Source organism: Acipenser ruthenus, chromosome 9 (assembly GCF_902713425.1).
Source record: "Acipenser ruthenus chromosome 9, fAciRut3.2 maternal haplotype, whole genome shotgun sequence".
Taxonomy (NCBI): domain Eukaryota; kingdom Metazoa; phylum Chordata; class Actinopteri; order Acipenseriformes; family Acipenseridae; genus Acipenser; species Acipenser ruthenus.
Window position 1 is genome coordinate 51396320 of NC_081197.1, and position 72089 is coordinate 51468408.

Here is a 72089-nt window from a genome sequence, read left to right on the forward strand (position 1 = left end):
GTTGCTGTCCTCTGTGCTGCTTCAGATAAGTTCTTCACTGTGCAACGCAACTTTTGGCCACTGAATCCGACGCCTCTGAGAAACTGGGTTGTACAGCGTGCCACAAATCCTCGACAACCCACATCCACTGGGTAAACCTGGACTCTCCATCCTTGCTGTTCCGCTTCCGTGGTTAGTTAAGCGTACCAAAGTTTCTTCCTCTCATACGTCTCATCTACAGCATCCTCCTATGGCACTGTTAACTCTACCAGGTGAACAAGGCTTGCTGATCCAGACCACAAGACAATATCTGGTTGAAGATTTAGATAAGATTTACTGGAATTGTCAGCTCCATATATGTTAATGTGTTCTTGATATGGAGAAATTTCAGTTGCAGAAGCAGTTGTGTAAGGCCTTCACAGTGGTATAAGTTGATTATGTAACAAACTCATGATATGAAACAAACTAAGTACCCCATAGGCCATTTTCACGTCTAATTTCTCTTGGCATATGCTTTATGACGTTCAAATAAGTTTAGGATGGAAAAGCAAAGTAAGTCCAAGGATCATATTTAGTAGATACAGTTGTTATAATCAGAAAAGAAAGCCAAGTGTTTGTTCAGTAATTGATCCCAATGATCAGATCATCAGAAGGTATCACTGTGAGTAGTACTTTTTTTCTTACGCTTTCCATTTGTGATATGTTTAGTCATATTGCCAAACAAGCTGGCTAACCTAAGGGTAATTTTCTGGATGGATGGTGCCATGAAAGTAGACATAATTATCAGGCAGTTTGCAAGGTCTCCTCGGGTTACAATGCTAGTCAGATTATTTGTTTTATATAGTTTTTGAATCATACTGTTTAAAGTTAAACTGCCTTTTTTAGAATATAGTTGGGATCATTGGAGATATTTAGGGAAAGGTACCTGAACTTAAAAAAACAGTGATGGTTTGTCTCTGTTTGAGGCCCTGATAATAGGTTACCTAAGACTAGTAAAGAGGATATACTGTATGAAGCAAATAAACCACAATATACTGTATATAGTAAGCATTAGTTTTATTACTATTGACTAAATAAATCTGACACAGAGCTTCAAGATCTAATACTCTACTATAAGGCAATCCCTAGATCTGTGTTCTGTTTTTTTGTTAGCACAGTAGAACTCTTCACAATCGCACGTCAAACAACCGCATGTCCAATCAACCGCCCAGGTTCTCGCATGGATTTCTTTCTCTATGGCAACCACTCATTGCACAGTTTTACCATTCTTGCAGCAACACTAAAAATGTAAATAATGCAATATCTAACATGTGCAAGAGAAAACTAATTGTTCTTTCTATGGAGTTCTACTGTACTACAAAGTTGTTCGGAAATATAACAGGATAAAAAATGGCCCGGTTTGGATTTGTGATTATTTGTTTAAATGCCAGGAGTTTATCCACACCTATAAAACAGTCATTGATGGACAAGAAGTCTTTCTGAATGTCTCCAATCGTTAAATGAGCGTGACCTAAAACTCACTTCACCTTTGAAGAAACTTAGAAAGACTTCTAGCGGAAAGGTTTGTTAAATTATTTCACTTCGTTTCTTTTAGTATAACAACATTTTGTAAAAAGGGGTACAGTGGTATCCCAGTGGCTAGGGTTTTATACCTCTGACTTAAGACTCACCATAATAAAGTACTGTTTAATTCCCAATGAACTATCAAGCAAGATGTGACAGATTGGCCTATGTGGATTTTTATTAAAACCCTTTCCTATAGTAAGAGCATATCTCTTGTTACTTCCATTTTTTTTTGGAATGTATCAGTCTCTAAGATGGCCACTGACCCCAGAGGGTCTTAAAGAGGTAATAGCTTCCAGGCAAAGGCAGAAAAAAAAATTATTATTTTGTTTGCTTTATTTTGTATTATATGTAGACCTGTGAGCTATTGAGCTCAGGAATAAGGAAGAAAATGTATAATGAATATATATATATATATATATATATATATATATATATATATATATATATATATATATATATATATATACACACACACTCAATGGGAGATTTCTGACATTGACCAAACAAAATAACCATTTCGCGATTTGAACATGAACAAATTTGAAAAGACCGAAATTAAATGTTTTTTCGGTGTTTGTGTAAATTCATTTTGCTCAGATTGCGAAGTGTAAAATACAGACTAAGAAAAGAGCTTTGTATGAAGCGATTTAAACAAATTGCGCATTTTTAGATTTAAACAAAAACGAAAAAAATCTATATGGATTTTATTAATCAGTTTTAACCTAACAAAGTATCTGAAACAAACTATTTAAACAAAAAAAAAGTTTTATAAACCATTAAAAACAACTCATTCTGCTTCTTATTTTCAGTTGTGATCACTCGCACATGTTTTTCTCCCTTTTTGTATTGCTTGGCAAGTAGAAAAATACAGGGGACTGATTGGAACTGAGCCTGATAACAAAACGCTGCTGCTGTGGTTAACAGGAAGGCTTGCCCAGAGCCGAGCTGACCGGGAGGTCCTGATTGGCTGGGGGGTGTGCTCAGGGAGCCTACACCTGCGTGACGCAGTAGCACCAGCTTGAGGCTACTGTACCACTGCTATAGTTACACAGATGGGTGTTGAACGAAAGCTTGTTTTGTTTACATGGAGGAGGAGAGTGTCCGCTCCGCAGGATAACTACTAGGGAATCCTTTAACTGCCAGTCAGACTCGTTGCTGTTTGTTTACTTAGGCAGTCACATGTTTTATTGGCGATTTTAGTACTCGAATTTTAGAAGAAAAAAATTGGTTAAAAAGTGTGTCTTAAATCTGAAAGAATACAGTATATTAAAGTAATATAAGAAAATTTAAAAAAATAAATAAAAAAGCGAATGTGTGCTGCATTGTTTTGTTAAAATAGCAAACCACTGACTTATTTGTACAGTGTTAGGCTATTTCAGTCCAGCCCTTTGTTCCAATAATGTCCTTAATTATTAAAGTAAACCAATTAAACCCATGACCTGGTCAAAAGTACTTAATTATCTAATATGCCCATTAAACAAGATGGTCAGATTTGCCCATGTGCCTTACCACTTTGTGGGTGTTACTATCTTATCTTTGTCTGTTGCAGTTTTTCTTTGGGATTAATTTCCATATTATAACTTTATAATTTTGTTCTTACACTTAAAAATGTAATGTTCTTATTAGTAAAGAGTAAAGGTTTGTTATGGTAATATATAAAAAATGCTTTAACGGGTTACATTATGGTTCGTAACATGTGTCTTTCTTATACAGCTGGATTCTTTTTTTTTTTTTTTACTGAGATTGGACTTATTTTTTTCCAAAACATTTCATATACCAAATATCCACTATTAATACCACATGTTGTAAAAATAAGCTTTACTGTATGCTGCTATGGGAACAGTGTTATAACAATTTCATAACAGAAACATGGGCACTATTGGAATATGCAAAACTACTAAAGAATTAGTCATACAATTCAATTCTAATTTTAACAGCCATTTTCCCAATTTTCAGCTGGGGGTAGGTAAAAAATGCTAAGGAAACAGAAAACACCTTAACCTAACCTTAACCTTAGAAAAAAGTGTATACTCTTCACAAACCTTGGCGAAAGTGCGGAAGACTAATCGCTAGACCACCTGATTGAACTGAATTTTAAGTAAAACCAGAATCAAAATGTGTAGGCGAAAAGCAAAGACAGATTTTCTGATCAATGATCACAGAAAATCCTGAGGAAAATAGTGATTGGGTTTTGTCACAGACACGAAAAAAACAAAACAACAAAAACATGGAGAGTACACTAAAAGTACCTGCGGTGGTGGAGTTCGCTTTTAATAATTTAAAAGATTCATTTGTTTTTGTACTTTTTTCAGTACAATATTATGTTTTGTTCTGCCATTAGGACTCCAACAGACACCTTTTTATTATGTTTTGTGTTTGTGAAACAGTATCTGTTACTTAAAAATGTCTAGTTGACATTTAATGGAAAAAGACACTCCAAAGCTCAGCTTACATAAGAGGAGAGATATGTAGTACAGATTCTATGTTACCTGTGAATTATATAACATTTTGCCTCAGTTTCTTTATTTTTATATTTGTCTCCTGTGTGTTAAAACCTTGAAGTAATATCTCAACATGAAATTAAATGTGACCAAATTTCCTTTCATTTGGTTAATGGTGAACATACCTGTAAGTGGGGCAAGTATGACCACATTATTGTGCATCCTAATTTTGTATTTAACAAATTTATTTTATGTATAGATTGCTAATCTCCTGTAAAACTAATCTGATTAAATCAAGATATCTTGAACTGTCAGGGTCAGTGCTTAATTTGTGCCGGGGCACAGCCCCAACACAGTTGTGTCAAGTCTGTAAGTTCTTGTGCGCACGCTAAAGAGAGTCTGCTGCCACGTTTGTAGCCTACTTTAAATTACTTTACGATTTCAGCTTGAGTGCCTTTTAAGCAAGATGACACTGGCTGCCTGTACTTCAGAATACTGTAAGCTGCCAAGTTTTTAACCTGTAGTACTTTGTATCTAATCACATCCTGATGTAACTATCACTATTTAATCATATCCTGATGTAACTATCACTATTACCTGCTGTATTATTGAATTATGGTTTGTCAAACTTGTACTTTACTTGTTTTATTGTATTTCTTGCTCTTATTGTATTACTTGTATTGTAACGCTTGAAATGTTTTTGCTTACGATTGTAAGTCGCCCTGGATAAGGGCGTCTGCTAAGAAATAAATAATAATAATAATAATAATAAACAAAACTATAAGGGGGAGTGTCAGTGTTGAGAAGTGAGAAAATATTAAATATGTTCTTTGTTTTGTGGTATAATTTATTACTAAACACCCAACCCAATTGAGCACAGAGAAAGGGGTCTTTATACAGTGGCTAAATGTTCTTTTAAATAGATCAATGAATCAAATTCACTAAAATGGAAAGACGAAAACAAACCAGAAACCGTGGACTTTTAATGGTGAACATACCTGTAAGTGGGGCAAGTATGACCACATTATTGTGCATCCTAATTTTGTATTTAACAAATTTATTTTATGTATAGATTGCTAATCTCCTGTAAAACTAATCTGATTAAATCAAGATATCTTGAACTGTCAGGATCAGTGCTTAATTTGTGCCGGGGCACAGCCCCAACACAGTTGTGTCAAGTCTGTAAGTTCTTGTGCGCACGCTAAAGAGAGTCTGCTGCCACGTTTGTAGCCTACTTTAAATTACTTTACGATTTCAGCTTGAGTGCCTTTTAAGCAAGATGACACTGGCTGCTGATTTGAAAAACATCATGAACGATACAAGCAACTTCTTACACTACTTGGTTTGATTAAATGAGTAGATGCAACAAAATATGAAAGCTGAACATTAATTTCAACAAAGAACGATGACAACTTTTTAATGAAAAAATAAATATTGTAGCCTACTTCAATAGGAACATTAGCCTGCTATATTATATTAAACCAAAACAATAAAAAATGTAAATCATTTTTTTGGGGCTTTCGTTTTTTGTATACTGTGTGAAATCATTGTTTTCGGTTTTTGTTCTGTCACAATATGTGTAGTAACTTGACAGTACTTGCACACTTGTACCTTCTTTCCTTTGCTGTCATCCACAACAACATACTTATGGTCAAATCTCGTGAGTCAGGACATCTCATTTTAAATCTCACAAGCATGAGTAATCCTCCAATAGAAATGTAGGAATTTGCGGTCACTCAGTAGTTGGGGTGGGTTTAAAGTATTCAGAACGAATCAATGCGAGATATGTCAGGAAAGAGGGACATTGCCCAACTGCGCTGGGAAATTTAAAGAAAAAGGTTTTATGTCATTTATTTTTTTCATTGGGAAAAGGGTCAAGTCAACATGAATTGAGTAATCATTTCCAGTGTTTTTCCAGTGTTCTTTTTTTATTGTTTGGGGGGTGTTTTATCGTTTTTTATCGGTTAAAACTGAAAGTCAGAAGGTATAACCCTAGGTATAATTAGGGTTGCTACTTGGCTCCATAATCTCAGGACACTAAAATAGGCCAGGATTTTCAACTCACATAAGAAGATAAGAACATAAGAAAGTTTACAAACGAGAGGAGGCCATTCGGCCCATCTTGCTTGTTTGGTTGTTAGTAGCTTATTGATCCCAGAATCTCATCAAGCAGCTTCTTGAAGGATCCCAGGGTGTCAGCTTCAACAACATTACTGGGGAGTTGGTTCCAGACTCCCACAATTCTCTGTTTAAAAAAGTGCCTCCTATTTTCTGTTCTGAATGCCCCTTTATCTAATCTCCATTTGTGACCCCTGGTCCTTGTTTCTTTTTTCAAAGGGTCGATGCCTTTTAGAATTTTGAAAGCTTGAATCAGATCGCCGCTTTGTCTTCTTTGTTCAAGACTGAACAGATTCAATTCTTTTAGCCTGTCTGCTTATGACATGCCTTTTAAACCCAAAATAATTCTGGTCGCTCTTCTTTGGACTCTCTAGAGCAGCAATATCCTTTTTGTAGCGAGGTGACCAGAACTGAACACAGTATTCTAGATGAGGTCTTACTAATGCATTGTAAAGTTTTAACATTACTTCCCTTGATTTGAATTCAACACTTTTCACTATATATCCGAGCATTTTTTTGGCTTTTTTTTAATAGCTTCCCCACATTGCCTAGATGAAGACATTTCTGAGTCAACATAAACTCCTAGATCTTTTTCATAGATTCCTTCTTCAATTTCAGTATCTCCCATATGGTATTTATAATGCACATCTGTATATTGCCTGCGTGCAGTACCTTACACTTTTCTCTAGTAAATGTCATTTGCCACCTCTCTGAACTGCAAATTAATTTATTGTGTGAATTACGTGAGCTGTCGCTAAATGAATTTAATTGTTTTGCAAACTAGTTACCAAAAGCACACAATTACTTCTGCAAAGATCGTTTCCATCGATCAGACCTCTATAGCTTGCTGATTTGCTTTTTGACTGTGTGAAGCAGGAAGAAATATTAAATAAATAGAAACTGAACCACAAGGTTAAACGAAAAACAGTCTGGGTTAGTGCAAAGTTCTATATAATGACAGAATTGCACAATTTTGATAGATGTTGTTTACCAAATCCATGTTGTTATGATGTTCTCTGATAGAATCGCCACCACAATTAAACAATTAAACACATTTAGTGAAGCTGCTCACACAATTCACACCCACTTCACTTGTTGATTAAAATCGGTTCATTTGTGGTTTAGTAGTGAGTTAAAAAAAACCTGACCTGTCTTAAAGCAAACCTATGTATAAGAATTCTTACGAAAAATGACAGATGACTAGATGACATAGCGACAGGGTACTCTTTTTAGTGTGGGGTTCTGGCAAAATATATAGCATTTTTGTGTGGAAGTATAATTATGGAAGTTGTGATGTCACATAAGGAGTACATCTCACTGTAACGCTGTGAAAAGCAATGACTATGCATGTGTTTTCCATGCAGTTTTGTGCTGTTACCACCTTGGTATTCTGTCACCTGCATCTATTGAAGACAGTATATGTTCTGGCTCACACACTGTAGATGTTGCTCTTTGTTGGGGTCCAGACTGAATATGGCTTTTATAAGTAAACACAGTAGTTTTCTGAAACTTTAGCCATACATAAAGCTAAAATAAAAAGCATTTTATACTCTAAATGTTATATTGAAAATATACTGTGTTGAAGTATGTCACGTGATGATGTCTTTGCACCAAATAAAAATTCCATCAACAAATCTATGACTTTAGGTTTGAAAAATACTTTAAAGCCTTTAAATGTAATTTTGGATTCAAAGTATATATTCCAAATTAGGTCATTTTATTTTCTTGACGTGCATTTTTTAACTCTACATATGTTGAGTATAACTACATTTTTTAATCATAGCCCTTTATGGAAGTTATTGATTTTAGAAGTGTGATGATTTGTTCATGTAACCATTTTCCATTTACCAATTGGAAAATCAGGCCCAGGGGTTTCTGTTGCGCACTGGTATATTCATATGTGGGACTAATTAACCTACTAGCAGTGAATTCACGGTTTTATGTATCTAATTCTGTCACAATTTACCAGTTACAGTGATTAAACTGTTCCTTTGTCTCTTTATCTATTTTTTTTTTTACAACAGCAGTAAATGCTCATGCAACACCATTAAGAACATTGTTTGAGCATGTTGTTGCTCTAGATAGGTGAATTTCATATATGCATTTATGTTACAGCTGCACATTGATTAGGTGCATTTTAAGAATTTAAGATTGTCATTTTAAGATAGTTACCAAACAATAAGGTGGTGTTATATTTGTTTTGCACCCTTAGTAGATTATTGTTTTTAGACCTGGTAGGATAAGGTGCAAATAATTAAATCACAATTTAATTTCAGATTTAATTTGAAAGTTGAAAGAAAAAAACAACAACATTACATCACTGTGGGTTTTACTGCAGAAAACAGCAAGATAAAAGTGAAAAAGTCTAGATGTATTGAAGTATCTAGGAATAATACAAAAGTTTTGGGAGAGCCGTGTCTTGTTGTTATGTAATTACTTCATGACACAACATGGCATTTTAGTTGAAATATATTGTTCTCCATTTTTATTTTCCTTTACTACCATGTTTATAGATTGGCACTCCTAACCGGATTCGGATCCGGGTTCAGGCTACGCAGGTCACAGTCCTGCGTAGTGTGAAGCCACGTACTTGGGTGATACCCGGGTTGACCCAGTTCCCAGTGACCCACCTCAGTATGTGGGTTGACACACTTTGATGGCTGAGTGAGCCGACGCAATAACAAACAGCCACGTCTGCGTGAGGGTTTCCCTTCCGCAAAGAACATTTCTGTTTATTCTGTTCAGCCATATTTTTGTTGCTTGAGACACAGCATGAGCCAGATTGCAGCAGGGATGAAGAAACATTTGCTCTAATCAACATTTGGAACGATGGTTCAATCCAGAGAAGCTTGGCTGGAAGCGTCTGTAACAAGCTCCTTCTGCGGCACTGATATGTGCATTGTGCACTTGCATATCTCACCCAGGTCAAGACTGCTTTATTAAAAGCAACGTGAAATCTCGTACCCGACCCGCATGACACCGGGTCCTGACCCGGGCAGAGTCTGCCAGTGTGAAAAGGGCTGAAGATGAGTAAGATTGTGTTACACCTTTCACAGGGAGTTGGGGGAATGTGTAATGGCAATTATTCTCATGGTTTAATTTTATTGAATCCTAGAGGCTAAATGCATTTGCAAATCACACAGTATATTAGTCAGTACATGATTTCCACAACGCATTACAAGGGCTGTCATACCTATCTATAACTTTAATTTGATAAAAAGTTTATTCTGTCTTGAAGGCAGCCACATATATTGTCTATATTAGTGACTCAAGCCAGCCATAAATAAGAGCTAATTTAATTGTATAGAATATAAGTATTTTTTTTCACTCAGTTGTCATTCTATCCATAAATTACAAACACAACCCATAATAAAATATCTAGTATTTCATATGTACGCACACAAGTCTATAAATTATTACAATAATAGCCACAATCATATTGAAATTCAACACTGAGGGGCTTTATTGTAATCTGGCGAGCATGGTTTTCTTCTTGAATTAAGTTTCACTGGTTTCACACTGCGATTTAAAGAAAACCCATTCATCTAACTGCCAAATACCATGTATAATGAAACATTTCACTTTAGCCAGCAACATGTAGCTAAACTGATAATATCCTTGCATCATATCTACATACAGCAGATTTTAGATAATGTTTAAATAGACTGTTAAATAAAACTTCAATATAAACAACAGACTAAGATTCTAATTAAACCTTAACCCAGGCTGTGTCCATTTCAAAGAACTGAGGGGAATGAATGGCATTTAAACTAAAATATTTTGTGACATTATATTAACGCTATTATAAAAAGTTGTAACAAGGAAGATATTACATAGTACTACAATAGAGATGCTGCCTATAGTTATTCCTTTAATATCCCAAAAGCTCAAAAGAAATGTGATTGAAATGAAACCCTTTAAAACACTGTTTTGGTTCTCAAAGCCATTTACTCCAAGCTGTCAAAAACACTCAATACAGTTCTAAACATTTCATTTAGGGGCATGCAAGCAGTCTGAATTTGTATCTTATTTGTTATAGGAGTTTAATGTTGTGCTTTTTTTCTCTCAGAAAACAATTGCACCATTATTGATTTGGAGTAAATAGTGGAGATAATGTTGCTAATTGTGTCATAATAATAATAATAATAATAATAATAATAATAATAATATTCAAATATATGCAAATGAATGCACACTTCTTTTTATGGTTTAAATACAGTTACCTAATCGATGTAAAGTAGTAAAGTGACTGAAAAATACATTCGTAAAATACATTTTTAGCGGTAGTAAAATTATTAAGATATAGCCTATGGCATGCACCTTGTTCAAAAAGCTTAGCAGTGCTGAAGAATGCCAATTTCATAATCAAAGTATAATTAATGAGTCTAAATAAATGATGACTACTTCATCGTTGAGTGTCCTTTGCCTTGCATACTTTTCTCTGCAAATAAACCTAGTTGGAGTAGGTGCTTTTGACATGCAAACACATCACCTGTTAAAGAGAACAATCCTGAATTGTTTGCAGACCCATGTTGCTCTCGATGCAAAAGATGGAGCCAAAACAGGACTTCCTAGTCCTTTGTTCTGTCTTCAAAATTGCACAAGCTGAATTAAGACCTGTAGCCTACCAAGCAGTAAGTCAGTACAGCAAGCAGTGTACTGCAACATAAAACCGGTAATAGGAAAAAAATGGATACTGTAATTGCCACATCCTGGATGTCCATCAAAAGTATATGCTGTACCTAATGAACAGAAACAGTGAGTTTTTGACCTTTACAACTTATTATTATATATATATATATATATATATATATATATATATATATATATATATATATATATATAAACTTATTGCAATGTATTTATTTATTAATTTAAAAATATAAGATATATGATCAAAATGAGTGTATGTGGGCCTGTGAAAGTAATAGTGGACATTTCTCTTGTATGTATGTGTGTGTGTGTGTGTGTGTGTGTGTGTATATATATATATATATATATATATATATATATATATATATATATATATATATATATATACATTTAAATTGTGGATGATATTCTGCTTCTTGACAATAGATCTAAGTGAGTTCCCACAGAAAAGAATGTTGGAGGCTTAAAATAGCTTTGATAGTCTAGTTATGGTAATAATGAGGGCTCATGAAAAATTCATGAGGTGTACCTCACAGATGAAGAAGATTGGTAATAATTGTTCTGCATGCACACAGGGAAAGAGAGAGTAAAAATGTTTCTGAAGTCGTACATAAAGACGTCTTTACATTTTGGTCTAATTGCTTATGGACAGTTAAGTGCAGCAAAATTACTTTCATCTGTTTGAACATGTGCAGGGAAAGAGATTAGAGTCTTACCTTTTCCTAACAGCTGTTTGGCAAAGGGAAGAAGAACACTTGCTGTTTGTTAATGATTACAAAGTGACATTTTCATGTAATTACCCTGCAGATTAGACCTATTAATTTATAGTTAAAACATGCTTTATTTTATTTCAAAATGAGATTTGCTAAACATTGTAATCTTATAGGCAAATGCAAATGGCAGGTTTGTAGTAAGACTCAGTCATAAAGACCTTTTAGATGTTACAGCAGTGTGGAGTAGTGGTTAGGGCTCTGGACTCTTGACCGGAGGGTCATGGGTTCAATCCCCGGTGGAGACACTGCTGCTGTACCCTTGAGCAAGGTACTTTACCTAGATTGCTCCAGTAAAAACCCAACTGTATAAATGGGTAATTGTATGTAAAAATAATGTGATATCTTGTAAGCCGCCCTGGATAAGGGTGTCTGCTAAGAAATAAATTATAAACATAAACTAACCAAATATATCTTACTCACAGACTTATTATAGGTTAAATATCTAACACAGGGGTGTCAAACTCACTTCCTGGAGGGCCGCAGTGTCTTCTGGTTTTCATTCCTCCCAAGCTTTCATTTACTTAATTGGTCTAATGATTTGTTTAATTGGACACATTTTTCACTTCTCTCCAGGTCTCAAAATGTTTCATAGGTCGTGTACCTTGAATCAAGTGCATCATCGACTGTAAAAGACTTTGAAAAATATGAAATATGTCCAATTATGTCCAATATGGCAGCAGTGTGGAGTAGTGGTTAGGGCTCTGGACTCTTGACCAGGGGGTTGTGGGTTCAATCCCCAGTGGGGGACACTGCTGTTGTACCCTTGAGCAAAGTACTTTACCTAGATTGCTCCAGTAAAAACCCAACTGTATAAATGGGTAATTGTATGTAAAAATAATGTGATATCTTGTAAGCCGCCCTGGATAAGGGTGTCTGCTAAGAAATAAATTATAAACATAAACTAACCAAATATATCTTACTCACAGACTTATTATAGGTTAAATATCTAACACAGGGGTGTCAAACTCACTTCCTGGAGGGCCGCAGTGTCTTCTGGTTTTCATTCCTCCCAAGCTTTCATTTACTTAATTGGTCTAATGATTTGTTTAATTGGACACATTTTTCACTTCTCTCCAGGTCTCAAAATGTTTCATAGGTCGTGTACCTTGAATCAAGTGCATCATCGACTGTAAAAGACTTTGAAAAATATGAAATATGTCCAATTATGTCCAATATGGCAGCAGTGTGGAGTAGTGGTTAGGGCTCTGGACTCTTGACCAGGGGGTTGTGGGTTCAATCCCCAGTGGGGGACACTGCTGTTGTACCCTTGAGCAAAGTACTTTACCTAGATTGCTCCAGTAAAAACCCAACTGTATAAATGGGTAATTGTATGTAAAAATAATGTGATATCTGTATAATGTGAAATAATGTATAATGTGATATCTTGTAACAATTGTAAGTTGCCCTGGATAAGGGCGTCTGCTAAGAAATAAAAAAAAAATATGTCCAAATATGTCCAATTGAACAATAGATCAATTAACTTCATTGAGAGCTTAAGTTGGAATGAAAACCAGAAGACCCTGCGGCCCTCGAGGACTGGAGTTTGAGACCCCTGATCTAACACATGCTGCATATTACATTAGCATAACCACATGAGGATGGTTTTAAGAGTCAGATACAGGTAAAACGTTTTTAATCCAGATCATGAGGTGCAATTAATTGGAAATTCCAACTTTAAGATGCATTTGATATTGTTTTGTAAAATTACGCATTTGAGGTTATACTTCTGTCTAGAAGATCTATACCTTCAACAAATTATTGGTTACACTCATCAGAATTGAGAGGTAAGAACACTGGAACTAGCACAGTACAGTATCTCCATACACATAAACCAAGTTTTCAAAATGTTTAGTTTTTTTGTGAAAGCCCTGATCAGTTCAGATTATCCTGTAATGCTGAACATATTTTTTTTGGCTCTTTCTGAAAATTGTTAAACCTTTTTTTTTCTAGCTGAACAATATAAAGAAAAACTGCCTTTATTGCAACTGCTTTATTGGCTTTTCTGTTTTTTAATCTAAAAATGTAATGAAAAAAAAAACCTAAGTATTATAAATAAGTGTAAGTATTACCAGTAAAACAAAGCACATTTTATAGTACAGATATAAAACAGTTTGTATATTATTAATATAATTCTATAAAAATGAAAAAGCAAGTTAAAACAAAACAAAAGGATGCCTTATCAGGTGGATATTGATATAAACCTTCAACACCAAGCTGGAATACATTGTATCAAGGGTCGCTTGCTAAATATCAAGTACATTTGAGCAAAGTGGTTTGGTAATGAAATGCCTTGGTTGAACAGGGAGGACGGGAAGTAGGTGAAGTGAAAGTCTGTTACACAAACAATCACTGAATCTAGGAAAATGCACTGAAAAGACACTGTGGGCCCTATTCAAAAGATAATCGCATTATAATTATTTTGGTTGGAAGTCAATGGTACTTGAGCAGCTTTCATTAAAAAGTGCTTAACCTACTTCCCTTTTAGAGGGCCTTATTTCTTTTTAAAAGGCTCTGAGGTTTTAATTGAAACCCATTCATTTCTGGTTGCTTTTGTTACAGAAATCCACAGTGCAAAATCATTTACTAATTGTCTTATTAAGATCCTTCAATTAATAGGTAATATCAGGTCCCTGGGGGCACCTGAGTGCCGCATCCGGTAAAGGCACTCTGCGTGGAGTGCAGGATGCGCCCTATAGCCTGGAGGTCGCCGGTTCGAGTCCAGGCTATTCCACTGCCGACAGTGGACGGGAGCTCTGAGTTGGCTGCAAGGCGGGCCTGCAGAGTGAAACAAAAGCGGTCGGCTGACCATCTTCGCAGCTCCCGAGTCAGTGCAGGGGTGGTAGCGGTGAGCTAAGCTTAAAAAATATATATATATATATATATATATATATATATATATATATATATATATATACATACAATTGGATATGTGAAATTGGGAGAAAAGTGGGGTAAAATTAATTGCCGACTACTAAATAAAAAAAAAATATATATATATATCTCAAGTTCCTACTGAATTTCTGCTGCCTTGTTTTTTCAGGACCACTTAGTTCTTCTTGTTCATATCTTGCTGATTTGATAAACTTGATAAAAAAAAAACAACACCTTTTTATTATTCATTTTGTACTTCAGCATTTGCCTGTTTCACAATCAGACACATTGTGTCACACTTCAGCTTAAGGTCGCTTTTATAAAACATAAATACAGAGACAACTATTTATTACAGTAACATTCATGACTAGGATTTCTTGAGTTAAAACTCAGAATCTCACACATGAAGCTCTTCAGTCCTCATGCCTCCACATGTTATATTCAGAGCACTTACTGTAATACAGTATGCTGGAGGCACAGTTGCCCCAACAGACTTGCCCCAATTATAGAAAAAAAGCATTACAGCATCTTGCGATACAACAAAATAAATGCAGCAACAGAAGTTTACAAAAGTCTTCCTGATATACGACCACATGCAGCACATGTTGTTGTTATTATTATTATTATTATTATTATTATTATTATTATTATTATTATTATTCCCTTGTTTTAAGGAGCTTTAATCCATAGTCACAAACCATTTATGAGATTTGGAAAAAAAATAAAAATAAACATATCTTCATAACATTGGCAGGGACCAAATCAAAACTTTGACAACCCACTAATCGCACTTAACAAAACTGTATTTAACAGCGTTTTCTTTTTATGTGTGTAGAAGAAATAAGATACTTACTTAGAAAAAAGAAAACGCTATTAAATAGTTTTGTTAAGTGCGATTAGCGGGTTGTCAAAGTTTTGATTTGGTCCCAGCCATTCTCATAAACGCACCCTAGTGCTTGGCTGTCAGACAAAAAAAAAAAAAAGAACCCTGTTCAAGATTACATGCATCTTCCTGTTACCTGATAGGAGTTCAGGTCTGCCTGCACACAGCATTGCTGAACTTTACCTTCAGGGTTCACACCATGTTAAAGTAATTATGACATTTCTATCTAATATTGTTTTCATTTAGTGATTATTTATTGATTTGTTGTATTAGATCCTCAAACTAAAGTGGTACCAAATTGTAATTACTTTTCAACAAATATTGTTGGGGTTCAAAACAAATATTGTGGTATTTGAATATCCTAGAGTTTTCATTTTTTCTGTCACTGTACCTGTACATTTCAGTAAACCGTGTAAGGTAATTTGAAAAAGCAAATAATTCCATATAGCCATCATACATGCAGATCCTAACTGAGCCACTGAAAGATTTCTATCTGGAGATCATTCAAGGGCGCTTGCTGCTTTTGATAAACCATTATCGTTGCCACCCCCAACAACCCCAGATTTGATATTGCTGCTGTTAACATTTGACTACCATTGACCAAAACTATTCCCAAGGTATCCACATCCATTTAACATTGCTGCCACTCCGCTTGACCTATTGGCAGCCATATGTCAAGACCAGCAGCCAGAGCCACGCACCACACCTGCATGCTATTGCACTGTATTGATTTCAACCCTTCTTTCCCTAGATGGACAGTTGCACTTCAAAGCTGATTTCTTTTCTTTCTGAGCAGTCATTGTCTACTACTGAAAAAAAAAAAAGTATTCGGGGCAATTTTGATGATTGATCTTGAAATACAAAGCTCAAATGAGTTTCTATGTGTTCTTAAAAAATGACCCATGCCTGGTAGTGTAATGTAAAATTATACACTCTGTATTTGTATTATGTCAGATCTGGTGTTTTTTTATAAATAGTGAATAATGGTCTAAGTGTTTCAGAATGGCAAAGCTGTCCATCAATCAGCAATGAGAGTTTGCTTTTTCTATAGTATATCCATTGAACCCTGGTAGAAAGTCAGCTTAATTGGTTCAGGTGCCATTCAAGCAATTTAGCTGGGACAATTATTTCAATGTCATAAAAACGAAATCCTTTCATAAAGGGTATTTATGCCCATGACGGCTGGGTCCAGTAAAAAACAAACCTAGTGGCCATCTCTCCTTCTGTCAAATGTAATTGGTAACACCGGGATACAGTTAACAGAATTATAGTTTATGTAAAGAAATGTATATAAATTAGACTTTAATTAATTAAAGTGTTGTGAATGTTAAGGGAATAGTATTGTGACGTATTTAATATTACTGTATACACATCTGTAAATAAATTAGTATTTAAATTAAATAAGCCTCACAGTGCCACTTCCGGTGGTTTGTGACAGTGTTCTGCTAACAAGCAGCTGGAAACAGTTTGTAGAAGCACATTGGATTTTATTTATAAAATAATCTCACTGGAATACAAACCTGCAAGTACATTAGCAAATCATCACGTCACAGTGCTTTCAAACATACTGTAAACTTTATTTTCTGGGCATGTCCATAAAGAGGTGTTGGAAAGATACTACGTAGTTTGTACTTAGATTACTTTTTGTTTTGTTTCAACCTGTGTGCTTGAAAAAATGGGTTTGCACCCATGTGCAATGGCCTTAAGTATGCTTTGCTTTTATAGATATATATATATATATATATATAAAAGATAATCATAAATAAACACCCCCAACATGCAGTAGAAAAATAAGTACTGTAACATAAAAATGATTATTAACAATAATGTTCTGTATGAAGTCCATTTGGTCATTTTAAACTACTTTTTCTCTCAAATCTCTTTGATCCCTTAAAATAATCAATGATGCATTGAATACATTTTTGACACTTTTTTGACACTTTTTTTTTTTTTTTTTTACTTGTTAGGCTGTAAACTAAAATTCAAGTGCCCTTTCCTGAAACTAGGTTGTTTCTCAATGTTTTTTTTTTTTTAACATTCCTTTTTTTTTATTACTTTCAAAAATGCTGCCTTTGCCAAGAAATTGGGTTCTGTACGACTATTTAAATTCCACCATAAATACAAGTTTGTCATTTTCACCTTCAATTAGCAGCAATTTGACAATCACAGAAAGATTATGCAATGTATTCACTGGGGTGCCAATGCCAGATGTTGCAACTGTAAATGTATCAAAGTTGCTGTAAAGTGTAAATAGAATAGCTGAATTTGAGCAGAAAACAAATCTTACCAGGATCAGATCTTTTGTTACAATGTTGTGAGAAAGTCACAAAAAGCCTGGACTTTCCCAGAGCCAAGCCCCATTTCACTGTAACTATGTTGGCATCTCTGTGCATCATAATGCTGTTTGTTATAATATTGAACTTCTGTTTTACTTAGAGGGCAATATTCTATTAAACTTTGCACACTGCACGATATTTCATATTTTTATTTGTTTATTTAGCAGACGTTAACTAATAAAGCAGACATGGTGAATGTTAACAAGCACAGGCACTAGAAACTTATGTTTAAAACAATTTAATTTATATATATATATATATATATAAAGGGGCATGTCCAGTGTAGGACTTTATTCCAAACAGACTGTTAATTTAATTACATTTGTAAGTTTAAAAAACACCCACTTGGAACAAGAGCAACAGTGATTTATAGTTTGTAGTATGCTACTGAAACTTGCTTACCGCTATGAAACACTATTGTAAAACAATATTGTTGTGTAATATTGAATAGTATTGTGAGAGACTGCAGTAATTTTAGGAATTATTTACATAACCATTTTATTACTAGTGTTGGGCCTGCCTTTACCAGTTTTACAAAAGACCAATGGAATACATTATTTCTAAAATAACTTTGTGTACATTAAGCATTTCAGTTAAAACATATTTTTAAATGGGATGGACACTCTGGTCATGTCCAATTGACCGACATTGAATACACATCTGTCATCTGGATAATAGATGCATTGGATACTTACACACACCCCTTCCCCTTTTTCCAATATTGAATTTCTAATGTCCACCCATACAAGATGATAGATGCTTCACGTGTGATGTGTCTGAAAGGGGGAAAAAAACTGTTAAATGCCTCTTTAACCCTCACTGAGAGAACATTTAAACCAGGTGGCTCATTGAACATGCACAGCTGTCATGGTCAAAAAAACAAGTGTGTAATTTTATGGAGATGGTATTTGTGCATAGTGTATGTGTGTGCGTTTGTACTGCATTGCAATATTTTGACAATACAACATTATTAGAGGTGCGTCAGAGAGGTTTGGTAAAGCATACTAAAAAACATGGCAAATTATGGTAAACTATTCTAAATGCATAATTAGGGCTTATGTTTTTTGTTTTTTATTATTTTCATTTTTCGGTGATTATTTTTAGCTATTTTCAAGTTATATGTAATTCATTTTTTTCAGGGTATTTGCTTTTTTTTCTGTCACAAAATCGATATTATCTCGACAGTACCTGTACACTTCAATTGTACCTTCTTTCCTTTGCTGTCTTCCACAATGAAATCCTTATTGTGAGAGGCATAATCTTCTGTGGATTTTGTGTGTTTAGGCATTTTTTTACATTTCACCACAATTTGCAATTCTGTTTTAAATTCCACAGGCGTGTAACTACTATGTACTGTAATATAGCTTTAAATCTCACTACTGAGAACATCTTGTTTTAAATCTCGCAAGTGTGCTACAATCCTCCAATAGAAATGATGGAATTTGCTGCCACTCAGTAGTTGGGGTGAGTTTAAAGTATTCAGAATGAATTAATGGGCCCTAGGTGTTTCTATACGGTATTGTTTATTGTCAAGGAAAAACAATTATAAAAGCAGCAGTAACTACCAATCCAGTAGAAATGCGTAACAGGGGCCCCCAAGTGGTTCACCTGGTAAACGCAGAGCCATGTAACGTGAAGGGTGAGTTATGTAGTGAGGGGAACGCAGGTGGACCATCTTCACTGGGGATTCCATGGGAGCATTGCATTGGCTCTGGTGCTCCCACCGGATAAAGAGGAAAAATCAACAGGAATTGAGTCACTTCACCACATTACAGCGGATCCTACTAGCTGCCCAGTGACCTCAAGTGAGGACCTGCTGTGATGGCCCTTGTCCTTCACTCAGTGACATCCGCTACAGCGCTCCAGGGTCTATAGAGGAAATTGGCATGTTCATGTGAACGGAGGACAGCCACTGACCTTAACGTTCTCCTGCACTGTTGTATGCAGTGAGGGAACCTAAATGGACATTCTAAAAAAAAAAAAAATGTTCACCCTAAAAAAGGCTGGAATTCAAAAAATATATTAACAGGTCCTAACAGAACCATAAATACTGTGTCAAGGGGATGAATACCTAGACCATTTATGCCACTTATGTGCAAAATGTACACATCTGTAGTGCTTACACTTATACTGATGGTTTGATTTTTTATAACCTGACATTATATGACTATAAATAATCATGATAACTTTGGAATTATGAAACATGTATTGGTGCTATTGTACACATGTCACGACTTCTGTAATTATGTATTTCTTCTACTTTATTATAACTATTATATTTGAGTTTCTGTGAAGAAATTGCATTCATTATTAATGGTCCTTTCTGTCTAAATTGTGTTACTTTCACTTCCTTAGAGGAGGGAAAATCATTTGCTTTTTAATGGGTGTCAGATTTGTTTTCCAAATCCACTAGAAGGTTATCGTTGTTACATGTGGACAAGTGCTTATTTCTGAATCAATGTAAACTCTGTTACCAGGGTCATTTACTGCAGTCCCTTGGTAGCAGTACGGAAAACTTAATTTCACCATTTTATAAAGTGGAGGGGTGGAACTTATTTAATGCGGTTGAGTGACTGTTCTTCAAATAAAATATATAAAAGAAGCAAATGCAATAATGATTTTATTTACTTTTATTGAGATGCCAGATAGGTTATTTATTGCCAATGAAAGCTCAACCAAGTGACTTTTGTGGTTAAAATGGTTGACACTATATTGTAAGGTCATGCTTCAGTACTTGACTGGGGTTGTATCAAGCTAGAGGAAAGCACGGAAAGAGTATTCATACTCAGGCATGGTATATCTCTTTGTTAAGGCAAGAGATGGGAGAACAGTACATTATGAAAAATACAACGTGAAACATTCCTTATAAAAGTTAACCATGGTCAACTTATCATTTTCAGTACAAAATGCATATGCTACGTATTGGTATCCACCATGGTTTATCATGATTTATCATTTTGTGATTTTGAAATTCTAATGTATTTATGTATTCAAAGTAAAGAACGCTTCAGATAAAAGGTTAAACATTCAAAACAAAATTGTGCAAATAAGAACATAAGAAAGTTTACAAAGGAGAGGAGGCCATTCAGCCCATCTTGCTCGTTTGGTTGTTAGTAGCTTATTGATCCCAGAATCTCATCAAGCAGCTTCTTGAAGGATCCCAGGGTGTCAGCTTCAACAACATTACTGGGGAGTTGGTTCCAGACCCTCACAGTTCTCTGTGTAAAAAAGTGCTTCCCATTTTCTGTTCTGAATGACACTTTATCTAATCTCCATTTGTGGTCCCTGGTCTTTGTTTCTTTTTTTCAGGTCGAAAAAGTCCCTTGGGTCGACATTGTCAATACCTTTTAGAATGTTTCATTTTGAATGCTTGAATCAGATTGCTGTGTAGTCTTCTTTTAGCCTATCTGCATACGACATGCCTTTTAAACCCGGAATAATTCTGGTCGCTCTTCTTTGCACTCTTTCTAGAGCAGCAATATCCCTTTTGTAGCGAGGTGAACAGAATTGAACACAATATTCTAGATGAGGTCTTACTAATGCATTGTAAAGTTTTAACATTACTTCCCTTGATTTAAATTCAACACTTTTCACTATATATCCGAGCATTTTGTTGGCCTTTTTTATAGCTTCCCCACATTGTCTAGATGAAGATATTTCTGAGTCAACATAAATTCCTAGGTCTTTTTCATAGGTTCCTTCTTCAATTTCAGTATCTCCCATATAGTATTTATAATGCACATTTTTATTGCCTTTTATCATACTGGATTCACAAAAACAAACTTACATAAGAGAAATATTATAAAACACATGTACAAAATCAACCAATCACTGTTATGGATTTGTCAAAACTCCAGTACATATTATCCTGTGCAGATGTTGCCCAGTGCATGGAAAATACAGTATCCTTCAAAGGATTATGTGTATTTGTAGTTTTTATTTATAAAAAGTGTTTTTGATATGTTGTGTGTGGTGCGTCTTTTATTAAAAGACACATCATGTCACACAGTTTGAGCATCCACAGTAGCGCAGCTTTGTTTCCCATTTCTCTCATGCCAAAGCTGCATGAGATGAATCCCTTATAAATTTCCTACAGTTAATATTACAAGTTTTAGGTTCTCAAACCAATAAGATTGATTCATAGAAAATACAATACCAGTTTGTTTAGTGCCCCATACATGACGTATTAGCATACAAAACAATGTCATACTATATTTTATTATGTTTTATCTATGTAACTATTATTATTATTATTATTATTATTATTATTATTATTATTATTATTATTATTCATACAATTCATCGAAAACACTTCTTGATTCACCCAAGCTATTATCACGAAATTTAACTGACAGCATATCAGAAAACCATTGAAGATAAAGATGAACGAAAGCTTAAATAAATATATAAATAATGACACAGTATTTGCATGGAAAATGCAATATTATAGAGGAATATTATAGAGGTGATATGTTGTGAAATGCTACATACCATAATACAAAAAAATAATATTCAACACAAACACATCATTTTTATAAATTGTATAGAAAACCACAGAGACTGTATAAATGATTGATTCCCCACAGTGGACAGTCACTGGGAAGACAGAGTAACTGGAATGTGCAGGTTCAATGAAAAATCGATTCAAAAGCAACAGCAGTACTATGCACTACCAATTACAATGCATTGAATCCCCTGTACTTGTTTATTTGTATATATTCTTTTTTCACCAAACATTTACACAGTCAAAGATTGTCAATGAGTGCCTATGAACACTTACAGTACATTTCTGGTTAGCCAAAACCAAGCAATTTCCTTGCCAAAAAGAAACTGGAAAACAATGCCTCTAGCTTGAGAGCAGAATTACCGAAGTATAGCTTGAGGGATACATGAATATGAAATATCCCCTGTTATCACCTACCCCAGGGATATTGGGGTGCTACCAGCGCTGGGTCTTGGTCCATCCTTGTCATTTACATTTAATTGGCCCTCCAATTAAATAATTAAAGACCTGGTTGGAACAAGATTGTACTGTTCAATTAATTAGTTAAGGACATGATTGAGACAGGGTCCTGGAGAAGAAAAGCCACAATTAAGTACCATTAACCTACCCTATGTATTACCCAAATTGCCTTGCTAAGAAAGATTTGCTATATAAACACAGATTTATCACCCAGTATCTCCTTTATCTGGATCAATACATATCCACTCGGGAAGGGCATTGATCATGCCATATTTAGTTGTTTCCAAGACTCAACATCACCACCAATATACCCTATAATGAGGCCATGACAGGACTGGGATAACTCCACATACATATTGCATAATTCCCAGATGCAGTGTTTTATAACATTGCACACAGTATGTGCACCTTAAAACGTGTCTTTGGCAGCATACTTTCACCTACTGTGTATTCATTAGGGTTTATCACAGTGCAGGAGTTTCTTAACCAGTGGACATACTGGCAAGATATTCTGTAATAGAGATCTATTTAAAACTGCATGGAGCATCTAGAGGGATATAGTGAACAGATGGAATTGACAGTTTTAATAGGCAGCAACCAACATCATCTTCTGGTCTATGCCTGAGTATTGGATTTCTTGCAACTGATATCAGTGTAGACACATGCAGATATGGGGCATGCATCTAAAGACATAAATTGAATCAATATCCTGCTTCTCAACACGCCTTACTAGATTACAGAGGTTAGATATGGCCATCTGGCCTAATCTCAGGAGTTCTGCAGCATCATGTAGATCTTTTTCACTAATGTCATTTTTATTTGGTTAACACTAATAAACTGCAGCAAACACTACAAATCCTGTACCATAAAGCCATAACTCAATTTTTTGTTCCAAGAGACAAGTCAAACATCTGCTTCTCCAAGGGGACTCTGAGAGTCATGATTGTTTTGATGATGAGCTGACATTATGATGAGGAAAACTGACAGGCAGCTGGTACAGAATGTCTGAAAGTTTTATTGTAGAAGGCAGCCAGTGGCTAATGTGATAATTTTGATTATAGCTTATTAAATTAGTTACAATACAGGGAGATTTAACATTTAAAACCATTTAGACTCAACGGGTTAGAGAAGGCTTTCCGAAAGCAGAATGGTTGAAAGAACAGTATTTGTAGAAAGGTTTTCAAACAGTATTTGTAGAAAGATACATGAAAAAAATCGGGATTTTACTTTTACTCTGAATAAACTGGTATTATATGTTGTATGAATTAATCCAATTGGTTTGAGTACAGAAAACTAATATAAGAGTAATTTATAGAAGTAATATAAACTGGTAGGACTTTGTCATGAGACATAAAAATAATATTACTAGGAATGACCTATATCATTTGTGAAGAAAATTATACCACTGCTTCTCAATGCATTCCTGAGATTTTTTTTTAATATACATATATAATTATTATAGCATAGTACAGTAGCGTCAAAGTTCAGACAGCTCATATCATCAAAATGCTGAAATAATTACCACCCTGGATTTCATCAGGGATTCTTTGGTGCTGTAAAATGCTCTAACTAATGCCTCATTTCCACTGCCGGCCGTGACCAGTCATAGCCGGCCACGGCCGTAAAAGAGGTGTTTCCACCACTGGCCACAACAGCTCTGGCTGGCCGTGGACTGTTTTTCTGGCCTGCTTTGCAATATCATACCCGATGTGACCAGACTGTTGACACAGGAACTATGTCATCATGTAGCAGGGAGGCATGTGCTTGTATAGGAAGCCGGCGGGAACAGAAAACAGTTGACCCTTTACAACGGCTGCCATCGAATAAAATTGTGGTGGCACGTGGGAAAATAAGGAGACAAAATGTTTGTTGTCTATATGGGCTGACTCGGAAATACAGAAACAATTAATGGGCGCTGTGCGGAATATTCGAGTCTATGAAAAAATAGCAAAAGCCCTTGCAGATAACGGATTCACACGAACACCACAACAGTGTCAGGACAAAATAAAAAATAAAAAACTGTGGGCTGACTACAGAAAAATTAAAGACAGCAACAATCAGAGCAGGAACAACCAAATTAGTTTTTGTTTAATGAACAAATGGACAGTGTTTTAGGGTGCCGGCCCATGAATGAGCTGCAGGGTCTTTTGAATAGTACCTGTGTGGAGAACGCCACGATGGAACTGCACTCTACAGGTATGGTTTCGCATATTATCTTTTAAGAAATATATAATTTATGTACAGCTTTAGTAAACCAGAAGCTTGTAGATAAAACATGCATGTGATGTTTTTGTAGATATATACATATAGCTGTTTTCTCTGAAAGCAGGAAACTGTATCTGCTAACAGTAATCATGCTTCGGTAAACATTTAGAGCATTGCAGTGATTCTAGAGTAAAAGATGTGTTGGGTTTACGGGAGAGATCATGCTACTTTTCTGCCCAGGCTAAACGCAACAAAACCTAGCTGTTTGTTTTGGCTGCTGTCTGCCCCCTTTTGGAGTATTTCATTTGCATTGAGCTGATGTTTGTTTCTGGCATAGGTAAAACCTTGATTCATATTTTCAGGAATATGGTATCAAAAGTAAAATGCATTATGTTTTTTGCAGATATCAGTCTATGCTGTCTGGGAGACTCTGGAGAAGTTAAGTTAGTCTTGAGAAGAGACATAGGTAGCATTTTAGAGTAATACAAATAGGTGCAGAGTGTGATTATTATACTAGGGAAAAAGTAATTTCAAATGCCAGCTTTATTTACAAAAGTATGTAAAACATGTAAGTGAGCAGTTCTATTTTTAGTTTTTCAGCAAATGTGTAGCTTCTAAATACACAGTATATTATTATTATTATTATTTATTTCTTAGCAGACGCCCTTATCCAGGGCGACTTACAATCGTAAGCAAAAACATTTCAAGCGTTACAATACAAGTAATACAATAAGAGCAAGAAATACGATAACTTTTGTTCAAGTAAAGTACAAGTTTGACAAACCACAATTCAATAATACAGCAGGTAATAGTGATAGTTACATCAGGATGTGATTAAATACAAAGTACTACGGGTTAAACACTTGGCAGATTACAGTATAGGAACTATTTTGCACCGGCAGAAGGATGCAAAACTTAATTGAAAGTTTAAGATGTTGTTTTTGTTTTGTTTTATATTTTATAAAATAAACATAGACCCATTATAAGCGCAATTACCCACTCCAGGGTGTGTGGTAAGACATACAGGGAGGGGGTGGGGGGGGTTTCAAACATCAGCGTTATTGTATCATGGTATAGCAACGACAGCTTTAGTAGCAAGTGATTTTCAAACAGAATTTGTAAATAAAATCAATCCGATAATGCTTTGAAATTGAATCGATGAGGTCGTTGATGAACGTTAATTCGCTGTTAACGTCGTGGGTTCAATCCCAGGTGGGGGACACTGCGGCTGTACCCTTGAGCAAGGTACTTTACCTAGATTGCTCCAGTAAAAACCCAACTGTATAAATGAGTAATTGTATGTAAAAAATAATGTAATATCTTGTAACAATTGTAAGTCGCCCTGGAGAAGGGCGTCGGCTAAGAAATAAATAATAATAATAATATGGAAACTACTAGCATACAGGGAGACGGCTCTGCCACCAGTGAGCAGCAGCCAAATAGAAATAAAAAATAATGGGAATATCTATGTATATTTTGTAAACTTCATTTACAATTGTACATTTTGTCATCCAGAATGTACGTTTATTTAGAACACTTCAGATATAAAATGCTGATTTATAATTATCTGGCGTGTGGTTAAAAATTGGACGGAACAGATTTAAAAAAAAAAAAAAACATTGTAGGCTATGAATAAATACGTTTAAAATGCCATTTGTGTTTGTAGTTGTTAGTTATTATACAAGTAGGTAAAATGTCATTATATATTTGTTAAGCTTTTAAAATTAAGATAGAACTCCCTAACAAGGACGCATTTCCAATCTGCAATCACCTGTAAGGAAACTTTATTGTAATAGTATGCTGTTTTCTATACCGATTTTTCCTTATTTACTCTAAGGTTTTATTGGAAAATTGAAATAAAATCTACAGTAGAGGTCAGTTGTCATATAATGTACATATCCAGAGTTCAGATAGAGTTCAGAGAGATTCAGAGAGTTCAGGCTACAGTTGCATTGATAATTTCTTGGTAGTAACATTACACTGGGTGCAAATAATGGTATATAATTTTAGCAATACAACAAACGTTCATAAGGTTACAAATGGTTAAAACAACTGAATAAATCTCATTCATAACCACAGTATAGAAAAGGCTAAAATATTTTCATAACTACAAATTTTGAATTATCTAGGTAGTCTTACAATACTTAACATGCCATCTGGTGTATTGATTAAGCACAGCAGATTGTATCAAAATGTAAGTCACAGGAGCCAGGGACATTTGCACATACGTTCCAGATGTTATAGGATGCATCACCAATCACCTGAACGTTTAGTGAATGTTGGAACCCTTCCTGTTCACATAGGCATGGTGCTGCAGTGATTTGAGTGCAAAGTGTGTGCAATCGATGGCTCCCATTACTCTGTGAAATCCAGCCATGTCATGAAACTCCCTTTTAATATTTTGTAGCTGCTCCTGATTAAGTGGGATACTGATATAATCATTAACCCTCTTTATCAAGTCACCCATGACCCCTTGAAATGACCCAGAGACAAAGAAGGACAATGCTGCCAAAACCTTCATATGAGGAGGTACGGCACGTCCCCTTTTTGTAGGCAATTCAAGGTCCTCCCACAGTGCCTGACAGAGGTTGACAAAATGCCCTTACTTCGAGTTTTTAGATCGTCATCTGGTACATCTAAGAAATGAACCCTGGTCCTGACACCCTCTCTCTGTATCGTCGGTTTCGAGCGAGGGTCTGTCAATCTCAGGCTCGCACTCAAGCTCTAAAATTATATTACTGCTTCTGCAACTGCTGCCACTCCCAGCAAATCCATACTGCAATTTGTTTATTTTTTTAATACTAAAGGACTTAAATACTGTGTCAAGGTGAGTTCTATACCTTTCCGTTAATTAAAACCCTCCTTTTCCAAGTGCAAATGAACTCTTGATAGATTATGACAATTAACACGGATTTCCTTTTAAATTCCCACGCAAACAAAAAACACAAATCCAACAATTGAAACTCAAGCAAAACAGCAGCTTTCTTTTAAGCAAATCACTATAGCTGAAAAAGGGTAATATAGGTTAATTTAAGTGCTGTGCTTGACGTCCAGTCCATTTAATTCTACGGACTTGACAGTATGCAGCTTTATACTTGGCGTCTGCACTCACAGATGTGATTTACAGCTCGGTTTCACAGTTTACGTTGTGCAATCTTTTCATTTCTACCCTGCTGTGTGCCACTTTTAGAACTATAAGAAATATTATGCTTTGCTGACAAACTACAGTGACAGGCATCTCACATGGTGAGCCTCAGTATTTAACCGTAAGAAACGACAACTGAACATTGAACTGAACTGATCTAAATCTTACTGATTGAGTGAGATGATCGTCTTAAGAGTGAAGATATATACCACTTAGTCAAATTGAGAAAGCATGTTTAACAATTAGCCTCTGAAATGGAAATGTATGTTTAGAACTTTCAGTGAGGTCCACCAGTGAAATAAAACATTAAGCGCATTCTCCCACAAACACTACTGAGTGTTTCCAATAAAAAACAAACAAACAAACAAAGCTTTCCTGTCATGATGATAAATATGGTACTATCTCTTAGGGCTAAGGACAAGTATCCTTGTTCACATTTGTTTTATTTATTTAATTTGTAGATTTTTAAAAAATCTGTTTATGTAAACTCTATTGGGTACAAGAAGTTGCCCAGCCAAGGTTTTGAATATAAAAAAATATAATAGTGATGTATAGCATAGATGAGAAACTTAACATGGTACAATTATACATATGGTGGCCTCCATTTGCCACCTAAAATGATGTTGTTTCCAAATATGTATTGTTCAATAACCCACCTGAGGAATTAAGAGTAAATTACATGTGAATTGTGAGAATCACCATGCCTCCTCAATGCATATTGTTTGAAGTGAACTGTATTTCAGCACGTTAGCTTGTGTTGTTTCAAAAATAGAGCTTTAAAAATGCTAGGCTTGAGGGAGCCCTTAATCCTTTTACCCCTAGGCTAGAACTAAATGATGTTGTCGTCAGCAATTGCACTCATTGAGTTAGATGTGGACCCTTGTCCTAAAGGTCACAGGTCGATATGTTGGAAGTGAGGGGGTGCCCATTGTGACACTGACTTGGGAGAGGCAGCTCTTACAAACTGGTAAAACAGCTCCACCTTCTTTGTGGAGGGCAAGAGTTGGTGGCTGAAGTACAAACCAGCGGAGCAAGACAGAAACTTGTATTGGTAGGAACAATATTATCTTTATTTTAGACAGATTTGCAGGGGGGCAGATTAATGAGTTTAGATATGATTCTGAAAGCCACAGATGTGATATTTAAGCTCACCAGTAACTGATCAGTGGCGGCTCATCAGAGGAGGCAGTAGAGACCTAAAAAAAAGGTTGAAATGTTTGTCTTTAAAGAAAAGCCGAGCTGGAGAAGCATTCCGGGTGTAAAGCCGCTTAGAGCATCGAGGAGGATAAGTAGCATCAGCTACTTGTCTAAGCCTTGTCTAAGCCTGAGTGATTGGCAGGCACGGCAGGATCAGCGGAGACTGAGATGGCAGGTCTGGTGGTGGCAGCACTGGGATTCGTTTAGTTGAAGGATGACCAGAAGGAGAAACACGGTCACCATTTGGGAATTCAGATTCCGAAGAGAAAGCCATTTTTCGATCTAAATTGATAATCTTAGATTTAAATGATTGAGTCGGAATCTGCAGGGCTACGGGCACAACGGGATCAGCGGAGGTTGAGGCAGCGGGTCCAGCAGTGTTGAGGGTAGATTGGTCAGAGGCATTTGTCAGCTGTGTAGTGATACACAAACATAGCGATACGCAAACAAAAAAAAGCAAGACAAAGAATGGCATGACTTGGGGTTTAAATAAGATGATTGGCAGATATTATTGGCAGGACAAAACAGGTTACAATAAAAAACAATCTATTCCACTGAGCAAATTAATTTTGCAAAGACTTACATGGTTATTGCCCAAACTATTGTCTTACCTCTTATTTGCATACTACAATTTGAGTTCCTTTTTGCAATAGAGTCCCTTTTTTTCTAGACTTTTCACTGAGTTGATTGAAGCACAACTCTAAGAGGAAAACCAATTGGTTTAATGGTTTCCTGATCCAGTTCCCTTCCAGTGTGGCAGGTATTTGAACACCAGCTATGCTTCATAATAACATTTCATTTGGCCTGGTTCTCCTCCTACCTCTCTGACTGCACCTACCAGGTAACCTGGTGCGGCTCAACCTCCACACCTCACCCTCTCTCAACAGGACTCGCCCAAGGATCAGTCTTGGGTCCTCTCCTTTTCTCTCTCTACACCCACTCCCTGGGCCCCCTCATCACATCCTATGGTTTCTCATACCATTTCTATGCTGATGATGCTCAGATCTTCCTCTCCTTCCTCCCTCTGACCCCACCACCCGCCACCCGTCCGCTCCAGCTCATCCAGAACTCCACTGCTCGCCTGGTGTTCTCTCTGCCTCGCTTCTCCCACGCTACTCCACTGCTCTGCTCACTTCACTGGCTCCCGATCACCGCTCGCATTCAGTTCAAGACTCTTGTACTCGCCTACCGATGCCTTGACCAGACTGCACTGAGCTACCTCCAGATCCTCATCTCTCTCTACACCCCCACCCGACCTCTTTGATCCGCCTGCATTAGAAGACTGGCTGTACCTCCACTACGCTTCCCTGCTTCCAGAGCCCGCTCCTTCTCCACCCTCGCCCCGCAGTTGTGGAACGACCTTCCTACGGATGTCAGGACTGCCCAGTCCCTGACCACCTTCCGGCACCTCCTCAAGACACACCACTTCAGACAACACCTGTAAAACTCAACTGTTCCCTTCTGGACAATATAGCACTGCCTTTAATGCACTTTAACTTGCACTTATCTGCTCCCTATTTTACTGTATTTAATCCTGCACTTTACCCAATATGTAGTAGCTTGTATTTCACTTGCACTGGTGTCTAACCCTGATGTAACTATCAACACTGTTATCTGCTCCTGAACTGCCCCGATATCAAATCGTACTGTGTTTGGTATTTGCTCTTATTAGGACTGAAGTCATTGTATTTTGTATCTTGCTCTTAATTGTACTGTAATTCTTGCTATGTATTTTTTGTATACAACTGTAAATCGCCCTGGGTAAGGGGTGTCTGATAAGAAATAAATACTACTACTACGACTACTACTACGACTACTACTACTAATAATAATAATAATAATAATAATAATAATAATAATAATAATAACATAGGACTACATGTTTGGTCTGGTCAGGTGGAGTCCAAATACCTGAGGAACAGGAAATGGACAGGGATCTTATTAAACCTATTATAGGATTTATTAAACGTAATAGCCTAGAAAAGCTAAAAATGATAAAGAAAATGTTGGTACTCTAAGAAATGTTTTTTTTGTTGTTTTTTTTTAAGCTTTGGTTATTATCCCTTTTACTCTTGCATAATAAGTTATGAGTGGCTTAATAAATATGTCTGTGTTCTTAATTAACTTTTTCCCTCTAATCTAATCCCAGTGATGTGCTATGGCGTGTTTCAGATTGAATATATCAAGACTGGCTATCCAGAGAGTTTAACCTGACACTGCTGATTCAGGTCCTCCATATAAAATGTCTTCAGATTAGCAGGTGGCACTTTGAAAAAGTAAACTTGCAAGGCTATTTTATATATTAGTTATCTGTGACCACCTTAAGGTTAGGCAGTCCAAGATTAGTGCTAATTGGGGTCTGTGGAGCCAGCCAGTAGTATTTTAAATGTTTCCAACATAATTCTATGATGCTGTTTTTGCATCCAGACGATTACACCGTTTCTGTTTAAAGAACACCTGAGTTACTTATGCAAGTACCACATGCAGGAGTGCGTACATTACAGTTCATCACAGTATAGAAATGTCCTTTATAATTGTTGCAGGTCTGCAGTGAGATGTGAGTACAAACATGTTAATATTTTCTGGGGAAAAACAAATATTGTAAAATTGTTGAAATGTAACTTAAATATTATAAATACAATTATTATTTTAATTATATTATTATTCACTATGTTTATCTCTTGACCATAATATAAATCTTCACGATAGTTTAATTGATATGTTTTATGTCCTTTAACTTGTTTTTGGAAAGTTCCCAAACCTTGGTTAGGCTCCCTTTACCCCAGTAATTAGCCAAGGAATTTCCTCAGTTCAGTAATCAGGTGCACATTATCTAGCTGGTACACCTCCACAGTAGCCCTAAAATGTGCCCCAAGTTAACTGCAGTACAGTTTAAAAAGCATTTCAGCATTTGCCTGGCAACTCTAGCACCTGGATGTCAGACAAATCACCAATTCACCAACAAGCAGTGCAGTAATACGCATTCCTATCTGCTGGTAATTTTTCATCACCCTTGTTGGGTCATTTTATTCATTGTTTCCCTGATGTAGTGATTGATGTTACCTCTTCTTAATCTCTCAGAACGATAACTGCTCGAGTGTAAAGTCCTCGCGTCTCTGACACGAGCAGCTTGGCTGGGGCCACTGCTGACTACCTATTCCTGCCCTAATTTACATTTCAATCTCAGCTTCATGAATGTAAAACTCTGGCTGAAAATTAATAACACCAAAAGTGGGAGGCTGGCAAGGGGAGGAAGAATTCAAAGCAGGTTCTGGTCCCCTTTTGTGTTACCAAAAGTGCCCCTGCTTTTATTTCTCTCCCCTTTTTATATAGGTCTCCAATGAATGACATTACAGACAATGGCATATCTGGAGTGACACAAATTTATTTTGGTTGCACTGCCACAGTATATTTTCAAAGAACCAGGGGCAATTTGTCTGGGGACAATTTAGTTTCCATAAAGCATTTAAATGGTTTCTGTGGAGATAGTGGGGAGAAATTTAATTTGTTTCTCATTTACTACAGCAGGTATGAAAAGAAGAAAAAATTGGATGGCTGATGGGCTAAAAATTGGTGCTGTCCCTCTGCTGTATCCCCTGAAGGCTTGAATCCCTGCATCATATAGATTGAGTGAGACCCCCCCCCCCCCCCCCCCCCACTTCCACACGCTCCAGCCCCCTCCCTCTCACAACCCCTCAGAGATTGGTAACCTTAAACCAACTTAAAAAACAACCTTTAGGGAGGCTGCCAATCACTCAGAAAACAGCATTTCCATCGATCTCCCTGTCTCTGTGATTTATGGCTTCATTTTACAGTAATTGAGAATTAGTGAGAAGATTAGCAAGGCTCAACACTTCGCCTTGATATGCACTCTGAGCGGTGTAATTTGTCACATTGGGATGTCGGACACTTTCTTAGTTACAACAGGGGGTTTCCTTCTAATTGAATTTCGGGATAACATGGAAATTAATTTGACACAGAAATTTTAATACAGCCGTCTGCTTTGTAATGCGCGGCAGTCCTGCCATGGTGCTAGCAAGCAATACTGATCCAAATCACTTTCAGTTGAGGCCAGCTGAAGTATGGATCACACTAAATCTTATTTATGCTCATATTAAAGCAGTTCATCTGCAGCAATCTGGAGCAGATAAAGCATATTACCTTTCATTGTGTTTGACTGCATCCAGATGAAGTTTTGAGAATTTACTTCCCAGGGCAAACATACCAAATGCCCTAAGTCACCAGTTGCAATTAAATTATGGACCGGCCTTAGTGGGCCATTTTCTGGGTAATTTGTGGTTTAAGTGGCAAAATAAAAATATTATCTCCACAGACTATAGTTATCCCACCTGCCTCTCCCAGTCCTTGCCACATAAACTCATAGAAACACGTGCTCATGAAAGAGCAAAACAGGAACTAAAGGTAAAATAATTGTGTAATTTAATCACAACAATATTAAAAAGTCATACCAGTAGAAATACAGCTGGCAATTGTACCAACCTGACTGTGTAATGCTTAGTGTTGCGGTTCGGATGAGAAAATATTTTTGGGGGGTTGTGTGTTGGACTGTTTACCATCTAGGATCAACTCGTAGTAAGTGTTCTCTGGGGCCCTAAACGGCAGGTGAATTGTTCATGGGTAAAGCAAATCTACAGGGATACAGCTGCTCTACTGTATGTCATTTTTCCAGGTGTAGAGGAGAAATGTGCCAACTGGATTATAGACCTATTGTGACCAATCTAAAACCAGATAACTATTTGTTTTCAGTCTACATTCTAGACATTTTTCTATTTTCAGTAATAGATGCATCCAAAATTGATACTGACCAAAATTTAGCAAATCCGCTGGAAAAAAATAATAAAAATAATAATAATAATAATAATAATAATAATAATAATAATAATAATAATAATAATCATCTACCATAAAATTTACCATAAGAAATTGACCTCCTTATTGGAATTAAGATAATAATATGGAATTAAGATAATAATTGCACCCTACAACAGCATCTTGTTACTGATTATTCTCTGCAGCTAGTTAGACAGACAGACATTTATAATTACATTTTTCCAGGGAGGTGTTCTTTAAAATAATCAGCTACTGATGAGAGCAATGGTATGATTACTTCTAATTTAAAAAAATAATAATAACAAATGTAGCCGTAGTAAATGGATGTTTGTTTTTTGTTGTAACTGGATGATAAAAACTTTGTTTAAAAATATCATAGCAATACAAATTATATTTGAAGTCTCTTCACCCAGCAAAAGGGTTTACGATACTGTAGATAAAGTGCAGTCAAGGTGTGATGACCAAAGCAGTCTAAAAGAAGACAGCAACCTGTCCTAGCACTGGATCACTGCTCTTGTCTGCTCTTTAATTTCCATCTTGGAGCAAGGCTCACAATAGTGACTAAAAGGAGCAGAGAGAGAGAGAGAGAGCAAGAGGGAAAGAGACAGCGAGAGAGACAGGGGAGAGATAGGTTGGGGGGGATGGGAAGCACAGCCAAGGGAAGGATAACTGAAAGGCTGATAGAGACATCCTGACAGCTAGAACGGCCTATCGATAGATTCATCATGCCAGTAATTTGGAACACATTTAACATACATTACTTTAGTCAGTCGACGCTGTATCTGTCTTGTCGTACAATCATAGTAAATAACAGTTAGATCTGGTGTCACTGCTGACCTGCGTGACCCTGGAATAGACAGCACTGCTTGAGCCTGGCCGAGGTGGCAGCAGATGGAGGAGGATTAATACAAGCGTGGGGGGGAGGGGGGGGGGGAGCTCTTTAACTGGCAAATAAAGTGATTTTTTTCTTTTTTTTTATCTTAGGAATACAAACTGTTTCTAATGGTATTTAAAAAAAAAAATTAATAAAACTGCCTTAAATGCTAGGTATTAAAGCCGTTCTTTTGTCCCCTCCTTCCTGTAAATAGAGAATAGAGAATTTACAGTATGCTTGTTTCATGGTTTAAAGTAGTTTTTTTCCTAGATAACTAATTTCATATAGCTCATAAATGCTTTGGGTTCAGTCTAACATTTTCATATATGAACGTGGTTCTTGGTACAAATGTTTTGTTATTATTATTATTTATGGTGAACAATAATTTCCCTATAAACTTCAGTGTTTTACAGTCTTATTATACATGGTGGTGCGAGATCTGTGTATAATAAGATTGACCACGTATAATAACGCTGATGATAAAACCGCTAACCTTTTTTAAAAACAAATTCTGCCACCAGTACATGAACAAAACAAAACATTGTCAATGCCAAAACAAACAGCAGTGGCCTGCAGATTTAAAGTTATATCCTCAGAAGACTTTGAAATTTGTGGAACAGCAGAATGACACAAGTATGCTTAGAAAAACAATAAGCAAAATACATTTAGTAAGAAATCACCTCAGCCACATGCCCTTCATGGGATGTTTGGCAGTTTAGACTGATGGTCTTCAGAAAGCAGAGCCTCTTGAGTGACGAATAAGTCATCCAACTCCACCTTCCAAAAGAGCCAAGCAAATTTTCTACCCCCCCCCCCAAAAAAAAATGGTAATAAAATAAAAAAACTACTGAACTTTAAAATTAAAATTAATTGTTAAAAAAATAAACTTGCTTTTTAAATGTTGTTTTCTGATGTTACTCTCACTGCTTCTTCAATTGTTTAAATGAGTCTTATATTATTATTGTTGTTGTTAAGTCTCACTTTAAGTAAAGCTTCCAGAAGGTTCCTGAAACTTATTTTGAAATGGAGAGATAGCTTGTCTATGATACTTGAACTTTGATTTTTAGGTACTTTGAGTAAAGCCCCCAAGTGTTTTGAAGTGACACAAGGAAGACATCAAGAAGTGTACCTTTTTTCTAGGTAACCTTGGTACAGGAGAAAGATACAGAAAACAAGAAGCAATGGGGCACAAAAAGACTAGGGTGTGGGAACTTTATTTAGAAGGGGGTGTCTCACAGTATACACCTGTTGTAGTCTACACAGCTTTGCTCACTACAGCTTTCATTGCTTGTGTTATTGTGGAGATTGTGATTGACACAGTCATCTGCAGATGCCATATTTCCCTATGAGTTAACAGTCATATTCCAACCACTATTTTTTTTTCTTTTTCTGGGACATAGTGTTTGCCATTCTTTAAATGCACTTGACACAGTGGTGCACATGTTTATGACATCACTTTTGAGATGTAGGTATTAGAACCCCATGATCCAAAATAGAGTTTATGTAAAGCAAGGTGAGTGAGGCTCTAGTGGGACTAGCATTACAGTTTCAGTAACCTGTTCAAGGTCATGTATTAGGCCAGTGCCTACGGTAGATGTTTAGCACTCAGTTATTACCAACAGGCTGCACTTTGCCTGTCATCTGGAGGAATGCCAACTCAATTGTGGTCTCCAAAGATATACATTAGTCACTTGTTTCACTTTAAAATTTAAACACTTCACTTGGAAATATAGACACTGTCTCTATATCCCATTTTCTTCCACAGCCTCCACATTCATGGCCCCTAAGCACTCTTTTAGTAAAGAGATAGAGAATGCAGTCATTCCTCATTTGGCTTATTTCACTTCCAGGTATGAAAGAGAAGAGCTTAAAGTTTAATTTTCAAATGTTGTGCTTTCCCTTTTGAAAATATAACAAGTCCACACATTCTGTAATGCACTCCAAGCCCTTTGATTTTTTTTTTTTTTTTATCAAAGAATTGAACTCCTTTACAATCCTCCTGCCTGTAATTCAATGTCACTAAATTAGATACTCGAGATTTTTGCATAACCTAACTGTATTACACAGATACAATCTGTGCATGTGGCTCCTTAATGAAAAGTGTCAGTTAAAATGAAAATACAGCTTGTGTAATTAAATTTAATTAGATCTTGTCACTTTAAATCCCCATCGTTTGTGTATCCTTGTTGAGTGTTAATGCAGCATTGCAGTGTCTAGTTTGTTAATTTCTTTATTACAAGCTGTGCTCTGAACCTGACTGCTGTGGAATAAATTGAGACCTGGTTTCAGCCTTTGAACCATGACTGCAATAACACACATCAGGCTAATTTAGCATGGGTTTGTTTATTTCAAAATGCTGCACAGAAATTGGAATTTGTTTTTCTTGTCCGCTTGTAGAACAAAAATAAATACATTTTAAAAAAAGCGAACTTGTTTGAGCTTATTAACCCCAGACATGCTGACTGGCCAGCTCAGTGTACACAAACATGTCTAGAAGTGATCTGATGTAGACTTCATAAAAAAAAAAACAACAAAAAAAAAAAAAAACAGAAACATCACAAAATGTGAGCAACGAAATTGCTGCTTTGATAATTAAAAACACTAAAATCCATGTCTGTTTAATTCTGTATTACTGATCTACTGAATTAATGGATGTGTAACTGGGCAGAATTCAGAAGTAACTGATGTTTATGCATAAGGCATAAGGAATCAAGAAACAAGAGTGCATCAGCCCTAGAAACACTTATAACAGCCACACAATGAATGTCTATGTAGTTATGCTTTTTATGCCATTTTCATGTGTTTCTAGTTTCAAAAGGAATTGTATTTAGTTTATTTTTCATACTGTCCAAGAAGTGATTTCACTGGTTATTTCTGGATGTGTTCATGCATCCTGAGAACTGCTCAAATCACAATGAGTCGGGCTAAGTGATCACAACACAATTAGTCGTCTCCAGTGTTGTTCACTGGTTTCAGTGTTTCGGGGGCTAGGGTTTTATTGGTGTTTATCTGGACTAAAAAATGGACATTATGTTCGACAGTAGTGACACCAACAATTGAAATACACAAATATGTAAATAACTGATAAAATACATATGAATAGACAATAAAAAATAAATACAAAAAAACAACTCGGACATCCTCTATAGCTTGTTAAACAATATCTTCATATTGTTTCTTCGTTACTCCTACAGGTCCAATTTATAACTCTGCATTTCAAAAGAAGTTTAAGATCTATGATGTGAACACATTCAATCCGCACTTTTACTAACCATTCTCAGTGGGACCTGAATGAACCTGCTTGCATAAGGAAAGGATGGCAGATTGGAACAGCGTACCCTTCAAGAATTGTCTCATGAACTCGAAACACAACTTGTTGACTGTTCTTCCTGTTTCCTAAAAAAAAAAAATATGCCAGCGTGCCATTCAACTGTGTTCGCTATGCTACAGGAAAGAAACTAACTTTAACACAATGGGCCAGTGCAACAGCAACACTCAAAGTCATTGCGGTAGCACTGCAGGGAGTGGTCTGTCCCAAGATTTTGACCAAATTTAGTGCCCAGGGCAAGCTTAATCCAACTCAATATCTTTGCGCTACACCAATCACTGGCGAGGGGGAGGTGAAACCTGATGCCCAATTGTTTGCGCTGGCAGCAGGACACTCAGCAATGTTGATTTATGCATTTGCTGTCTGAAAGGAGAAAAGAGACTCAGGTTCGGAAAAATATTTTGATATCTCTTTCTTCTCCCTTCGATGCAGGAATGCTGATGCATATTCCATTCTCTCTAAAAACAAACACAAAATGAATAGATATTCGACTTATAAAATATAAATATAGATATGTATGTATACTTATGTTTTGTCTATACGTTGCTCTTCTCTTGTTTCTCCAGGTTTCACTTCCTTCTATCCCTTATGGTTGTACTCCAAATAAGACTGCCTGAGATGTCTCTTTCAAAATGCAAACGCAGCATCCAGAACTGGCTTTGCGCCGCGTCAGAATTATTCACAACTAAATGGTAATGACACCACCCTCAAACGTTAAGCCGACCACTGCCGCTAGCACTAGCCCTAAAAGACTCCAAATCACATTCCAGCACAAAAAAGTTTGCCCCAACTTTGAGCACCAAACCACTTTTGCACTTGCGCCACTACTTTGCGACGTCATGAAAATCGGGCCCAGTGTATCCAGATTACACTCCCTCCTGCAACAATCCTGGTTTTATGTTCCCACAATGCACCACTCACTTCAATCAGAGCACGAGCATTGTTACTGAGAGGGAGCATGAACGGGACACACTGTGTTTTTTAGAAGAAAAATGGTCTTTCTACTGGTGAACGTTCCCAAGTACAAGTTGAAAAAAAGTATGACCCCAATTGATTTACCTATGTAAAATATCAAAACAATTGTGGATGCTGAAAAAAATGCTGTGATATGGAAAATATGGGATACAAATGTAATGTTTCTTATAAACACTGCAGGGTGTTTTGTAACACTTTAATATACCTTTTATTTCATCCTTGTTTTAGATTAATAACATTGCTTTACGTCAGGCAGTGCTCTCTAGTACACAAATAACCTTAGCTACCAAATGCTGCCATTGAATATGAAATTGAAAATGCAGCCCTATACCTGACCTAGAGGAAAATCTTTATTCACTAAATCCTCTGCTGCTAAACCACATTCCCTTTCAATCCATTAAAACGTTCAGTCCCTTGCTCCTCATCACACTGCCCCCTAATTTGACAATGACAAAGAGCTACTCTGAGATTTTAAATTTCATAATTTTAATCTGTCAAGTCTGACATTTAATTAGTGCTCCCACTAACCTGTGTCTGCTCACTCTGAAGGTTACTGTTTGTTCGGCTTTGCACAATCTCTCTGGGAAGAGTGGATTAATAAATATGTACGTTACTGGCTGTTACAAAGACAATACACACAAAATGGGCTATTAGTTCTTAATCTAGACAGATGAGGTTAATAATATTTTTTAAAGTGCTGCTCTTTTAATCTTTGACTGATTAAGACCTAAAGTTACTCCTTTATGAGCTGCTGATTGAAATCCAAACTCGCTTTTGTTCATTCATTCTCTGATGAAAACATTTCTTTCTTTGCATATTTTATTATTGATAATGGGAGACTTTAACCTGAATTGTTCTGCACACAAATGTGAGTTTTAAACTACCATATTCAGGACCAGCAAATACTTAAAATATGTTTTACATGTTTTATTTGTATATACATACTGTATAATTAGACACAAGTTTCAAGTGTCTTTGTCAATATCTTTGCTTTATACATTTTTCTCTTTAGTAGTTGTGTTTAAAAACAAAATTTGCTAAAATCAAAAAGCGTTTCTGGTTAACATGGTTCTACATATCCCCTCTAAATCAGTGAAGCTCAAACATATTGACCATTTATGTGTACAATAGGATTGAGCCTGAACTATTTAATTTGGGTTCATAACTAACATTACCATATCAATTTGGATTCTATACATTTCAGATTCTCCACTCAACTGAAATGATGATAGTTTTGTTTTTAATTGTGTGTTATACTTGGCTGAATGTTTTTGTTTAATGCCATTGTCCACGATACCCTTGAAAGAGATGGAGATCTCAATTCTTTTTTTTTTCTTTTTATCCTGGCTAAACAATAAATAATTGCATTTAGTTATAAAGAATATTATAACTATCATTCTATGAAGATAATTTTACTTAGCCCCATTTTAAAATGCTACTAAAATAAGGATACTACCGTATTCCTACAAATTTAAGGCGCAGACCAAATTTCCCACCCTCAAATTGAGGAAAAAATAAAACATCAAATAAATCTTCATTTACAAAGACACAACCTCAATTACGCATATGGAGGCAGTTTGCGGTCGTCTGCTATCACACAGAGCATTACAGTTATGTGCTGCTTCTCATTTCCAGGCGTGATTACTCACACCTGTTTTTCTCCCAATTTATGAACTGTGATATTGCTTGGTATGCTGAAACATATAGGGATCTGATCAGCATTTATGATCTTTCCAAGCTGGTACTGTTTGTTAGAAACGCTGAAATTGTAAAAGTTTCTCTTTGAATTCCTCAGGAAGCTAATTACGCTTCTTTGAAAATGGCTGCCTGAATGTCATGGGTGATTCGAGACTAGGCAGTAACGTTTTGGTTCGTCTTTTCTCTGCAGTAAGTCACGTTGCTGCTTGTGTATTCAGGTAGTCACATCTTTTGTTTTTAATACATGCATTACTATACTGGACTCAAATTTAAGACAGGCTATTTTTGAGAAGCAAACAATGGTTTAAAAAGTGTGCATTTTGAGAAACAGGATGTTTTAATACTTAATATGACAGTGTTAAATATTTTAAATTACCCTGATACCTTTACATGTGCACGTAATTGTCTGTAAGTGAAGATGTATTTTTCTGAAAGCCCCTATCATTATTATTATTTTGTTATTTTGAAAGATGAGGAACTGTTCCCTAATACCAAAAATGAAGTGCCCCCCCCCCCCCCCACCCTTTCAGACACTGATGTCATTTTTTAAGCAGTGTGTAAAACTCATCTCCCTGCAATACAAAACTGGGGCAGCTGCTGATGGCTTCACCTGCAATTCACCAATCTCCAACAAGACGTTACACAAAGCTCAATGATTGCTATACGTATTACATTGTTTTCTCATCTACCTAATAATGTTTTTTTTTCTGCAGAATATGGTTTAACATCCATGCTCAGTAGTTTATTTTCTCTATCAGAGTCCTTTCTGAGGTAGTTATTACAGTGCCAATTTGTTTATCATCCATGCTGGTTATAAATTTAGAAATACTAAAAAACATTTTTAAATTCAGTGACAAATGTTTCTCCTGTAGGTCTTTTTTTTATGGAAAAACATTTGTCATTTTATTACGTTTATTTTAGTATTTCTATATCAATATATTTTATTAATGTTTTTATTGAATAAATGATACATAAATGAGCCTTTTAAAATGTTTTATAATGCATGATATCAATGATCAGGAAAAGGAACGCAGCATAAATGTTGTCCACATTGGGTTAAACATATGTCATTTGTAATAGAATACTGGGGGATTACCATTGAACATGTGGAAGTAAGGAAGGTATGGATGAAGGATGATGTACTATATGAAGATAACGGCTGTGCATTTACCACCTGCTAAATAGATATTAATCATTCAACTGATAATTGATAGACCATTCAATAATATAGGGAGAAGGGAGCTATAGTATATTGTAGTTTTATAAGTTCAGTTCTGATTGCCCAAGCAGTAGGAGTCCATGTTAATTCAGTGCTAGTTTTTCTCAGCTCCCCAGCTACTGAGTCTTCTTTTAGGATCGTCCCTGTAGTAAAGCACAACACAGCGATTAGTGCGCTGTCACACCCACTTCTTTCTTCCAACAGCTCACTTTTTAAGTTTCTGTCTCCAGCATTCCCCAAGCACAACTCAATATGCCTCACCAGCATGATGTGTATCCTTTTATCTACTTCACTCGACCTCACAAATGTAGCTGCCTTAAATGGCTATCTCAAACATCCTTGTGTGGAAAGACTGCAGTTGGCATAAAGCTGGCAAAGAAAGACTTTTAGAGTAAGATTTGAGCATCCTACATACTGTATTGATGACATCATGTTGAATGGAAGGCCTCTTCTGCTCAAGCAGGCTAAACGTCAATAGAGCTGAAATGCTCTTCTGAAAGAGGTAGATGACAATGGAGTGGCAAAGCAGATCCTACTTCTCTACTGAAGAGTCCAAATATTGTATCCATATTTTAAAACAACATGTAACAATGGGGATTTAGCCATTTTGCACTTCCATTAGAGCTACATGTCTCAAATGTGGAGTTTTAAAAGAAACACATGTTATAGCCCACATGTATTTTCATTTTAAAACATGAGATCTGGTACTACTTTAGGTTAAAGGAACCTCTCAGTTTCTATGCCTTTTTTGTGGGTTTGCATTTCAACTGCCTGGGTCATTTCACATCAGCAGTGTCTTCTGGCTCAAAGCATGTTACTGGCTGAATGCATGTCATCCAATACAGGAAGCAACTGATTGGTTATTGACAGAAAACAAGTCACTGAAGGGGAGGGGACAATTTCACACTCCAGGTGAAATGAGCCAGGAAGTGCAAGACAGTTAAAAATCATGGCTTACAACAGAGTTTTCTTTAACCTAGAGAAGGACCAGATATCCTATTTTGAAATGAAAATACATGTTTGCTATAACATCAGTTTCTTTCAAAACTGCACATTTGAGACCTATAAAATGAATAGATGTGCATGGTCGAGAAAGCGTACAGAACTATTTTGTTTGCTTCAATTACTTTAAAGGTGCTTAATTTATACAAAGCAGGTGCATGTGTGAAGAGTACAATATTGTTCCCTTTCATGCTTCTTTTTGTGATTTTACCTTTAAAATATTGTAATGTCTTAAGTGTCACCAAAGAACAACCAAAATCTAAGCAATGTACAGCTTGTACAGATCTCAAATACTTGCAGATTTCACTATTTATTTGGGCTTTTGGAAAAAACAGTCTTCATTGTTCAGTACATCTTAACACACACTTTCCAATGACTGCTTCATTTTTCAAGAAAAATTCAAAGCTGTGCTATTAATTTGTAAAGGATTTATAGGTGTAGATCATGCTGTGTGAGGGATCACCAATTCCTTAGTGCAGCAGTAATTCTTTCAGTCAGCCTGCTGTGACTCTTGACACATTTAAGTATAGCAATTGGCCACTAATATTATGGGATGTGAAGCTGTGGAATGAATGTATAGTATATACTGGTATGTTTCAATGCAAATAATACTTTTGCATTGCAACATACCAGTGTTACATGAGTAGCAATATTATATTTTAAAAGGTAGTTATTTATTGTTTTGTCATGTTCAGTATATTTAATTTATATAGTTGCAGGAGTGTTTTTTGTTGTTGTACTCAGACAGCCACATTACCTGCCAGAGTCTATTAATCTGTATGACATTAAGTAAAAAGAAACACTGGGGCATGTTTTGAAAGCATTTAATTGAAGTTGTGATTTATTTGGAAGGAGGCAATTGCATGTTAATGTTACAAAATGAGAAACCAGAAACGTTTGCTTCAAAGATTGTTAATTATATTGCACAGTTATTTGGTCATAGTTCACAAAAGTTTTCTGAGATATAATAAAGTATAAATATATTTTAAAAAATAGCAAAGAGTAGTATAGTGTATTTAAATTATATTGTGTGGCAAGTCTGTCTGTCCATGTCCTAGCCCCTTATAGACATTTCGGATTGCATTTGGCTATAACCCATATATGCACCCATTCACTTTCTAAGCTAAAGTATTACATTATCGCTTTACATTATATCTACACAAAACATACTGTAGAGAACTGTTCGAAGTTATTGAAGTTACATACAGGTGTACAGTACCTAAACCTTATTGTTTATTTGACAAGCAATACACATAACATACCCCTTCCCAAAGTAAAGAGCAAAGGGAAGTTAGATAATGGATATTTGATTTTCTTTTCCAACAACAACATGCATTCATATCATATCGCTGTTGTCAATGTTTGCCTGACTTAAGAATGGTCAACACGATTGCAATGTTGATAACTTCCAAAATAATAATGTGTTACAAGATATCATTTTTACATACAATTACCCATTTATACAGTTGGGTTTTTACTGATGCAGTCTAGGTAAAGTACCTTGCTCAATGGTACAGCAGCAGTGTCCCCCACCTGGGATTAAACCCACGACCCTCCGGTCAAGAGTCCAGAGCCCTAACCACTACTCCACACTGCTGTTAAATGATTTTACCCAGTTAGGGGAAATAAAACAACATGAGGAAAGATGGCTTATTAAGATTTTTTTTTTTAAATCTAAAAAACAAAATGTGTTTACTTTTTGTTGTTTCTATGCAATTATTTCATTCTAAGGCATTTTGTAGATGCCGAAGTTATTAATGTATTTTTAATGCATTTTTATTCGTTGCTATAAGAAAATATAAAAAATGGAAGTCAATAACTATGTTTTGAATACTACTATAGCATACTGTAATATTAAGTAGAATACAAGCTAAAGATTATATTTTTATTGTATCTCATGCAAATCTGATAATACTCACTAAAGCAAAACAGTGAGGCTTAAAATATTCAAATGACTGATTACTAAGAATCTGTTAATTGTAGGGTTGAAATAGTTTTTTCTGCAAGATGCTGTAACCTAATATATATATATATATATATATATATATATATATATATATATTATGTATGTATCTGTGTCTAAACAATGTACCTTATTTATACATTAATATTCTAATTTGTATACAATTTGCTTAATACATCCAGGGAGGCTGGGAGCATTATTCATTTTTAGTCATTATTTTCTAATAAAGAAAAATGCATTCCTTGAAAAAAAAATATATTGTTTTAAATACTTTTGTTCATTACAACTGCAAATATGTACACTAAAATAATTTTGGTAACAATATTTTAAAAAAGCTTTACATCTTCATTATTGTGCTTTATATGAATAATACAAAATGTATTTTAAATGTCCATTGCAAACGGACTCTGTCTGGTTTGTTTCATTTGAAACTGTATCAATGTGCTTGCTGTTCACATTTATCTGTGAGCAAAGTGACCGAGTTTATTTGTATGCAAGCTAAAGTCACATTAACATACTGTGCATAAATTATTTTCTAAACAAAGTTTTTAAAGCAGGAGAAAGGCAGACAAATATCAAGCATACCCTATCGACTTTGTCACAAAAAAAAAAATATATATATATATGTATATATATATATATATATATATATGTATATATATATATATATATATATATATATATATATATATATATATATATATATATATATATATATAGAAGGGTTTACTAAGCAGCAGAAGCTAAATATCTCACCTCGGTTCCAAGTTTTCATTGGAAGGTTTGTTATTTAATTAAACAGAGGTTTTATTGTCTTACAGTGGCTCTCAAAAGTATTCACCCCCCTTGGAGTTTTCCACATTTTATTGTCTTACAACATGGAATCAAAATAGATTTAATTGGGAGTTTTTGCCACTGATCAACACAAAAAAAGTCCATAATGTCAAAGTGAAAAATAAAATCTACAAATTGTTATAAATTAATTGCAAATATAAAACAGAAAATAATTGACTGCATAAGTATTCACCCCTTTGCTATGACACACCTAAATAAGCTCTGGTGCAACCAATTGTCTTTAGAAGTCACATAATTAGTTGAATGGAGTCCACCTGTGTGCAATTAAGGTGTTTCACATGATTTCAGGTTAAATACACCTGTCTCTGGGAGGTCCCACAGTTGGTTAGTACATTTCCTAACAAAAACTACATCATGAAGATGAAGGAACATTCAAAGCAAATCCAGAATGAGGTTCTTCAAAAGCACCAATCAGGGGTAGGATATAAGAAAATTTCCATGGCATTGAATATCCCCTGGAGCACAGTAAAGTCCATTATTAAGAAATGGAGAGAATATGGCACAACTGTGAATCTGTCTAGAACAGGCCGTCCTCAAAAACCGAGTATCCGGGCGAGAAGGACACTAGTCAGGGAGGCCACCAAAAGGCCTATGGCAACTCTATAGGAGTTACAGTCTTCCAATTTTTCTGTAATTCTTAGTGACAGAGATGAAAAAAAGAAAGATTGTTGAGTGATTTAAATGCAGTTTCAGTTGTATGTTGACATTTTTACCTACAGAAACACTGTTTAGATAATTGTTACTATTAAGGCATAGTAATATTAATAGATCAGGTAAGTAAGTTGGTCTGTGATGTCATAGCCGTGCGGTAAGACCATTATTACTGCATGGTCATGTGATCTTGTTCAGCCAATCACAGCACTTAATTTATCCAAGCCATTTTATAAACACAGGTAATTAACACGACACAAATATGAAAGTTCAATTTACTACGGTAACCAAGCAGACTTCACAAAAACAAAACAAAGTTTAGTGGCAAAACAAAAGCATTAAAAAAACAAGGGAAGGGAAATGGTCATATGTGCTACTTTTACAAGCTATTGTAAACGGCTACAACTAATTATAACGAATAAAGTACACCAAAATACCCTTAATCAGCCATTTGACTGTTACAATAAATCAGATAACCTGTATTGTTACATCTACCTGAAACAGTACTACCTTAGCACAAACTGAGTAGAATGACCAAACTTTCCAACACTTACTTAATTATGTATGTGTTTAATGTGTCTTTTAAAACACTGTAGGCTGGTTTCAAAGACCCTGATTAGCACTCATCTCGGACTACTGTACCTAAAGTAACATCAAGTAGTCCAATACTTGTGTTAATCAGAGTCTGTGAAACCAACCCTGTGTTTGCCTAATATTTACATTATAATTAAAAAAAAAAAAAAATACTGAATTTATATTATACAATTAACAACAAATATATATTGAAATTAAAGTATTTGCTACAATAAATTGATTTGTTTTTGATACTTTGGTACCCTAAAAAAAAAATATTTGTCAATTTATTTTATTCATTGTTTGTGCACAGTGCCTATCACCTCTTTCACTGTGCAGATATGCATTTACATTTGGGTGGCAAACAGAATTTCCCCACCCTGATTAAATCTTTACCCCCCTAAGTATCATTAGTACTCTAATTCAATAAGAATTTCAGGAACTTGTTTGCTTGGTTACCTGTCACCCTGCATCAGCTTGTCATATTAGAGGTGATCGTTCCCTGAATCTAATCTACTTTAAACAATTTCATTGGGTAGCGGTCTATAAATCATTTCATAATGGGCCTGACAGATATAGGCTTAGGTAAGTAAACAAATCAGGTTTGTTTTATGTTAGGCAGCAATGAACTTGGCTTTATCAACTTCGTATTGATTTCCACACACCAAAAGGTCAACATTTCCCTAGGTTAAGGCCTTCATTAATGTAAGTACAGTACAGCACAAAGCAATTAAAATGGTTTTAAATTCTAGATTGAAGTAGAGGATTGTTAAAATGTGACTGTAGTAAACAAAACAGCAACACTTTAAGTCAACGTGCTGTTTAATCCAGCATTGTGTGCATCTGTCTGTTTATTAGGCAGTACTAGACAGTATATGAAAGTTTGTGGGGTGGAAAAGGTAAAATAAAAAAACAACAGCACATTATGTGCAGGTGCTAGACAGAAGAACAATTTACTGCTTTTTGCTTCAGCCCACGTTTTTTGGAAATGTGTTTAAATAAGAAATAAAGAATTCATGGTAATGTTATTTAATGAGCACCTAAAATTGCTGTGGTTCTTATACTACTACCTGTTATACTGTTTGGTTTCCTTTAAGAAAAAAAGTATAGTGGTGCTTGTGCCAAGTTCACAATCTTGGCTGGAGACCCACAGGGAGAACTGCGTTGTCCTTTGCACTTCCACTGGGTTAGGGAGGAAAACTGACTGGGGCTAGTTTGTCTAATCGCACCTCAGCGACCACTACTGGTCAAAATCCAGACAAGTTCATGAAGAGACTTCCCAACCTTTACAGCAGGAAAAGGTCCCTTCAGGCCTGCTGATAAGTGGGTTACATCGGTGAGGGTGACAGTTGCACTGGGTTTAAAAAGTAGTGTAAAACTAATAAAATAAAACTGTGTAGAAAAAGTTGTAATGATGTAAAACAGAGCAATGTGTAGTAAATCCTAGTAAAGCACAAACAAGCATGCGAATCACAGATTGTCAGATGGGTCAAATCAGGTCACCAGGTCGCAAAATGTGACCTTCAATTTTAAAATGGCCAGTAGATTTTACTATAAACTTGCCACATTGGTGACTAAGCATTTACTGTACATACAACAGAACTCTATAAGGCTCTATAATAAAAAAAAGCTTTCTGCTTCAAAAGTGGCAGAATCTGTACCGCCCCTTTTGATCTTGCAGAGCAGGGCCAGATTAACCTATCATGTGGCTCTAGGCAAACATAAAATTCTGGGCCCCTATCTTATATGAATAACAACAAATATACGATTATATATGTATATATTAGCTAAACTCACGCTCCACCAATTTGCAAAAGGTATCATTTTCATTTTTAAGTTATTATACAGTTTTGATCAGAAATGGTCAATTATGCTGAATTCTAGTTATTAATTATAACGAAAGTTTCATGCACTGCTCTGAACTGAACGACTGACCGAATCTGATGAACAGTTTAATTGACGGCGGTGTGCTAAATATATTTCAAAATTTATTCGGAAAAACCTGAAGCCAAGTGAGCTTGATAATCACCTTTCTCGATTTACTGAATCAAAATACAACAGTTGGAATATGTTATCCAATTTAAAAAACGTGATACTTCTATATAGGAGGGTGCTCAAATTTTTGTCCACTAACTTTAGGTCCCCTATAGTCCACAACAATACATGTCAGCAGAAAAAGCTGGCCACAGCAAGACCTCGACATTGTTTTCTTGAAGTCATGCAATTGTAATCCTAGCACTGTGTGGTCTTGCATTGTCCTGCTGGAAAATCGACACTTCCGGATTGGCTTGCAGGAACGGAAAAACTGTTGCCTCAAGGACTTTGTCAATGTATCGCTGAGCAGTAAGGTAGCCCTCAATCTGCACCAAAGGCGTTTCTTGTGTTAAAGGAGATTTCTCCCCACATCATCACACTTCCACCGCCCCACCAGTTGGCTTGAACAACGCAACAGTCAGCATAACAGTCAGAGGTGGCTTTTCACATGCTTCGTTAAAGAAACTGCTCTTTCTCTAGGGTCGGGGATCGGGTTTTTGGCGGTACGGGGCTTTCAGCACCGATTTGTAAAAATATTTCTAATGCCCCCCTTTGCCGCTTGCATTCTTCTTCTTCCTATTTCCTGTGTTTATGCTTTGCTGCCCCTGAAAGAGACATCGTTTGCTGTATTCAAGCAAGAGCAAACTGACTGACGTGGAATTTAATTGTGTCGCCATGCGAAAGTGAGCGAGAGTAAGTTACAGATCAGCCAGTTTGATTTCTCTGATCCACGGCAACTCGCTCTGGGCTGCAGTACAATTGATCAGCTTATACGGTATGAGAAATTAAAAAAACATATGTTTGGTTTTTGCAGTTAGAGATAGTAGCTAGGTTTTGGGGGGAGGAGAGAGAGAGAGAAGCTGACTTGAGCCCCGTCTGAGGGGACGGCTTAGAGGCGATTAAAAATAATAAGGTCAATTCAAATTTTAAGCAAAGTGAGCTGATGTGAAGACTGCTATAAATTGCATTGCTTTTGTCAGTTGTATATAGTTCTCCTCCCACAATTTAAAGTTAATAAAAAAATTTTAAAAATCAGCCATTACACGAAAACAAAGCATGCAAAAGCAATGTGTGAGCAAAATATACACGTCTCTTCATATGGTCCCCATTTGAAAATGTTGGCCACTATAAAAGTTCACTTGGTAACCAAGGCTTGAAAGCTATTGGCCAAATGGCCACCAGCATACAAAGTGATTTGTCCCGCCCTGTATACATTGTAAAAAGGTTAAACAAAGCAAAAGTAAATTAATCCTATAAGCATGGAGAATAGTACATTTTTATAAGGGAAAAGTTTAGTCAATGTTTTTAAAATTCTGTAGATAAGCGGCCGCTGTTGTCAACATTAAAATCAAATTCAGGAAAAAAAAAAAATCCTGAGTCCATACATTTGAAAATATTTTTAACAAATGCTAATATATCACAAAAAGGCAAAGACATTTTGAAATCACATCCATATGTTTCAGAGGGCATTAGGCTGAACAGAATGATATATGGCATGCCAAACTTCAAAAGGAATTGTGCCTGTGGCGCTCAGGCTAGTAGAAAGTATTGCAACATTCTACATCTTTCTAATACAGACTCAACTAGAACTACATCACTTTGCCAAACCTCATTATGTACACATCACTCACCACATTTTGCATTTTGAATTTCAAAGCCTGTTCAGAAGGTTAAATCAGCTGATGTAGCTTTGAATTTCCCCATGACCAAGAGTTAGTTGTCTACACACACCTCAGATGAAGCTCATTTACCTAACTTTTTCATTTGAAGTGGTAATCAGTTTATAATTCTCAAGAACTCAGGAGGGCCTGTTACATTTGACAACCATCAAACCTTTAGGGTCCAGGGCTTCCGAAATGGCTGATGGGATTAAAAGTTTCCTCGTTTCAATTTTTAAGATACAGGGGGCAACATTTTCAAAGCAGTTACTCCAGTTTTTAATTTACTGTAGCCCCTGTTTTTGAAAGAAGAAATTCCATTACAAAATGAAAAAAAAAACCTAACAACATGTGGTATCCGTATTGTAAAATGCACAGGTGTTTGTTCCCTTTCAAATAAATAGAGTGAAATACAGATTTTAAAAATACGATTTGACCTATTAGTTTTAATAATACAAAATCTATAGTAGTACTGTAATACATTTTAGTGCTTTGTGTGTTGCTTATTGCCAGTGTTGTTGCCTTTCTCTTTCTGTTTCACCAATGGAAAGAGGGTTTGTCAACTATTAAAGCTAATTCCACCTCCGCAGTAGGATCACAAATATCCTGGTATTTTGGATAAAAGTAATCGTGATCTCCTCTCCACTGAAAACCCCAATTGCAACATTTAATCGTGTTTAAAAGTGCGATCGGATTACCAAAACGAAATCTGGATCACAGTAATCCTGATCGCATTTTGATGTGTTGAAAAACCCTATTGCACAATATAATCTAGATCAAACACGTTAATCTGATTACCAAAGTTTTGAAAAACCGTCCCCAGGGCATCACATGTGTAATCTGGTTGGTATACTGGTATTCTCAAATTCAGTAATACACACAATTAACCAATTCATGTACAGGTAGTTTCAGACAGTTTTCACACCACTATGTCTGCAATTTCTAGGATATCTTAAGGATTTCGCTGCTATGGGCAGTGCTTTCAACAGGAATTGCAGCTCTTGCTTGCTATTAAACACTAGGCTCAACATTGTATAGTAGCCACAAGGCAGAGGAGCCCTCTCTTTCATGCTTTTAGTATTTTTTTACCTAAACCTTTATTGTGTTTTACAAATACAACTTATTTATTCCTAGCTAATACATTTCCTAAATTCTTACCTGTAGCTCGATATAACAATGTGTGTTTTACATTTCCACATATAACAAAAGCAGATTTTTTGTATAGCTTGTTATTGTGTAATATTCATTAATTATGCTGTGAAAAACTAAATGTTATTTTATCAGCATTTTTGTTAAATGTACCTATTTTGAGATTTTTCAATAACTGCCCTGCTGCTAATTGTGACCAAACAACTAAGTGGTTGATGTATTAGTCATGCCATTCTTTGTTGACATAGCACCTAAGAAGCTTGCATGAGCGACTGACATGTCTGTTTTGTATGTTTATTTTGTCTTATTGTCTATCTGTCAATAAATGTATATGTTTATAATCAGTCTTCGATATCACTCCCTCTCTATTAGTGCGTATGTCCTTTGATACTTTTCAGTTACATTTTGGGGGACTTTTACACCTCTACAGAATTGTCTGTCTGACATTTTGTGACATCACGTACAGAAATCAAAAAATATTTGAAAACTAAAGCAGTAAGCATGGCTTCATAAGGCTACGTTTTCTGTTAAACTCACTCAATCCTTCCCCTGCTACCTAAGACTGGTAAAACATTCTGGTTTCTTCTGGATGCAGAAGACATAAACTAAGGCTCTGGTTTTCAAATGATTTTGAAATTAAATTACAAATTAAATTGAATTAAATTACAAATTAAGTTTGACCTTATTTAAATGTGGAAATGTGAGACTAAACCCACAACATTGATCGAAGTAACATCTTATATTATCTAGGAATAAATGCTCCAAGTCCTGAACTCAAGAAGATGAGTCGGTGTTTAATTTAGTCACAGCACATGTGAGGGTTTGGTTGCCGTAGTAAATTGAACTTTCATATTTGTATTGCTTTAAATATCTGCCTATGCTCCCCAGTATATGCAGTTCAAATTCTTCTCTGTTTTGACGCATCATGTTGTCGAGTTCCTGTAATGGAATTTTCCTGTTTTCACCATTTTCTTCTAGGTACACTTTTAGTAAGTGTATATCATGCATATGTCTTTTTTCTTGTTGCTGCATTTTCCTGATTTTCAACAAACACGTCTGTCTTCAGTAATATTTAGAAATCTGGTTGTTCATTTTATTAAACTGCCAGTTTGTGTGCAGTGGTGAAGTCAGTTAAGACTGTAATTATACATTACATTATACAGTAATTATACATACAAGTATATTATAAGACTGTAAGCTCTGGGTGTTCTAAGAGAATCTATAGGGCTGTAAAGTAAACGGCAAACACTGATTATAATACTACGACTAATAGATACCTCTGAATTCCACAGAGACAGTGCAAGGCTCTAGCCAGTAGAATGTGGATATATATTGCGACAGACTGGAGTGTTTTGTCACGGTTCTTTCAGGTTTTGAACAGTCTGACGGAAACCAAGCACTCTGGACAACAGTATTTTGTTTTAAAGAGGGTGGTGCCTGTATGTTTATTTATCCAGAATCACACAAATCAAATATCAACAACGTAAACAAAATAAACCAAACAAAAACCTAGCTCTTTAGTAAGGAGCACTAACTAAACCTTTTAGTTATCTTTTAACTACCCCTTTCTACAAGTCAGACAGCTAAGCTGTTTATGACAAAACAAGACACAACATAAACCAGGCAATACTACTCATTGAACCTGGTGGAATATTGTTTCCCCTAGGTAGAACACCAACCAGGACTCTCCATATATCGTATCCCTTACACTGCTCGCATTTGAAAAAAAACAATGCTCTTTTATGGCTGCCTAATTGGAGACAGGTGAAAAAACCCTTGTCTCAAAATGGTCGCTCCTGCGGAACTCAGTTCTGGTGTCTGGGTTGCTATTTCTGCCACTAGCCAGCCTTGACCGCCAGTCACTTTACCACAATATATATATATACATATATATATATATATATATATATATATATACATACATAAACATATAGTCTCCACCGCTTAGAACGAGCGTGTTTGTGTTCCTGCGAGTGAATCACGTTAAGCGATGGATGGTATAAACTCCCACACAATAACCTGACGTTCAAAATGTCCCCCAATCACCAGTACTGTAAACAAAACAAACACACGTCAATAGAGGTAAATTTAAGTTAAGCTACTAAAATAAAAATGTATTACTTAACCCACCCAATCACTTATGTACACTTAAAAAATGTTTTGTATGTAAAAAGTGGATTCATGAACATTTGAAAGTTTCTGACAGATTTAATGGTTAAGTGATTCTGAGACATGTCTTTGCTTAGACAAAACTGCATCCATATGTATTCAGTTTGAATGAAAAACAAGGGGGACTGGTGTCGGAATATAAATGTAAATATAAGTATAAATAAATTTTAAAAAAGCTGTGAAGTCACATGCAGAGTGTATTTCCTAGGTGAAAAAAAGTGAATAAATGAGGAAAGCGTTCCAACAACCCCCAGTGTCCCATACTTCACTGCTACAAAGAAACATCTTTCTGCTCAACAGTTCCCTTTTGTTTTCAATATCAAGTGGTCAATGACAAGATCATGGAAAAAATTAAATCAGGTGCAGATAAAGGTTTTTCTTCTGTCTTTGAATATTTAGCTCACTTGGTAGCTGACAGGAGTTATGTTATTTAAGTTATGTGGAAACTGGCCTATTTGTCATTTCAGAAGACAAAAAATTGCTGCCCTTAAAGAGTCGATCTTGAAATTCAGCAAGATAGTTTATCATATTGACAGAGGCCCATGTTGGAAATGTTTATTGAAGTAGACTTTTAAGTACAGCTGGAGTTACACATAAAGCAATGGTCAAATGACATAAGTAATTGCTATGATTTGCAAGTTTGGGACAAGACTCCATTACTAACACATGAGCAAGTATAAATAAAGGAGTTGCTGGTTGAATGTTGAAGGTAGTACGGTGGCTATGCATAAAATATTTACAGTGCTTGAATTATATTATCTTTGATGAATTAGAAGGCCTGAGCACTCAGACTGAGCTTTTGCACTCATTGGACTCTTACGCAAAATTATGTGAGATTAATCATAAAATGCCCTTTTCTAATTGAATAGTAGCAAATGTATTTTTCATGAAGCTTATATTGATGACACTTGTCTCAGTATTGTGGTGGAGTTCAAATGATTCTAAACTTTTGGGACTTTGAAGGCCATGTTATTATCTCTAGTAAGTGGATTGCCTCAGAGGTAACAACAACAACAACATTTCTTTTAAATTGTGCCTTTCATGACAATGTCATTAAAGATTGCTTTTCAATAAGAATAATACAATTAATTGTTTTACCCAGTTTAAACGTCAACAGTGCCTACAACACAGTAAGCTTACAGACCTAAGTCATTCAGGGCCCTCTCATAACATGGCTTTTATCTGAACTAAATACAAAATGCTATACGATACAGTATCCAAACGATAAGCTAAGGTCTTCAGTAGCCTTATCCATTCACTCTTCATGCTTTAGCACTATACTGGTAGTTGAATGCCAATGTAGGCCTACTAAAGGGTATCCATTTGTAACATTTCCATAATTTTATGTAACCATGGTATTAAATTGGTGTGAACCAATCCACATCGCAATCCATTACAGTACCACAAAACCATCAGTACCAGTTTGTTCCAAATCCCCTTGCTGGTGCTTTAGTAAGCTGTTCTGTTATGCCAATACACTGGCATTATATTGGTATCCCAATGGATATTTACTTTTCTGTAAGGCAGAGTGGTGAAACCAGCTAATGTATAACAGCATTGAGAAACAAAAAAATCAATATTATGATAAGATTAAATTGGAAAAAAATTCTCAAAAGAAGAAACTGAACTTCATGATAACCCAATTACAAGTAAACAAATCAAGGATGATATTAAAATTCTTTCCTTGAGTATACTCTTTACGAAATATAGAATTAGGAACTTTCTGTGGTTGCATTTAAAAATGAAAGTAAACATTCTACAGAGGAAAATGGAGCCTCAGATCACTGGACCACTTTGTCAGGATGTACTGTAAAGAGAGAAATCCTATTTGAATCGCAACTCTGAACCAGTCCTTACTTTTAATGAAAAATTCATATTCAAAATTATTTTATATAGTGGAATCTTAGGCTTGTGCGAAAAACAACTTGAAAAAACACTGTTCCTTCTGTAAAACTGACTTGACTTAAAAAAATCAATTTCTGTGTCCTGGGTCTGCTTTTAAAGGGGCAATGAACCGTGAGTGGTACAAGTTTTATTACAATATATATATATATATTTCTAGCAAGGTAAATAATGATGTAAGTAGAAATAGCAGTATAGACTCATACAAAACACACATAACAGGACATTAAACATGAGTTGGAAAATGTAGATGATATTAAGTATCCCTTTAAACTCTATGGTCGTGGTATAATTTGCATGTTTTGTGGTTTCTTATGTTTATTGCATCTCTACTTGTCACCTGGACACCAATCTTTAATAAGAAATAGTTTATTTGTCGTGTCTCTATACAGGGACAAAACATTTTTAAATCTGCTATACCACTTGGAAAGGTGACCATAACGTAATAAGAACAATGCCGGTTGGAGGCATTTGAGGCTCCCATTTGCGGAGTTTGGGCACCGCTTTGAGGAGTGCCCTTACGAAGACCTCTTCATGGAGGCCTTCTAGCGGGATGAGGTGGTTGGCTGAGGAATAGCTCCTACTGAGGGCTCTCCAAATGCTGGCCGCGCAAACGCTGAAAACCCCCTCCCCCCTCCCCTCCTTCCCAGTGCTGGGGAATGGCAGCCTGGACACGTTCCTCGCCTGCCTTGAGGACCAAGGTTGGTGCCTCGCCTGTGGGGAGTTCCGACACTGCGGCCCGCTGTCCCCTCCAAGAGAAAGAGGAAAAGCTGCCTGCCCAAGTACCGAAAAAAGGGAAGGGTAGCCATTCCCAAAAGCAGGGGAACAGTCTCCAGCGCCCAAGAAGGGGGAGCAGTCTCCATCAGTCAAAAAAGACATCAGGGTGTGTTCGTGTTCTTTTGTTTAAACCTTTTATTTTGGCCACCGTGCCTGTGTTTTTTGTTGTGTTTGTCTATTAGAAGTGCACATACACACTTAAACTGGGTCTGTTTCCTTGGCCGTGATGCTATCCTTTCACACATGTCAAGACTTTTTAAGGGAGTGTTTTCAGAACTCCTGGGACTTTTATTATTTAAAAGTAATTTTGTATTAATCTTCACTCATTTCCTGCCGTATTGCAAACAGAAGTCCCTATCTATGTTCAAGACAAAATGTGCAATAAAACAGTTGCACCTTTAATGTGATGAGGTGGCCAAGATAGGAATTGTTTTACATGTTCTTCATATTCATTCATTGAGTTATGGGAGTATTCAACATCACCTGATGTCATAATATCATTGTTGTACATACATAGGCAAACTACATTTTCTTTTGTTTGTGTCAAATTCAATCACTTTTCCTCTGAACAGTGCACATTCTCTGGAAGAGATAAAAAAAAAGCAAGTAAATGCTTTCTTGGCAGTCTTAGCATCTTGAGTTTCATTTTTTTTTAATCATACCCAATTAGCTTTGTTTTAATAAAATCCACAATTAAGGTCTTTGCCTGTATAATTCATGACACCCCAGTGCTGGTGTCAAAAATCAAATGCAACAAATTAAAATGAACACGTTTGAAACTATGTGATTCAATTAAAACCCTGGAAAACATTGGATTATGCATAATTGAGGGCTTGTATGCAGGGGTGCATGTCATGCTTGTCAGCTGTGTGGGACTATTGGATTTGTGCTGTCAAAATCACTTAAATCAATTCAGTAAAAAATAGAAAACAAAGGTTACATTTATTTGAATGTTATGATTTTTTTTTTCTTTTGCAGTACAATAACTGAAAAAAAAGTATGAAGGAACAGTTTAAATGTAAACTGAACACATAATACAGGTGAATTAGGTATCACTTCCATCCAGAATATCTGAGTTGACCAGAATTCACCATTTTTCATATCAATGGGTTTGCAAGCCTCATTATCATCTCCGTCATTAGTGGGGAACCCCCCAAGAAATGAAGTTGGTTCTATCGAAGGACCGTATACTTTTGCAGCATAAGCCTTCAATTAAAAAGGAACTAATACTTTATACAGGAGAGAAGGGGTTTGAGGGTCACTTGTGACACAACATAATACATTTTACAAAGAATGGCCTAGCTATAAAAAATTATATAAAATACTGACCTAATCCAATAACTTTGGAATGTGCCTAAAGCTGAGTTTCTTATCAGCAGAAGCAATTTAAGCCAAACAGGGGCCTCTCGCTTTTTAATCACCTAGAATTTTAGCATTGAGAGACATATTAATATATATATATATATATATATATATATATATATATATATATATATATATATATATATATATATTATACAGTGTACATATCTATCTATATATATACACTGTATATATACAGTGTACATATCTATCTATCTATCTATCTATATATATACACCCAGTATATATATACAGTGTACATATCTATCTCTCTCTCTCTCTCTCTCTCTCTCTCTCTCTCTCTCTCTATATATATATATATATATATGATAGTGGCGCAGTAGGCAGTTTAATGTTAAACCCCAATTTCTATAGTTTAATAACTCTGACCCCGTTCAATGGATTTGCACGAAAATGAGGATGTTTGTCCCTTTGCTTAGATCTCTTCATGTGGGCCATTTCGTTTTGCTCGGATATGCGGATTCCGAGATCCAGATAGTGAATACATATTAAAAATCTGTGTTTTTTGCTGGGGTTTTTTTTGGCAGTCTGCAGCTCCAAAATGGTTTGGCATTTTAGTTTGACAATTTTAGGGTACAAGCGGACTGGCCCAGAATAGGGCCTTTTTCTGGTTTGGTGAAAAATTAATCTGTTCCTGAGTTATAGGGATTTGAAATGTTGGTTCTGAGCATGCTCAGTACAGCTCTTGCAGTTAGGTGTTTGATCTTAAAAAACGAATTGGCCTCACAACAAAATATCCTTTTTTGCAAATGTATAATCTTCTTTCATCATAAAAAAATCTTTGTTCGTGAGGCTGACATTTTGTTTTCAGTTTAAAAAAAAAAACGAAAAACTGCCTGGAAATCATATATCTTTTGTAAACCATGACATGTTTGTATATAATTGGGACTCCATAAGATTGACTGTAATATTGACTTTTCATTTTGAGAGTAGGAAATTTGTTTATTTATCTTTTAAAATCTTTTTTCACCACACGTCTCACGAAAAAGGAATTGTTCTCATGAAAAAAGCAGCTGTTCTGGCAAAAATAAAAGTACTCTGGTCAAAAAGGAGTTTAGAATGTAATTTCTTTTGTCATGAGGGGGATCTTCTTTCATGAGGTTCTTTCGTTCTCACAAAAAGTACTCTGGCGAAAAAAGAATGTGGATAGCCACCGCCGAGTCCTTGAGAGAGGTTTGACCGAGACAGACAGCACTTCCCCAGGCAGCAGTGCGAGGTACCTCCCTTACATTTTAATTGCTGATATCTCAGCCTCTGTTCAAGTTAGAAAGAAAAGATACCCCTCATTTTGTTCCTCTGCTCCCCCTCTACTGGAATATGCAACTGATTAATAATAAAAGCATTTTAGTGTAGCGGTGGGGTGGCCACGCAGAAGGAGACCATGGACAATGAACTACATTGATTGACTTGGGGAGGGAAAGGGGGTGGGAGAACCTAGGGACCCGTTTTTTTTTTGTTGTTGTTGTTGAATGTGTGTGGTTGTGCTTGTGTGCTACTGTTTGCTCTGTATCTCTCACTACACCGGCTCCTTCTCCCTGTCTGCCTGTCAGTTCTGTGTGTGAGGAGATTACATCACTATAGTGTAGTGGTTAGCATGTTTGCCTAGCACAACAAAGATCAGTGGATTGAAAAGTATTAATTATACTTGTATCCTAACATAATTTATTTTAATGGCTGTAGTAAAATTAAGCGTCCTTGCTTAAAAACTATCAACTGTTACGTTTGCTGAGAGAGATGGTACAGCTATGGCCACAACTTTTGCATCACGTACATTTGTTTTTAGTTTTTGTGGATTGAGACAATTAAAAAAAAAAAAAAAAGCCTACATTAACATAATTGTGATGTTTTATTTAACATTGTGTGATCAAAGAAACTACAGAACGATATCACAAAAGTCTACTGGAAGCCACAATAGTTGGACAGTAGTATTTAAGGTATGTTGGATTTTGAAATGTCACATTTTGAAATGTCACAGTTTCCCGTTAAGTATGGAAAACTACAATTATTACTACTACAATTCAGTATGTTAACGTAGCATTACGTGGGGCAGCAGTGTGGAGTAGTGGTTAGGGCTCTGGACTCTTGACCGGAGGGTTGTGGGTTCAATCCCCAGTGGGGGACACTGCTGTTGTACCCTTGAGCAAGGTACTTTACCTAGATTGCTCCAGTAAAAACCTAACTGTATAAATGGGTAATTGTATGTAAAAATAATGTGATATCTGTATAATGTGAAATAATGTATAATGTGATATCTTGTAACAATTGTAAGTCGCCCTGGATAAGGGCGTCTGCTAAGAAATAAATAATAATAATAAAATAAATTAACGTACATTATTCCACAGGCTTCATTCGACTCCGTAAAGCAAAATTATTTAATTATATAGGGAGATGCAAAACGTTTGGCCATAGCTGTACAGGTGCACTCCACTTATAACAGATCCTGTTAGAACAGACTTCTGTTTACAATGTATTGAGGAGGCATGTCCCTGCCAAACAACATGGGTTTTAATGGGGAATTACTCTGGTTAAAACTGACTAGTTTATAACATGTATACTGTTTAATACGTACAGTTTTCATGTTCCACAGGCAGGTCTTTTGCGTTTAATATATACAGCACCGTTTTATTGGGTACAGTTTTCCTGTTCCACAGGTAGATATTTTGTGCATATAAGGTACATCTGGGACAGTAAATGACAGTCACGGCGGCATTTGTGACATTGGGCAGGAAACAGTTGCTGTTTACTTTTATTCTATGTTTTTTTTTGGTTCAGTCATTGTACAGTTTAAATATGTAACGTATACAATTTTTATTATATTTAGCGAAAATCTACATTTGTAAAATGGTACTACTTATTACATTGTACAGCCCACAGGGGCGTGTTTTGTATAAATAACAAACTCCCATTTTTTGGTAGTTAAGCTTTCTTTTATTGTTTATATTTATGGTGCGGCAGTGTGGTGTAATAGTTAGGGCTCTGGACTCTTGACTGGAGGGTCGTGGGTTCAATCCCAGGTGGGGGACACTGCTGCTGTACCCTTGAGCAAGGTGATATCTTGTAACAATTGTAAGTCGCCCTGGATAAGGGCGTCTGCTAAGAAATAAAAAAAAAGTTTAAAAAGGTACTTTTATGTTCGCAGTTACATACAGCATTTCGAATTATGTTTACTACGTACTTCATTTATAAAATACTGATTTCCATTGTCCCTTGGAGTCTGTTATAAGTGTAGTGCACCTTTTACTGCTAATTCACTGTATTCTAATAGATAAATTACAACTGTACATGCAATACTGGCAAAATACAAACGTAGAGTCGATTTACAATGGTCTGTACTTTTATAGTGAGATGTTTTTTTTATATATTTGACCCATAATATTTGACCCATGAACAAGCTGAATGTGTCAGAGTCTGTCTGCCTCGCAAAATTCCGCCTTAACTTAACAGATGAACAGATGGTCAAAATTCAGCATTTTAAAAAAAATGCTTTTTGGATATTAATTTGTTAAGTTTGTTCACAGAATGATGTTTATATAAACCAATTTAGTATGCTCTCCTGTAATGCTGCGCTTTAAAATCATGCGGTAATCGAAACCGAAACCTAAGATACTGAAATGCTGCACCTCATAATAAAAGGTATATCTATTGGCCTGGGGCTTTAGTGAAATTCATTTTGATTGGAGAGTCACCCCTGGAGTTTGTTTTGTAAATATTTCACTACAGTTAATATTTTGTTAATTTATTTTTGGGTTTATAAACATTTTGGATGATTTAATGATTTCTGGTACTTGTGATTGCCGAACCTCCTGACAGAAAACTAAAACGCACTCATCTAGCTTTCTGTCTATCTAACTTTACTTTCGTTTTGAAAGTATATAAAATCATCCCTAATTGGTTGTTGGAGCCATTGGAGATGTCAGTCATTTGGTAAGCAGCCAATGGTTGTTTAAAAAGGCTTAAAATGGGTGTCTAACATCACCATTACATCAGCGTTCATAAAAGAATGACTTCTAGCGGCGCCGTAGCAGAAGGGTTAAGATTATTCAGAGAAGTCTCTTATGAAATAACTGACAATGTACTTTTGACTATTGTAGCACTAAGCTAGCTCTGTGGTCTTTCGCGGGTTGGCTTATTTTATTTTTTGACACATAGTTTCATTGGCCGTTGCGCAGTTTGTTCTGAAGTTATATGATAAGCATTTCCGAACTTGTGATTTGCAATGGGATTACAGGAGATAAGGAAGTGTATTTCTTTCTCAGTAAGACGATTATTCTACATTTTGTCCCTTGTATTTGATGCATTTTGACCCATGGAACGATCTTCGTAGTATCAAACTGACACTGGCCTACTTCCACGCTTGGAATGCACATTTCCAAAATCTAGAAAACTATAGTATAATGACATCACCAATCTAGAAAAAAGAACATTCCATTCTGGGTGCCAAAAGTCATTGTAAACATAAACCATTGAAACTAAGTCCCTGACAGATACGGTAGTGCTCATTAGATACAATACATAGCGATTCTACAACACTACTAATAAGAATAATAATCTATGAGTTGAAAGGTTCATTTAAAATACAAATCATAATTACATTTGAATTAAATTGAAGTGCTTAGCAGATGTGCTATAGGATACGTCACTGGTATGTTTCCAGCCCATGCCTCCATTCAACTGGTTGGAGGCTTTAGTGAAATGAGCTATTGTGATCAAGGCTCAGTTTCTAGTGCAGTGGTTGTTTGCAACACCTTTGAGGACCTCTAACATTACAGGTTTTTATTTTATCACAGACTAAATATTTGTTTAAAATAAACAGTACATAAAATAAACAGTTCTAACATACAGACTAATCTGAGACTTTAAATAGTCTTCAATTACAGCTATTGTTATATCCACTACAATCTCACCTGTAACCTTTGTCTTCAAGATAGGACAAGTGATAAATGTTCATGAGGTTTAAACTACCTTTGCTCAAGGTTTTCCCCGCCGGGCACAGTGACAGAGCTAGCTGTCAGTGTCAAGTCTTACCCTGTGGATGTCTGCACTTCAGTGCCCAGTGCTGCCAAGTGATAAAGATAATGACTCTTTTCTGTTTAAAACAAATATGATATTGTAATAAATACAACACAGGAATAATGTACACCAATTTATAAAGAATTCCCTTAGGAAGGTGACAGGGTAATTAATACACTTTCTTTGAAATCCAAAGTAATTACTATTGAATTTTGGCAAGGTATTGTGTATTCATAAAACGTACTCATTTTGTGTTCCCTTGTAAAAAAAGGTGTTAATCATATGTATAAAATATGCATTTATTCATTACTTAAACTTCTCATAATTCCCCTTGTGGGTTAGTATCAGAGTATGAACAATTATGATGTTTTTTCTACCTTTCTATCTTATGTTACTAATTATTCTTTTTTTTTTTTTTTTACTAATATATTACTTATTCCTCTTTCTATAGGCATTTGTTGATTAGGATTTTGTTCCTTCTTCCTTGTGAATAAAAGCTGAAAACAGAATCTGCAGTACTAAGAATTAGTTAATATTTTAACTAATTAGAACTGAATGTTTACATTCTAATTAACAACAGTTTGGTATACAATCAGTCCTATCATGATAGCCCACGACTCAGTTGCTGGAATGTATAATACTGCTGTTTTGCTTGTGGGTAGATGATGATGCTTTGGTCTTAATTTTGTGCCTCAGGTCAGAAACTAATGTAACCTCTTCCCTTCGTTAAGCATCTGTGACTGGGTATCCGGTGTATGCATTGAAGAAGTCACTCAGGCGTGATGCTGGCCACATCTGCCCCTTCTATTCTACAAACACCTCTAATGGAGCTTGCCATGCATAGGCAAAATGACTTCATAGTATACTAATTATTTTGATTGTGTTAATAAGAGAATCAATCAATTGAGGGAAATTACCTAAAAAAGAGGATTTCCAGCTTTTTCTTTCCGGCTCAGAAAGGAAGGGACTCTTAATCCGATTTACGCGAAGCTGCTTTGTTTTTGGCTCTTACTCTTTCAATAGGAAAGTTTTATTGAGCTGTATAGTTTAAGATTACTGTCCCAGTGTCTCCATTATTGGACAGCATCAGTTACATGAGGTTGTTTATATAAATCTAGCTTCAGTCTATATTCTTGGGCACGTTTCAACAATTGCTGGTTTGTCCCAAAGCTCCATGTTGTGACAAAGCCATTTCTGGTGGGATGAAACAAAAACCACAGAGGTTTTTAACCATAACAGCCATGCTTTTAGATTCGGCAGATTTAATTAGCCCATTAGTGCATTATATAAAACCTCAGAAGGAACAGGGTGACGAGGCTTGATTTGCCTCCTGTCATTATGGGTCTATGTCTCATTTTCTCTCCAGTTAGACTGATAAAAGATCAAAATTTACATTCCTGTCAACCAAATGTATTTCAATGCTGTCTAATATATACAGTCTTTAAAAAAACAGTATTGCAGAGAAGACTAAGGCAAAATCTAGTTAGTAAAGTGATTATTAGGCTTCCAGGCCATAGGGCTGGGAAGCCTATTGTTATTGCTGGGATTATTCTTATTATTAGGTTTCCTGACTATAGGCTGGGAAGCCATTGCTGGGATTATTATTAGGCTTCCAGGCCCATAGGGCTGGGAAGCCTGTTGTTATTGCTCTGTTTTATTATTATTATTATTATTATTATTATTATTATTATTATTATTATTATTATTATTATTTATTTATTTATTTATTTTTTTATTTTTTTATTTTTTATTTTTTTATTTTTTTCTTTCCTCCAACAGTTGCTTGAAAACTCACCAGATTCGGTGGGTTGTTAGCTGCTTATGGGAAGATGGAAAATGCTAAAGAACTTATGCCGTAAATCACATGGTTTGGCCGCCATATTGGATTGAAAAAAAACATTTTGCCTAAATGTACAAATTCGTCTTTCGACAACGCCTTATTGCAGAGTGCTGAAAGTTGGTATGGTTGTTGAGTGATAGTCCAAGATTAACTGGTGTGTGGTATGGCGGCCATGCTGCATGACATCATAATCACATCATACAGGCGTCATAATCACAAACTACAAAGATCTTCTCCCAAACCACTAGTCTGATTGAACCAAACCCAATGGCACACATGATCATAGTGTGGTTGTCTTTAAAGGGTGTTCAAGGGAAGTTAGTACAATAAAAAAAAACGTGGTGGCCACGTTGGTGACATCATCAACTTACAAAACTGGCTAATAACTACTTGTAGAGTAAAGATAGGGTCTTGATTACTATAGAACACATGTAGTTACCCATGTATGCATTCTGCACTATTTCCTAAAGTATTTGGTACTGGTACTGGTACTGGCATTCTGCACTATTTGCTAAAGTGTTTGGTTCTGTTACTGGTACGGGTACTGGAAGCCGTAAAGTTGCTGGCAACTCTAGTTATTACTGTTATGAGGGCTGAGGGAGTCTCCGGTTCTGCAGGTACTATCGTGGGTCTGGGGGGACCCATTTCTCCTTTGATTTGCTCACCTACACACACGGGGGGACCTGAACAAGGTGTGTGTTCCTCTTCGCCAGTGGGTGCAGGGGAATGGGTAACTGTTAGAAGAGGATCTAAGGTTAGGGATTCCTTATCTGTGTCTTCTAAACTCAAAATTAGAAACAGATTTAATGTTCTCATGCCCCTGAAATAAATTCTAGTGAAGTGCTCTTAGTCGGTGACTCGATTGTAAAACATGTTAGCACAGCATTTAGGAACTCTCAGAAAATACATGGTAAGTGTTTTCCAGGCGAATGTTTGATATTGCTTTCCAAATAGACAATCTAATTGAACAGCATAAACACAAACAGGTAGATAAAAATGGTTTCATGTTGGTGAAATATCATCATGTGACAAGAAATAGAGAGCAGTAAGGTATCCAGTATGATGATCTACTTCAATTGCTTGCATCTAGCACTGGTCAACAACATTAGTATATCCCCAACACAAAATTTATGTCATTTAAAAAAATAAATATGCAGAAGGGTAAAACAAATGCCATGTCATCTTGGTTAACATAAAACACTTTATTTAAATTTTAAATATTTAACATGTTAAATTGCCCAAGTTCTTGGAAGGAAACACGTGTTATAACCCATCAAACACAGCCACACTTTGCTTTCGAAGCGAGTAATTTCTGAATGAGTAATTACAAATGACTGAAGAGCAATAGCTCCCTGAAGCATCATCACAATTTCTTTACTGAATGCCTAATTGTAGCCAGACTTGGTAACCGTCGAGTGGCCTGTGTCCTTGCAATAACCCTGGGTCTGAGCTCTATACTCTCCAGCAACATATGGGAAAATTTTTCAAGCTGATTGCTCCAATCTGATTAAGGGAAGTTATGTAGCTGCCATTTATTGAGACTCTTGTTAACCAACTAACAGCTGCATTGCGAAGGTTCCCATTAAAGACACGTTATGCCTACTCTAATTCCAGCACGTCCGCTAGAGTAATTGTGATCGCTGTGATTGTTTGGAGTGCCAGTATTGGCTAAAATAGTTTTCTAAACTATCATGGCCTGGCAGAGGAACAAACCTTTCCTGGCTGGTGAAATTGAGTACTACCTGGCCCAGTTTCCCAGAGCAGTTCTTTTGGATATATGTAGATTTAAAGCTTAAGCCCCAATTCAGAGGAGCTTGAGAGAACTCACCGCAAATTACTTCTATTTACATAAATGCCATTGGTTAGGTTCCATAAGAGATTGAAAAGGAAGGGGGAGGGATCACTGAGCAAAAAAGAAAGGCATGAGGCTACCTCAGACATTCATTGGAAAGTTCATAAACTACCCATTGGCTCCCACACTGCCAAACTGTTTAACATTCTGCTTTGAGATTATTAAAAACTTAAGTACCCTGTGACTCTTTGCATTCTTAAAGTGTGTTTAAGCGCAAGAGTTGAAAATGTTCAAAGTGACCTGCTAGGGCAGCAGTATTGCTGAGCATTTAGAATTTAGCCAATCCTGAAATATTCCTCCTGCCAAAGTTCAGAACTTTAATTGTCATCCATCTACAAAACCTTTAAAACCTGCTTGCAGACTTGCACACAACTTTTTTGGCAGACACTTAATAAAACACTTAACAAAGTATTATCATCTGGCCGTAATGAGAAGATAATTGAAACAGATTGGAAAGTTTCCATCCATTATGCCAACATTCTTTGATATACAATGTAAAGCAGTGCATTTTGTATACATTTATACAGACATAAGGGTAATAAAGTGACAGCAAATCCAAGTTAAATGTATGATATATATTTTTGTATAATCTTCCATCGATATGTTATAAAATGTTTTGGCATAATACTTCACAATCTCTTAGATAACAGGCTGTTTCCATCCCATGCAAACCATAAACGCAGCTATGTCATTCTTTTGTGTAGAGTCCTGTGATCAACATCACTTGTGGCAGTGATTTAAGTGCAATTACGGGTGCAGAATTGATACGTTTGTCATGTAGATGGCACTGCAGCAACTTTACAAAACCAGACATGCAAGTTGGAAACCACCAGAGCAGCTTTACACATAAACATAACCTTTAACTTGGTATAACTATGTTGCATTGTGGTTTGCAAAATGTCCAGAAGCTTTCTAATGCCAAATCGTTACTTTACAGTACCAGTAATCATTTTGGAGACTAGTCTGCAGTGAATGACATTCTGGTTTCTGCAACAATAGGTAAGGAAAATAAACCATTTTTTAAAATATGATATACTTTTTCCTCTGTAAGAGATTACATCAAATACAATTATAAAGTAACATGTTGTTTCTTTTTGCAGCATTTAAAGGTATGTGCATTAGTATAGTGCCTAGGAGTTATTACTATCAACTGTAGTCATATAGAGATGCTGAACAGATATTACATGTCTATGTCAAGAGTCTTCCTCATTGATTTAGAGGTTATTTTATAATTAACGTTTTTGTAACTGGTTATATAGAATGTATGTCATTGACATTCTTATCTACACTCCCGGTAAAGTTATTAGTGTAGTTGGTACTAATATGTTCTAATGGGGTTCTGTAATTATTATTATTATTATTATTATTATTTATTTCTTAGCAGACGCCCTTATCCAGGGCGACTTACAATCGTAAGCAAATACATTTCAAGTGTTACAATACAAGTAATACAATAAGAGCAAGAAGTAATGCCTGTTTTAAACCATCATCTGGCTATTACCAGTTGGACTAAGAGTAGAAGAGCAATTTCTGACTGAGATGTGTTTTTAAGTTATTATTAAAGGAATATATTGTACCCACCACCTGAATTCCAGAATATTTCAAGCCGGTGATCTATAAACTACTTTATCACATCATTAATACAGTAGGATCAAGAATGGTTTGGTGTCAACCCTAATTTGGAGCCGTCCAGTTCATGTAAGGATTAGCTGCGCATACCAGAATTTGTATTTATTTATTTATTTTAACTAAGTTCAGCTACTGTGACCAAATTCTTTGAAGGAATTCTTTTTTCTATCACTGTAAAATTAACAGCTGATTTCACTCCTGGTCCTTAAACATACAATATGTAGTTGACGCAAGGCCTGAGCAACACACTAGAACTTGTATTGCTCATATATAATTGCCACACTGGCTGCAGTAGCATTTTGGGTTATGTTGTAAAAGCTCATAAAATGCTCAGACTGTCACAGATGCACATATTCTCTTTCACCATTTCCATGAACAGTAGTTTAATGAAAAAAGTCATGCATTAAATAATTATCTACTTCTGCATTCTATTTACGTATCCTAATGTTATACCCATTATACCAGTGATTATATAACATGAATGTCTCACCTCTTATTTTTACTTTTCAAAATTCAGCTTTTTGTCTCTTTGACACCCTTACTTATTATTTTACACTGTGTCTCAAAGATAAGAAAAGCTGACTTTGTACATAGACCACCACAAGGTATTATTATCATGCAATGTAAAACATACTGTAGCATTTCTGGTTCAATCTTTTAGATTTTATTCTTACAGTTTTAATTAACTCTTACTGATAACTGCATTTACCAGTGCCTACTGTATGGTATATATATATATATATATATATATATATATATATATATATATATATATATATTGTAAAAGAGTGGTAGTGTGGTGTTGCTGGGGCACCGGTATTTTTCTTCACAGACCGGAGTCAACACTTCAGTAATTCAGGTGAATACTTTTATTTACAATATTTACAACAAGACATTTATTCTCTTGTGTTTATTTGCCCTGTACGGGCCTCTGACTATCTCACTTCTTCTTCCCTCTCAATGCTATGTCGAGCACAAGTTGGACTCCCTCTGGTGGAGTAAGCCAGGAACACAGGTGGGTATTGGTTGGGCTCCCTCTGGTGGAGTGAGCCAGGAACACAGGTGGGTATTGGTTGGGCTCCCTCTGGTGGAGTGAGCCAGGAACACAGGTGAGTACCGGTTGGGCAGCACATCCTCTGTCCTAGGCTGCCTGAAAGACAGCAAGGAGCAGGCCACAAGGAACCAGCCATAATAAAGATTGATCTCACACCCTGATTCTGTGCTTGGTGGTTTTCTTCCAAATGTATATCCCTCTCTCTTAGAGTTGTACCGTTACTCCGGCAGCTTGTAATCCAACCTGTATGATCCAGACCTGGTGCTGTAATTCTTTCTTGAAGTGCACACGCTGCACCTGCAGCTGTAAACCTTGCAGTATTCCTGCTAAGTCCCGCAACACACTTGGTTAAAGTATTTGCTGCACCGGGAACTGGAGAACACGTATTATTTGTAGCGCGTCCTGCTCATATAAACAATGCACTCGGTCAGAGTATTGCTGCTCCTGCAGCTGGGGAACACGTAATGTTTTTAACAAGACCCGTCCATATAAACAACCCACTCGGTTAAAGTATTGCTGCTCCTGCAGCTGGGGAACACGTAATGTCTTTAACAAGTCCCGTCCATATAAACAACACACTCGGTTAAAGTATTGCTGCTCCTGCAGCTGAAAACCAAACAGTGTGTACACCGTAATTTATTTAAATCCAAAATTATCAAACCAAAAACCAAACAGTGCAAAACAAAAGTCTGCCTCGCCAAGAGGTAAAAACGCTCTATGCTAGACTTTTCAAAGAATCGCTAGAATTCAAACGTAACGCACTTACTATATTTTCCTAAGCACCAGAATACTCCTCGGAAGCTTGAACAGGCAGGACAACCGGGTAGAGTTCCCCACAATCGCCCCCCCCCCCCTTGTTCTGCCCTGCTTCCTTTTAAAACACCTAACCCCGCCTTCTCAATCTACACTGGGGACTATGGGTTGTGTAGTTTTTCCCCAGTGACGCCATTTCTTAAAGGTGCCACTGCTCCTTCCTCACACATCCCTCCCCTCAGCTCTAACCTATCGGTTTGAGCGGCCCACTTAACCCCATGCATCCGTGATTTAATACTGCATTCTCTACTTGTGTACCATTCACAACAACTACCTTTTCACGTATATTGACTAAAGTGGGATCCTGTTCTTGTTCTCTGGCAAAACCTTCACTTGGGAGCTGGAGGCTATCTCCCCATGCCCCATCTCCCAATGATTCCCCGGTCTCTATATGAACCTCCCCCATATCGTCAATAATCTCCTGCTCACTACACTGTGTCGCTACGCCCTTACTGCTTCGCTTTTGCCTGGCCCCTAACAAACTCAGACTCCCCCTATCTCGCTCTTGACGCCGCTGTCTGCGTGTTTTCCGGACTTTCACACATTGACTTTCCACATATAAGTCAGGATCAGTAAATGGGAAAATGCTCAGAGGACTCTCTTGAGGTCCTTTTTCTACCTCCAAGTTTATTTCAAGTTTTGCCAATGACCTGTTAAATTGTACCAGAGACTTGAATCCTGGTATGTCTCTACCGAGAATCACTTGGTGGGGAAGTTGGGGTACTATTCCGACTCGCAGTTCCATCATTTGGGCCCCAAGCTCAATGCTCACCACTGCGGTCGGATAGTGCTTAGTATCCCCATGTATTCAAGTGATTCCTGTCTCGAGACCATAATCTAATGGGCGATCTGCCAATAACTCCGGCGTGACCAAGGTAAGTGCACTTCCTGAATCGGTGAGAGCCTCCGCACATTTCCCATTTACCTTCACCTTTATAACGTAAGGATAAGTCCCATCGGGTTGTCGAGGTACAATAATATGACCACAAAAATGTTCACCCACATTGCACTCCATACTCTCATTATTTTAACAGGCTTTCGCTATATGCCCCAACTCATTACATCGGAAACACCGAAAATGACTATAACGTGATTCCTCTTTCCCCGCCCTCATTTCTGACCCCAGTCCCTTCACAGCCCTAGGCTGCTCTTCACCCTGCCCCCCCCAACACCCACCCCCCCGGCATCGCCGGTTGCTTAAATCGCGGTCTCCAAGTGGGTTGACTCGGATTTCCGGGAGTCGGGGTCCGGGGCTGTCGTGAGAGCTCTTCTGCGGCTAACTGCCGCTCCACAAGATCCACGAATTCATTGACAGTACCTGGGTTCCCTTGTCCGACCCACTTCCTTAGGGCGGCCGGTAGGGACCTCAAGTACCGATCTATAACGAGGACCTCCACTACTTTTTCCTCGCTATTTTCTGCTGGGTTGAACCATCTGGTAGCCAGATGAATCAAATCGAACATTTGTGACCTGGGTGGTACTCCTGGAACGTACCCCCAGGCATGATATTTCTGCGCCCGGACGGCTGGGGTCACTCCAACTTGGGCAAGGATCTCGGCCTTGAGATGTGTGTAGTCGTCCGCTACACTTGGAGCGAGGTCGTGGTACTCCTTCTGAGCCTCTCCTGAAAGAAATGGTGCAATAATTCTGGCCCACTTCTCCATTGGCCAACCCTCCCGGGTAGCTGTGCGCTCAAACGT